Genomic DNA, 72,089 nt, shown 5'->3' with positions numbered 1-72,089 from the left:
GATTAAGCATTACAATACTGATTTGTTACATTGATAGAATTTTTATCTTTTCCCACTATAAAATAAAGGATTTAGACTCTAAAGGTAAATACTTAACTATTTTAACGAATAATTAGTTATAATTTTTGTTTTACAAGTAGAATTTATTCTTTGTAACTTTTGTAAATAAATAGTTAAGAAATATCTAAAAATATGAGTGGTATAAAATTATAATTTGTTTGTTTTAGTATCAGTTAAAAACTTTAAAACTTTAGTAAAACTCCAGTTTGTTTGAAGGTTTTTTGAAGAATTCAGATTAGTTTGTGTATTTTTCATAAAATAAATTAGATCCGCCTATGTTTTGTAGGTATTAATTCGAGCTTAAAAGTACTTTTAGTTCTTTTACTTTATCTTAAAAAGCTGTTGGAATTTATTATGTACGGTGTAAAAAGTTTTTGCAAATACTAAATTATACAAGCTCATTAAAAGTTAGTCAATTATTTAATTTTAGCAAAAAAATATTTATAGTACTTGTCGGTTTTATTCAAGTAAGTTAATTTAAGCACTTAAATAAGTTAATATTTTTCTATTGATTTATAATCATTTTCTAAGGTAAAACAAATCAGTTTTAAGACTTTAAATTTACTTACTTTTTATTTTTGTACCTTTAAATAACGCAATTCTAAAATACAACAGTAACAGCCTTGCAATTCTTACTTACTTATTGTATTACTTACAAACTACATGTAAATCTGAGTAATCCAATTTAAACTTTTTGATATTTCATATTAAAATAATAATCATAAAATTTTATTGACTTATAACGACTGTGTATATATCTTTTAGTTGTATAATTATTTTTAATAACTTCATTTCAGTAATAGTTTTTAATCAGTAAACTCTTACAAAATTTTCAAAAATAATATACTAATTAGCTAAAACTTCTGAACTTAAATGATTTTTAAACCGTCATTTTAATTAACTTATATGATATTTTAGCTTTACTTATTTTTTTACTCAAAAATAAATTCAAATTTGAGTACCTTTGTACCCAACTAATAGAATGTTTTTTAAATAAAACTAGTCAATCAAAACCATTTTTTTTAATTTAAGTACCATTATTTGCACCTCGCTTAAAGCAATGTAAAAAATAAGATATAACTATGAATTTTAGAAGGTTCCTGTAAAAAACTCAATATAGACCATAACCAATGCTAGACAAACATAATAATTAATAGATATTTCTGAAATTGTACATTCGAGATGTTTTTAACAAAGAACATGGATATTTTAAACAAAATTGTAGTGCAAAAAGGTGACACCCCAGAATTACAAGTTGATGCGTTAGTCAACGCTGCAAGTAGCTTTTTGTTAGGAGGAGCTGGTGTAGACGGCCGCATCCACAGAGCAGCAGGTGGAAATTTACTTGAAGAATGCAATACATTAGGAGGGTGCGAGACTGGTCAATCAAAAATCACCAAGGGATACAACCTACCTACCAAACACGTCATTCACACTGTCGGACCAATAGGCGAGCATACAGAGGAACTTTCCAGCTGCTACAAAACCTGCTTGGACCTGGTGAAGGAGAATAATCTGAAATCAATCGCCTTTTGCTGCATTTCAACCGGAATCTACGGATACCCGAAGGACAAGGCGGCTAAAGTGGCCTTCGAAACGGTCTTTGACTGGTTGCAAAGTAACCCGGATGTTGTAGACCAGGCTATTTTCTGCTGCTTTTTGCCGCTCGACTTTAAGTTGTACACTGATTTGATGGCAGAGTACAAAAAGAAGTATGAAGATAAGAAGCTAAATGAAAAGCAGAAAAAAAGGTAATTGACTAGAAGCAATTATCAACCAATGACGAAATAATTTGAATAATTATTTTATTTTTGTTTTACATATAGGTATTTCAATAAACTACAAAATTTATCTATTCTTTGTTAGTAACATTATTATTTGTTATTGTTTTTAATTATTATGTATCTTAAGTTATAACCCAGTAAAAAATAATGACAAAACGGTCTTAACTATATGAATACACTAGTATTCCGATTTACTAAAACTTTTTTTTGCCTTCTTAAGCCAGGCAACTCTTATTATAGTTCAACTATTTTGCACAATTTACAGAATTCAAAGAACTTTCACGAAAATCTTAAAACGAATGCTAATGTGTTTACTTTAGTAAACTAGCAGTTGTTTTATTATATTCCTACTTGTCAGTAAAAAGAGTAGTTTTTAGCTGTATTTAAAGATTAAAAGGTTCAGAGATATAACTAATTTTGACAAGTGACTTAAAATTGTACTAAATAATGTTTTTGTGTTGTAATGTTTACAAAAGCAAGCAAGCAGCATTTACTTCTCTATATAAAACTTTATGTTGAATAAGTTGATTAACACTACTAATTTCCTGATATAGCCAAACTTAAAGTACTAGTCTAGGAGTTGAAAGGTATTTGGTGGTTGCGGGCCGAGCTTTGAAAGTATTTTTTGGCCGTAGATGTAGTTTTAATTTTTAAAGATTTGAAATATTTAGTGTAAGTTTTCAACTTTATGCAGAATATACAATCAAGTGTACTTCTAAACCCACACTATCTATTCACGGGTCACATTTGTGTGCTCGCGGGCCGCACTTTTAGCCTTCGTAAGCAGCATGTAGCCCGCAGGCCGCATTTTTTCGACTCTTATATTAGTCAATGATTTTAGGAAAGTTCTACGTAGCACATACTGTGGCATCGAGTGCAAAAAATTGCGTTGGATAAGAAATTTAATTACAAATCAGTAAAATAAAAATCTTATAAACCTTTAACTGGAACAATTTTAATTTATTAACTTATAACCTAGTGTTCTGACTAGAGTAACTTAGTTTTAAATATTATTTTTTACTTATTTGTAAGCTATACGGCTGGTAACTTGTAATTTTTTTCCTCCTAAAACATACCTTAAATGTTTTTAAGTTTTGACTTATAAAAAAGCAAAAGCTTCTTTTTGTTTTATTTTTTGTTTTACGGAATTATAAATTAAATAATTATCTTAAGTTTTATATTCTTTGTTTATAATACAGGCTTTGGATACAATTTTTGATTAAAAACATAGTTATAAAAGAGACGCAGATGTTTTTTCTGAATTTTTAAAACATACCAAAAAGTTTTAACCAGTAATTGTTATGGCCATTTAAAAAATAAGATTAGTTAAACTTGATGAATTGACCGCGAAATAGACTAACTAGTAAGCTGACAATGTCTTAGAAGTCTAGTCTAGTTTTAAGTCTTAGTTAGTTTAATTTTTTTGCTTAAATACATATAACTCTTATTATAACAAGTAGTAGCTTCTACTTGTTTCAAAAGCTAGAACGAGAAAAAAAAACTTCAAAGATTTTAGCACTCAGAAATAAAACAAAACAATTAAGTAAGGTAGGAAGGGTAGTATAACAAGTAGTAGTTTACTACTTGTTTCTAGAAGTACAATGAAGGAGTCAAAGATAAGTTTAAGTGAAAATTACATCAAAGGAGTCAACATAAGTTTAAAGAGTAAAATTACAAAAAGGATTTTGCGCGTGACGTAGTAAGTAGAGAAGAGAGTAAAAAAAATAAATAAGTTTTTCTTAGTATGTTAAAAGAATGTTTGGGTTGTTGTTGACGGATCGGGCAAAGGGAATAGAAGTACTGCAAAGGATAGAAGAATCGCTCGAGTTTTGTAAATCATAGCCAGCGTACAGTCACTAAGCTTAAGAAAACCTCGAGTCAGTTGTGGTAGAACTTCATCACGTTACTTTATCACATTGTCGTGTTTTGTTTTTTAATGTATATAAAATCACCATTCACTTTAAGTTGTCTTCTAAACACTAGATTATTAGTAAGCTCAATACATTAAAGTTAACGATCGTTCCATTAGAACGTTTTATAACATTATTCATATATATAACTTAACTAATATTTCATGTCGTCCAAACGCTTATCGATGGACGACATAAAACGCATAACGCGGTCACAAACAAAGGCGAAGAGCCAGAATAAGCAATTACCTAACCTAACTACGACCGAGCCATCGGTCAGTGGTTATATTATAAATTTTGATCAAACACAGTATTATCTCAGTGTAATAAACACCCTTTAGACTTAGTTAGGTGTTCGTGTATAAAAGTTCGTATCCATCTATAAACATTAACAACTTTAACAAAGAAAGTTTAAAGATTTATTTACTATACATTTACTTATATCTAGTGGTTATAATACTAAAACAAGATTTTTTTTTGTTTTTTTATTAACATCGTGAGGCATAAATACTTGGTAGACAATTGACAAACACAAAGTTTCCTAACCACTATTGGGCAGATATCTTCATAAAAAACAGGAAACATTTATTGATTTAATTATTTGCGGTTAGACTTTCGTTTCCTTTTGAACGTCCAATTAAAAGCTGAAGTTGCTGCTTAAATTTTTAATTAAAATGTTAACTAAATGTATATTATTAAAATTTAGTAATTGATTTTTTATTTTCATTTTAGAATGTATAAAACTAAAACTATTCCTAAGTCACTTTGAAAGATTATTTTGATGCAAATTTTGTTTAACTTTAAAAAGCTTGAATACCAGAAAAGCATAAACTTTTTATAAAAATTTTTTTTGTTGATACTGAATTAAGTTTAAAGTTATCTCAATACTAATTTGTATATCAAAAAACAAAACACTTATTACTTTCTTCTAAGGTTTGAAGTAATAATATATCACAACACTAAAGCTAACCATATTTGTAAATCAAAAAAATTTCTTTGAAGAAACCAGGTCGCTTTCTTTTAGTTTTTGGAGTCTCATTGATTTGCTTTACGCCTGCTGTATGTAAATTTTTTACCACAAAGTATAATCTTAAAATTTATCAATATATTTTTTACTTACAAAGTTTTGGCCTTTTAGCATCATAGTTGTTGCTTGTATCCCTGTTTAGTATAGTTTTCTAACTAAATCAGTTTTTTACCAGTTTAAAACTAACTGATAATTAAGTATTTTTTAAATTAAAAGTATTACCACAGCTTATAGACTAAAGTTTAGTACATAATTTTGTCTACAAATCATAAAGTTAAAAATAGTATTATTAAACAGAAGAAAAGTTCTTAAAGTTTCACTCAGCAAAAAAAGACTAACATAGTTTTTCTTTTGTTGCAGACTTTATTGTTTTCTTTCGCAATATAGTGTCTGAAATTAGTACAAATTTTAAAAATAGGGATGAAGAAATTAATGTTAAACATAATATATCTTTTTACACAATTTAGAAAGATTAAGTAAGCTAGATTGTGTATAACTAACACTTTAGATTTATTCTGTTGATTATGGAGCAAAGAACATTTTCTTCTTTTAATCTGCTCTGTTGTGTAAGTTGATCCAGACTCGCTGCAAATTAAATATAATAACAGTTTTAGATTGTTATTTATGGTTATAAGTTGTTAACCTAAACTTAAAAGCTTACCAAGGTGTACGACGTTTTCTTGACAATTTGTTGTCATGTTTACTGAATTGTTTAATTTCGCCAGTTGAAGACTTCAAACAAGTATCTTCGGCTTTGACATCTTGTAAAGTGGTTAAATCAACTGAAGAGGTTGATTTTGGAGTACTAGTGGTTGCCGGTTCGCTTATAGTAGATATGCTACATTGCGATGAAGTGGCTTTTAGAGAGGAACCTGAAGATTTTTGAGCGAGGTTGTTCAGATCCGCAATCGACACATTTGTGTTGCCTTTTACTAACGAGTCGACAAAGTTTTCGACATCTTCCGATTCGATACTTGAATTTGACGAAATTGGTGATACTTTTTTCAGTAAAGGCTTATTGTATGTAGGGTATACGTGGTGTGATTTACATTTTCTTACCACTTTCTTAAAGTTGATAGGCGCATGAGTTTGGCTGATAAGTTCTTCAGACCTTGATTTATGATTCAGTCCTGTACAATTTTTGAATCTAACTGGTACCCCAATTTCATTTGTAGCTTCTTTAATTAAATTTTCTAAAGTATTATTTTCTTCCCAGGTATCAGCTAGCGACTTTGCTTCCCCTACGTCAGATTCGCTGCTGTTGCACCAGCCTGAGCTCGGCATCGGAACGTTGTATTCTACTTCTTCCAGTGAGTCTCCTTCTTTAGATTTTTTCAGCTCTGAAATAAGCTGGAGAAATAAACTATTAATTTTTTGTGCAGAACTTAACTGAGATTGCTCATTCAAAGTAGAATTGTGGTTGTTTTCTTTTTTGTCAGTTTTTGCGCTTGGTACCAAGGTTAGTTTGTTAGCTTGAAATTCTTTTGAATTTAATGCTTGATTGTTTATTATATTCGTTGAAGATGTTGGTTTATCAAACTTGAATTGAAGCAAATCGGACGATTGAGAAGGATTTTCTTCTTGCATAGATGCTGTAAGTTTGAATTTTTCGATAAACTTATACGTTCAATTAAAAATTTTCCATGAAAATATTATTTACGCTAAGTTTCGGCGTGTATAAAATATAAATATTTAAAAAACTTCTTGTTTTTTATTTGTATAGCAAACCTTCTAATGATAATAAATGGCAAAAGCTTATGTTATTGATATTTTTTTACGCATATCTATGTTTTAATGTAACTAATCTTTTATAAATTCAATAAAAGTTTACACTTGAAAGATTTTTTAGGCTTAAAGTTATCAGTCTTAGATAGTTTACAGATCGTAGAATGCTTTATTTCAATTTATTGTAAAAAAATATGTATAGTTTTATACTAACTTGCTTTTATCTTCTTATAGATACAGTAAGCGTTGGGGACCATGATATCCTTCATATACGTACCTACCATGTAGTCACTGAAAACAATTATTATGCTAAGTTTGTTTGGTGATTAAAAAAATAATGTCAATTAATTATTTTATTTAAAAAAGAAAATAAAAAGGTAATTAAAAATTATATTTAACTTAGATTAATTTCAATCAAAACTTATAATCAGCCAGTAATATATTTTTTCTAGTCTTCAACAATATTAAAACAAGAAAAGTGTTTATAACCTTAGCTTACTTTAAATATTTTGGCTTAAACACTTTAATTATTATATAAAAGTTTTATGTTAGTATACTGCTAACATAAAGTATTCTAACTGACTTTAATTAAACTTTTACAAAGTTAATAACAAACCGTTCGGCATCTTCGTTAAAACCTTCTTTTTCATTCCAGCTAAACTGGAAAAATGAAACTAGGCTGTTCAACTCCGTGTGATTTTCCAACTTTAAATTGTCTTCTGTATGAAACAATCAATTATTAAGAGTTTCAATTGAATTTGTAGAAATGTAGTAGTTAAATTATGAGTACTTAAATTTGTTTGTTTCATTATAAAAACGTCAATTGTTTAAGAAATGTCAAAAAAAGTCTGTAACACGAGTATTTTAAACAGTTAAGTAATACTTATAAACAATGAAACGTTTTTTATTGACCGTACTTTTTTATTATAATATGATATTTGTTCTATCAAAAAGTATAAGAACTGGTATTCTCTTGATATTTTCTCATATAGGTAACCAATATGATCTAGTTAAATTTTTTTCATCACTGCGAATTTTCTTATATATCTTAAATAAAACATTTCTAACTAGAACATTATTTTTAGTAAAACTATATTTAAATGGGATAAAAAAATGGAAGTATATTTTTAATAAAGAGATTTAATTAAAAATATACAAATCAAAAACAAAATTAAAATTAATTAAATGTGTTTTTAATACTTAATACAGATGAAAAAAAAAAGATTTCTATTTGTAATTAAAAAAAAAAATAAAAGTAGTTTTGACAGAGTGATGTCTACATATTTTTCGGGAACTCTTATTTTAAACAAAAACTATCAAACAAATCAAACTAATGACCACATATAATGCAAATAGGTAATCGTTATAACTAAAACAGGTTTTTCTACAAACAGTTAACTCTTTATCTTAGTTTAGTTGCTATTATTAGCAAATTTGATTAAAAAAAGTTTATATCAAGAAAAAAAAGTGCAAAAACACAAAAGAGTCTCACCGTGGTTCACCCACTCAATCTTATTGCCTGTGATTTGTATAAGACGGGGTCCTTGGTACGTAGATATCTCTTCAGACATGGTTTTATCCGAGTGTTCTATTGTTTTAATGAGTTTATTTATAAAGATAGTAAAGTAATAACTAACTATCAGTTTAACAAACTTTTTACAAGCAGTTTTAAAAACCGAAAAGTAATGTATTTAATAGTAAAATTTTTAACAACTTTATGGTATATTCAACAGCATTCTAAAATTTAAACTTTACACATAAAAGCAACAAACTCTTAACTTAGTAGGAGTTAAACGTTTTAATAAAACTTACCGAGCATACTTGAACGATCGCTGTTTGGTTTGGGATGGATGTTAATCAAATACTCTTTCACCAGTTGCCTATTATAAAAGAGAGGATTGGTTCTACAAAACGTGAAGGTGACCCTAAAACCATGGACTTCACCTGAAAAATAAAATTTTAGTTGATTTAAAATATTGCTCAGGTAAGTTCTAGAAATTTTGTTAAACAATAAAATAATAAGTTTTTAGTATAAATATATTACAGTAAAATTACATAGAATTTGTAGAAAAGAATAGAAAAATCCTCTAGGTTTTTAGTTCACTTCAAAAATTAATACTTACTGTCCTCCAAGGAGTGACTGCTCCCATTAAACGGCATCAGCTCATACTTTACATCCTCAATATAAGTTAGGAGTTGGCGCTCCTTGTTTCGTATTAATGAGCTAAATATTGGGCTGCAGTTTAGCAGCACAGATTTCCAGAAAATTCCTGGACGTCTCCTACTGCTCAGTCCAGGCTTATTAACTGAGTTGGTTTTTTTTGGTTTATTTAAGACACAGACTTTGTACTATTATTTTCTTAATTTTAAATATTAAACACAGTTTTGCTTACTAGTATATTTCAAGTTCCTAATTTTTGTGTTTAATTATGAAAATCCAAAACTTCTAAACTAGTGAAACTAATCTTGAAAAAACGATTTGTTTTAGTTTAAAGCAAATAGTACTTACCATTGTAGTTCAAATTTTCTTAATTTTTGGTACTTAATTATCAAAAATCTAAAAATTCTGATGAGAATAAACATAAAAAGCTATGTTTAACATGGTATGTTTTAGTTTATGAACAATAATAAAGATTAATAAATATGTCTAATGGTTTTTGTTCAAACAAAAAAATAAAAACCCTTGCCATACAAAAATTTAGTTCCTTAGATACTTTTTGTTATTAGATTATGTTACTAAAATTTTAAGCTTGAATAAAAAACGACCTTATGATTACATCAGCTTGACTTTGATTTAAATATAAAAGTATACCGTTCGCAAACAATTCTTTACAAAATACTTTATTATTGAGAAACAAACTTGACAACAAATATACAGCAGGTAAATAAAGAAAGTATTACCTATTGTAAGCCCTTTACAATACTTTGTTAGTCTTTGAAAAGATTCACAGTCACTTGACTCCAAGTCAGAAGCCTCTATGGCTTCAAGTGTACTTTGCAACCTTGCGCTTTGAAAAAAATGGTAAACAGTTATGTTTTATACAGTTGTTTGAAAAATTTGTTGTTGTAAAACAAAATACAGTAAAAGGTAAAATATTTCAATAAATTTTTTGAGCTAAAACAAGTACAGTACTTTTTAACAATTTATTTAAACAAATAAAATACAGTAGGTTTTGATTAAAATAAAACTATAACATTCATTCAAAGCAAAACTATTTATCATCTTAAAAGTTTATGCACTTTAAAAGGGGTAAGCTTTTACCAAAATACTACAAGTTTAAGATGTTTTTTTAGCTTTAGCTATAACTCAAACAAGTAGTGTTAACAAATTTGATACAAAAATTTAAAGTTATACAAACATTTATCTACTTTACTCAACTAACTTGCGTTTTTCGCTCTGCCCTGAACGTAAGATGCAGCTTCTTAGGTTCAACAAAGGATCAAAGTACTTTGCGTTATACTCCTGCGCTAATCTAGCGCAATCTCTTTGATAACTTATTTGCAATGCTATGAGGTGGTTATGAATAATTGTTAGAGCCTTTGAGCGACTATCAAGCTGCTGTTAATTTTTTAACAATTAAGAAAATAGATTATAAAGTTCATTTAAACTATTCTAGTTGAGGATAAGGTTTCAAAACACTTTGTAGTTTACAAAAAACTATAAAACATTACAAAAAAATATCTTTATGTAAATGAAAAATGCTAAAGTTAAAATAGTAGTACTTTATAATTCACTACTAACCACACTAGCAGCATTAACACCATTCTTAGAAGTACTCGGCTTATTTGACGGGATCATTTTACTTGTGAAGTAAAATTTGCTTGTAAAGTGATTGATTTACTGTTAAGTTTACTTGAGTAATGGACAGATTAACTGCTTACTAAGAATTCGAGCTACTTTTTCTGTGGAAAAAGATAACGGGATGTCAAGTTGAAATTTTTTTATATAAAATGTTAAACTTGTGAATGACATCACTAAAGTAATTATTATTACAACTATTTATTAGATTTTTTTCATGAAAAAATGTATGTTATATAATCTTCTATAATAAATGCAAAATAGTAGATACAAAAGACAAAAAAAAAACAATTGTAAAATACACTTTAAAAACACTAAGAAGTGTTATTACTTCTTTAATCAGGGATCGGATAATTTAGAGGTCAGCAAATTGCGGCTTGCGATACAATTTTAAGCTAAAAACATACTTTTTAAGCAATTGAATTAGATTTGTAGTAAAAACTTACAATAAGCATAAAAATAATATAAGCTTTAGTATTGGTTGTTTTTGAAATTGGTTGAATTAAAATGTTTACAGTGACTACTATGATAATTTAAAATACATGCTGCCCGCAGAAAACTTTTTATAAACAATTCGGTCTGCCGAATAGTTTTATCACCTGAAAAGGATACAAAGGTTGTCTCAAAAGTATTATTTGTTAATTTTTTTTATTTTCTTAAGTTTCAAGTGGTATTTCAAAAATAAGAAAGCGAAGAAGTTCTAAAAACACTCTTTAAACATACATAGAACTTTTTATAGCTTTTTTAAGTTAACTACTTATTGTAGAAATCTACGTTTCCGAGAATTCATCCAAACTAATAATTACAGTAACCTGCCGCTTATGTACGCGTTGGCTGTTGGGTACGCATTTTTTAGCAGAAAAACGCTGTGTTAAAAATGTTTTTTTTACTACTCTAAGATAAAAAACTAAAAACAAAATTTGTAAACCAATCGATTATATTTTAATATTAATTGTACTGTATCAAATCTAAATTACTTCAAACTAAAGGATTTAGAAAAAAGTTGTGAAATCAAAACTTGTATACCAAATCCAATGTATTTAAAACAAACATATTGCAATTTATTTATTTAACGAAAATAACGATCAGTGAAGTTTAAGTTTGCACACCCTAAGATTAAAACATAGGGTTAAAAATGTTTAAAAGGTCATACAAAATTTATATAAACGAAAATAATGAACATTGCAACTATCATTTACATACCTATTCATTGAAACATAAAAGTAAAAAGCGTATAAACATCTAATTCAAATATTAGATAAACGAAAATAATGATCATTGTAAATGACATTTTTATATCCCATTATTGAAACATAATGTAAAAAGCGTATAAAAACGCGATATTTGTGGAAATGTATATGTTTTAGGATTACTAGAGGTAATTAAAGACCAGTATTTCTCAGGTACGCACTGCCGGTTGGGTAAATAATTCTCATAGTAAGCAAAAATCAATTTTACTGTGCACAGAAAGTTTAGTAAGTCAAAAATAATCTTTTAAATTATGTTTATGTTCTTTTAATACTAAAAAAAGCTAACTATTACATAAATTAACAGTTGTTGACACGTTTTTTGCGTATTAACAGAATCAAAACTTTTAGAAACAGTCTTTTTTAATTACTAATTATTGTAATTATATGTCAGCTAAAAAGCACGTCTTTTCGCAAACCACAAATACTTGCTTTGCGCGCCACATTTGACCAACAGTTTAAAGATCTCTTGTCAAAACAACGGACTCAAATAAAATGATATAATTAAATATTGTTGATAAAAATCTGGGTCGATTCTCATCTATAATTTTTCATAACCAATTAAATCCTATCAAATTATTACTGACAGATAAAACAAAAGCTCTAGAATAATGTTAAGACCTAAATAAACTTACTATATTTTAGATAAAAAACAAATTATTTTAGTTTATTTTTGCAAAAGAGCTGGGTTATACTTTAAGAAAAAAATTTAAAAATGAAACTTATTCGTCAAAAATTAATAAACTAAACTCAAGTGATTGTTTAAGAAAGAGGACTGCGCGAACGCAAGTTCCCCGTGGGAGAAATTGTACGGCCGAGTTGTTCACATTTGGAACAATCGCAGAGGTCAGTTTCATCAATGTGCAATGATGAAACCTCGCCCTGAGTCAACAGCCTGCCTGATCGCTGTTAAGACTCCCGTCAGGTAAGTTTAACTATACAGCCATCTGCTGCTACCCCACCAATACACAAGAATTTACATTTTGCTGTTGAGTAATTGTGACGTCACAATACTAGAAAACTTAGACTGATAAATATGAGAGTATTAAAAAGTAAAATAAATTTGTAATTGTTAACCTCACTGATTTTGTTAGTCATTAAGTTTAACAAAATTAAAGGTTGGTATTTTGACAAGAGCTTTTGAAAAAAGTTATATAATTTTCAAAACAATATTAGCCGATATAAAAAGAATGTTACACGAAAAAGTTTGTTCTGCATAAACAAAATAGATTAATTTACAATAAATTTATCTAAATTTAGTTTTGAAACATTTTAAAATAACAAAAATCATATATATTTTTAATTCACTTTAAAACCAGCACACAATATATTGAAAAATTATTGTTTTTATTTAACAGTTTAATTTTAAAGCAATTTTCTTACAGTAGCTTTTTATTATATGAATTTAGAATAAATAAATTGACAATAATATTATAAAAGGGTAGGATTATAAAATGTACAAAGGTAAACTTTTGCACGAAGGGTTAAATATGCACGAAGACACTTTTGCATGGCGTCAATTTTGGACGATTGGTCACTTTTACACAAAAAAACTTTTGCTTGAAGGGTAATTTTTGCTCGGAGACACTTTTGCACGGGTTGAAAAAAACTTAAATTTCTTTTGTTAACTTTATTTAAATATTATTTTTTTTCTATTATCACTGTTACCCCTAAAACCCTTACCCTCGGTCGGTATTTTATCTCTTTTATTTTGCATTTTTTTATAATAAGTTTCTATTGGTTTTTTTTTATAATTATCTTTATTAGGTATTTTGTTTCTACCGGTTATACCCCTAACCACGGATGGTTAAATACTTGTAGTTGTCAAGCCTATTGAGCATTGAAGCGTAAAACTTTTTGTTTGTTTTATTTTAACAATTTCACGCTTGAGTAAATAAAGCAACGCCTTTTACCATCCCAGCCCCTAACCGTTGCCCTCGGTTAGTACTCTTTTTTCTTTTCCGTTTTTTTATTAGTTCATATATTATTATTCTTTTCTAGTTATTTTTTCAATTTAATACTTTGTTTTTTATAGTTTTTTTTTTAATTTTTACTACCACTATTACCCCTAACCCTTACCTTCGGTCGGCAGCTTTTTTTTTATTTATTTTTTTCTTGTTTATTTTACTTATTTGTTTTAATCTCGTGGAAAAAATATCTCTTTGTGCAAAAGTGTCCCTTGGTGGATATTAGACCCTTCGTGCACATTTGACCTGTTCCCTCATAAGTTATTGTGACTTTTAAACATTTAGCTATAACTTCATTACTTATATCTTAATAAGTATTGGTACTTTCTGTTTCACTGAGTGATCTTTGTTGCAACAAGTAAACATAGACATCTAAAACATCTTGATTTTTATTTATGTCAGTAAGCCGGCGTTCCATCTGAACGTCTGCAATACTTTAAATAACCGTTATTAAAAATCTTATTTAAGAGCAGCTTTATCGATAACAAAACCCAACCAATCAATTGCACTAATTATGACGGTTACAGTTGTCGATTAGTGTTCCTCCATGATAGGTAACTCTAGTTGGGACATTAATCAAGTTTGTAAGGCCAAAACAATGAATTTCATCAAAATAATTTTCAATAGATGTTTTTCTATCTTTCTTAAGTGAATTTATGTTATATCACTAAATATGCAAACTTCCTTATCTTAAAGTATTGTTCATTAATGAAAACTCTGAAAACTGTTTAGTAAAGTCACTTATTGAGCTCCCTGGATGGGGATAGATTAATCTAACTAAAACACTTTCATTATTTTTTCCTATTGATACCTCCAACAAGTCAGATTCATAATTTTCACTAGTGAAAATAAGATCTGTTCTTGCTGTATATATTATAGAGTCACTGACATATATAGCAACTCCTCCAGTACCTTGTATTTTATTTTTAATGATTTGTTTCAAAATATGATACTTAAACAAGCTAAAATTATACAGAAATGGCTGGTAGCATAACTCATAGTATTTATCATATTGTGTTGCATTATAATCAAAACAACTACGTGCAAGAACTTATAGTATTGTACTTCTAGATAGGGGAGAGTGCGAACGCATGTTTTTACAATTCAATATAAATCTTACAGTTATAGTTTTATAACGTTTAATAGAAGTCAAAAAATTCTTATAAAAAATGCTTTTACAGTTTTAATATTGAAGTTATTCATTTACAATACAACATTTGGATATTGTTATATAGTATAACTGGTTTTTATACTAGTATTTTCGAAGTTTTTTAATCATAACATAGTTTATTGAACAAAAGCGAAAAAACAAAACATTTTAACTCAAAAATTTTTTGGTTCAATGACCTGGATAGCAAAAAGACCTCTCGGTCATCGAGTTGCATACCCAAACTTAATCAAAATTATAATGAGCTAAAAATGAAAAAAAATAATAATAAACTCTAAAACGAAAAGCTCTAAGAAAAATGACACTAATAAACTTTATAACATTAAATATTTTTCTAAAAAAAAAAATTCCAAAAAAAACTAAAGAATTTTTACACACACATATATCTAACATTATATACACATGAAATATACATCTAACTTTACGTTAAAAGGTTAAGATTTTATCTGAAGTTTTAATTTTAAAATTCATCAAGTACTTTGCAAATCAATTACCCTTTTATATGATTTAAAAAAGAAGAAAAAACCTATTAAGTTTTTTCCTTTTTTTTATGTGTGTTTAAGAATCTTGACTGTACTACCAACTTATTTTAACTTATCAAAAAATAAGTAACAGTAAAAAAAGCTATAACATTGAAAAAATAAAAATAAAGTAAAGCTGCAATATTCAAAAAAAGTAAAATAAAGCTGTATCCATAAAAAAAATTGCTTAAACTAAATAAAAAGTATAAAATAAATATAACTATATATTTAAGTATTTCGTGCTAAAACGGTAACTTTTTTTTATTTGATAATTTAAGTTGAAAAATAAAAATATTTCTAATTTGAATAGTTAAATAAACTTTTGTAAAAATTTTTAATAACCTAAAGAAGTGATTTTTACAAAACTGAACTTAACTTTTATAAATGATATATGAAGATACGTACTACGTAAAATAAAAACAATAATAGTTTAAGAACAATGATATTAACAACAATAAACTTCTTTCCATTAATTCAAAAAAAAAAACTCTTTTCCCTTTTTTGAACACTTGTCTAAGTCTTAACTGTAATAATAGAAAGAAAACAACATCTTCAAACATAAAAAAGAAGAAATTTTCTTTGCTTTGCTCAAAAAGAGATTTTTGTAACATAAATATGCTTGAAACAGTTATCTTATCTCAGCTTGCTTTTTAAATACTTAATTTTCTGCTAAAATATAAACATCTATAACTATTCTTTTTACATTTGCATGCAATAAAAATAAAAAAACTAAACTAATAAAATATGCAAAAAAAAGTTTGTAAGCAGAAAAAGGAAAAAAAAAGTTATAAATATTCTGAACTTAACTCAAAAAAGTAATCTTATAGAATAATCTTAGAAATAACTGGACAAAAAGTTCTAAAATCTCGACTAAACTAATGTTAATGTAACAACCTATTTCTAACAAAAATATTAAAAAATAAACAAAAAGTTGTATATTAAATGGATTATTAAATAGTAATCTTAAACTACAATCTTAGAAATAATTAGATAGAAAATGCTAATATCCAGACTAAACCAATGTTACTGTGACCAAACAAATCAACTTTCGGAAAAAAAAAAAGTAAAATATAAAAAAAACAATAGAAATTTGGTTATTAAATGACAAATACTATTAAGCAAAGTAAATAGGCAAGTAGGAATGTTCACTAATGACCTTGAGAATCACTATTTAACAGATAACTTTTAAGTTCATGCTGGAACTTTCCAAAATGACTTATATTTTTTAGATATAATGGTAGCTTAATCCATAACTTACTACCTTGGAAGGATAGTGATTTATGACCTATTTTACTGTTGAATCTAGGTAGGAAAAAATTTGTTTCTGAAGACCTGGTATGATAATTATGGACATTTTTTACACTTTTATAGTAATTTTTAAAGTTATCTGGTAACAAATTGTTGTTAAACTTAAACATAAACAGACCTAATTCATATAGAATCAGACTCTCAACATCTAATATCTTTGTTCTGAGTTTTTAGTTCTCTTACACTGTCATCATATTTCTTATAATGTATGCATCTAAGTGCTCTGTTTATGAGAACATTAATATCATTTATACATTTTTTATTTGCTCTTCCCTAGCACAACAAGCCATATCTAACACTGCTCATAAGCAAAGAGTTAAAAATCAAATATAATGCTTTTTCATTTAAGAAGTGTCTGGTTTTATATAAAATACCCAATGTTTTTTGTAATTTTGTTTTTATAGTTTCTATGTGTTCTGACCATTTTAAATTTCTGCCTATAATTATTCTCAAATATTTATAGCTATTTATTTTTGATATTTAAATTTGATATGTTTAATATTTAAATCATTACTTTTGATCTTAAAATCTTGTTAAGATTTGTTTTGATCATAGCTACGTATATACTAAAATTAAAGGATCTGGAAAACATTTTTATAAGTTATAACAGCTCCTAATATAACAGTCAAATATTTTTTTAAATTGAATTTAAAGGGTTTTGACATTGAATAATAATGGATGTTGAATTGGATGGTTTATATTTAAAAAAGAAATTATTTAGCAAAAATGTAACTAGCTATACTGATTTTTTGAACTTGTTGTTTGTCTCCGTTAATAGTTAGGGGAGAGCGCGAACGCATCTTCCCCAGGTGAAAAATGACACGGCCGACTTACTCAATTTTGAGTAATCGCAGAGGTCAGTTTTCATCAGTGTGCAATGATGAAACCTCTCCCTGGGTCAACAGCCTGCCTGATCGCTGTTAAGACCCCCGTCAGGTTAGTTTAATAACTTAAATGAACAGTCTTATACCAGTCAAAGTACTGCAGTATACTGTTTCTGTGTGCGTAATTGTGACGTCATAAAAATAGAAAATAAAAAACGAGAGAAGAGGTAATTTCAATCTGTAGTGTTTTATTGACTTATTTTAAATTTGGGCTTTTAGTTATGTTTTATAAAACAATGTTTTTACGACTGATAAACAAAATTTACTTATAGACAACACTTGTAACTTAATATAATTCAAAACACTAATTACTCTTTATTTTTAAATTAAGTTGCAAAAGGTATCTTGAAGCTAATGAAGACTGTTATGCAGTAGTATAAAATTATTATTTTTTGTTTGTACACTAAATATACTTTAATTTTCTAATTTATACATTTGACAGACTGTAAAACAACTGGTTTTCGTTCGATAACAACTTATAGATAGTTTTAGATTAATGTTATAATAACTGCATAAATAGTCATTAACATGCAACATTTTAAAGTACATATATACCCTAATAATGTTACACAACGACAATATTTTATCTTATAAACGAAATTTAAAACAAAATACAGCTTAGTAAAAAAATTGTTTAGGATAAACTGTATATTTTTTTTGTAGAAGGTGCAATGAATTCTTAAAAATAAAAGAAAGTGCAATTTTTTCTTAGAAATAAAACAAATATAAGTGACTTCCCATATAACTATAAGGAATTGTAAAATAACTTAATCTAATAAAAGTTAATATTTAAATTTATATAACTTAACTATTTTATAATCTATTTTAAAAAGTAATGATGAAGAGTTAATTCACTCTTATTATCAATTAAATATATCAAATCATGCAAACATAAACACGTTTATTTTCATTTTCTCATATTATCCAAAAGGTTCATATTTTTTTTAAACTTAATAAAAAAGATTATTAACAGTAATTAACAGTTATCAAAATTTGAACTGTAAGATTTTAAATCTTTAAAATTTGAGTAATTCCTTCCAGCCATCTTTTTCCTGTGCTCTTAAAAGCTTCTTTTCATTTATCGCTTATATCAATTTCTAAGATTTGGTAATAGCTATTTTTGTAAAAGAAAAGTTGTTTTACGCTTTTAAAATAGTTTGAACCTATTAAAGTTTAGGTAGTGTAACTTATTAATATATCAAATTAAAAGTTGTTATACAAAAAAATAATTTAACAGAATGAATTATCTATAAAATTTTACAATAATTGTTTTTTTTTCAAATAACAACTAATGAATAGTTTATTGAATGACAAAAAAAACGCTCAAAATATTTGATGCTAGAACCTGATGCAAGAAGAACCTTTCGGTTATCGAGTTGCACACCACGGATGCCTTTTAAATTCTTGTCTATGATAGGTAATATGGTACCCTAAAGATAACTTATACTTTAACAGTAAAGCCTGCAAAACAAAAAATTGTGGTAAACTATATAAAAAGTAAATTCACTTTTTAATGAGTTGTAAAAATTAAAATGTTTACAAAATTTATGGGATGTGATTTGTGAAGACTCTTTTGTTAAATAGTCATGTTACAGAGATTTATTGAAATTAGTTATTTTTTATATTTATCGAAGTGTTTTGTTCTCTGTATAACTGTTTTATCTAAAATAAACCAAAATGACAGCAAAAATAGTTTTGTCTTTGAAAACAATACAATTTCGTTTTTATTTTGATAGTACAATTTATATGAAATTACTGAAATTTTTCAAAAATTAATACAATTTTTTTATGCATTAAAAGACTATTTATTCTAAAAGGTGTTTATTTAAGCTCTAACTTTATATTTTTACAAGTATATAAAGATTTCAAGTATATTTGTAAGCAGGACTTTTTATCATAGTCTAGATTCTAGAATCTAGATACAGTTCATGTTAAACGTTATTAAAATTTAAAATTAATGTGCTGTATTAAATTAGTAATTTTTATTTATTCTTTTGACACAAAGAGCAGTATAGTTGGCAAAATTAAGGAAGTGCTATTTTTTTCATATTATTTTTATTTGATGTAGTGTGGATCAAATTTTAATAAAGTTTATTGGACTTCAATCTGTTTTTTATTAAAACAATAATAAAGCTATTTTTTAATAGTATCTAAAGCTTAAATACGGCGAATGTTTGTATGGTTTTAAGCTATCTGTATAAATAAATTTTTTATGGTTTTATTTCAGTAAATAATCGAAAGACTTATTGAAAGAAACTTTAAAAAAATCAGTTTGTTTCAAATAAATGTTAAGTTTATGAAAAATGTATTAAGTAAGTATATTAAATTCAAAGTTTTCGTTTTTATTACAAAAACAACGTTTCACTCGCTTAAACCTAGTCAAACGAGTATATCAGTTGTATAAAATCTGTAAAAAATTCTACAATAACATGCAAGAAGACATGAGGTTAAACTTGAAATCAAAAAATATAAAAAATAAAAATAAAAAACTAAATAAGATTTTAAATAAAACTTAAATTTTAAAGTTATTAATATAGGAAAGTCACAATGTTATTGGGTTAGTTTACCTAAAATTTTGAAAAATGTAAACTACTTAATAATATCATTATGTATAAATTTTTGATTTAAAAATGTACCTTGATTTGTTTTATTATTAATTTTACTAAACTTACCGTATGCTTTTAAAGGTTACGACTCGTAACTTACGAGATGATCTGTGTTTTTGAGTTAAAAACAAAAATTTACGAAAGTACAAAAAAATAAAACAACGACATTTTTTATTTTTACTTAATATTTTTACTAATTAGTACTATAGATATAAAATTTTATAAAAGCTCAAACAACAAACTTGTTTTATTATGCTAGTGAAACTTTAAATACATTCAAATTTTCTTTAAAAAATCTTTATACCAACTGATCTAAGAATTATCAAGTTTAATAAAATTACTATTGATTTATGGCATTTTAAAATGAAATCGCTTTTAGATAAATTATACTTTTACATTATTACCTCTGAAAAAGTTTGAATACTTTTTTAAAGGATTAATTGTAAAAAGAAATTAAAGCAAAAGTCAAAGTAGTATAAAACTTTTTAAAAGTTTATAAATATGTTTAAAAATAGTAGAGGACTTTATATGGAGTTATAGAAATATGAAATTTTATAAAACTGAAAAAAGTAACGTATATTAAAATGATGTATGAAATTAAAGTAATAAATATGTAAATAGATTCTATAATAATTAAAGCCTTTCTTATTAAATATTTATCTAAGCTTAATAAAAGGATATATTTTACTACATTGATGTTTTTATTAGTATAAATTTTTGACTGAAAATAAATTAACTTTATAGAACTGTAAAATATTTTTCATAACTATAACCTTTTAAAATTATAAAATTTAGCAAAAAAATTATACTGTTTCACTTTACTAAAGTTTAAGTATATTTTCAAAAACAGTTTAAAGTTACTATTTACTATAATATACCATCTTTATTCTATGAAATATTCATTCAAAAATTTTATCCATAACAGTTTTAAATTTAAAAAAAGTATATTTTCAATTATAAGAAAAAGGTTATATAAACATATAAAAATTTATAAATTGAATTTTAGGTTTAAACTTTTTTGTTTTGAAACTTAATAAATACATGAATTAATCTCATTAAATATTTTTCAGCCTACACAGTACCGAAAATCAAAAAAAAAAAGAATATAGTTGTTAACATTTATCAGGGGTCGGTAAACTGCGGCCCGCGGGCCAAATGCGGCCCGCGAGTATGTAAATGTGGCCCGCTGAGCAAAAATATATTTTAAGTCAAATTTGTTTAATAAATTTAGTTTAAAGTTCCTGTATAATATTTTTAAACAATTAATAGAATTTAATGTTTTAGCTTTAAAATGTTAAAAAGACAGGTTAGTTTTCTTCCAGGTTTTTTTCTCATTTTTATAATAACTTTATTCTTACAACAGCAAATTATTTTCTGAAAAAGTAGTTATTTTAGTTAGAAATTATATCTTACTAAAAAGTCCTTTGAATTAGTAAGATATATAATACCTATTTGTAAGACTACATTCAAACGTTTTCCGTTTTGTACAAAACTAATGCATAATAATGAACTAAAATGTCATTTCTTTACAGTTTTTTTATACCTAAGTTTCTATTACGGATGTTTTATTTTTAAATTTGATATTCTAGTTTATACAAAAAAAATTTATATAACATAATAATAATAATAATAATAATAATAATAATAATAATAATAATAATAATAATAATAATAATAATAATAATAATAATAATAATAATAATAATAATAATAATAATAATAATAATAATAATAATAATAATAATAATAATAATAATAATAATAATAATAATAATAATAATAATAATAATAATAATAATAATAATAATAATAATAATAATAATAATAATAATAATAATAATAATAATAATAATAATAATAATAATAATAATAAGATGAAGAAATAAAGTTAATTTGTTTTGGTTTTGACACTTTTGAGTTTTTAGAAGTTTTCTTTACATTTTAAATTAATTTTTTATTTTTACCAATGAACAAAGAGGCTCATAGTTTAAACCACTTTTTACTTAATACTTAACGAGATAAAATTTAGTCTATGCATGATTTACTAACATAATTGTTTATACATGTAATATCTAAGTGTGTACAGACACATTTAAGACAATATATATGATAAAAATTTAAAAAGTTTTTGTTAGGTATACTTTTTGATTTTTCAGACCATGTTTTTTTGCAAACTAAGTTAATTTTTATGCGTTGCATACTAATGTAAACAGTTGCTGCTTTTTGGAACTACCTATTTAATACAAACTGGAACGAGAAATGGTAATATTAAATTTGTACATTTTTAATCAAAATAGTTCAAATTCGATACTATTATAAACAAAGAAAAATTGCCACACACTCAGACCATGACTATTTGAAAACTTGAAATGTCAGGCCAATTTAGTAAATTTTCAGTTTTTGGCTTGAGTTTTGTTTGTTTTTTGTATTCTAAAGTATCAGGCTAGTTTTGGTCACTCGGATTGACTTTTTTGCTTTAAAGAGTGGTAAATTAAATTTATGATGTATGTTTTGTTCATAAACAAGGTTGGTATGAATTAAAATATATTTTTAATTTTAAGTTATTCAGCTGAAATACTTTGAATAATTATTTATGCTAATTGTAACTACTATATAACAGTGAACAATTAGTGTTGACAAAAAACCCGGAAAAGTTTTAAATTTGAAAATTTATACTTAAAAAATCTAAAAAAATTATAAATTTGAGAACTATCGAAAAAACCTCGAATTCCAAACAATTTTTAAATGTAAAGTAATGAAAGTTCGATTTGACAAAAAAAACTACCATATAATATTTTTTATTAAAAAACACATTTAAAGTATCTTAACAGAATCTTTTAAGTTATACTATTTAAGATAGTTCTTTTTTACCTTTTACTTAAATAAATACTAAAAATAGAAGAAAAAATTTGTAATTTAAAAAAACAATTATTGGTGCATTGTACCTTTGCTTTTAAAATGTCTTTACCTATTGTTGTGCTTTGTATTGGAGCTCAACCTAAAAAAATTTCTAAAATTTCAAAATTAGTAAAAACACCTGTAACAAAAATTCTAAAGTTAGCAATATCTGTTGTATCAGTTCTCGCATCTTAACAGATTGATTTGAGTCCAAATTCGGTTTATGCGGCTTTATAATCTTCATACATTTCCTAAACACGACTTCTTGTTGATATTTAAGAAATAAACAAAAATATTTTGCTTACGCAAACACAAATTATCGCAAGTTTTCAACTGTCAACGGTATCTTTTTTTAGTAATTACTTTTGCTACTTTATAACTTGCCTAAACAGTTTTTTTCTGATCACTCTGTAGTTACTGAAAATAATTATATGCGTTGTTGAAACTGACTTAAACGATTTGTTTTTGTTTTTTTTTTCGTTTCTCGCAATAACTCCAAACTAACGTATTATAGTTCTTATAGCTCGTCTTATAATTCACATTTGCTCTTTTTAAATGCAATATTTTTATTGCAGATAAAGGATTGTTATAATGCTCAGTAAAAAATAGGTTTTTCTAATTCATTAATAGCTTAATATATTTTTATACATTTGTTAAAAATGAATAAAAACTTAATTGTCTATTCAAGCTGAATTACAATAATTTGTTTATTTATATAATTAATTCATTGTTAGTAAACTTCAGTACTTCTGTATTTTGTGAAGTTTATTTCTAACAAGGTTGCAAAAAAATCAGGTTATTTATTTTTTTATTAATTTAGTCTATGTTAAAGCTGTTTCAGAAATATTTATAAAACACAGGGTATCTGAAACTTTATCTCAAACACTTTGAATAAATCTTCGAATTCTCAGAATAGTTTTTATGACTGTAGTGTAGTTTACTCATTGTAATTTTTACTAAGTCTATTTACTTATTGTGCTTTTTTATAATAATGATATTTTATTATGTATTTAAGTTTGATTAACAGTAAGATTTTAGCTATTTTAACTTTTAGTAAACTAATCATATAATTTAGAATTTTTTGCTTTTAAAGTGGCAACCGTTTAAAAGACTAATTAATTACTAATAATGTATTTTATTAAAGTATTCCAGCATTAATTATGCTTAAAAGTTTGATCTAGCTTATCTACAGTATAAATAGGTATTGATTTTATTTAATTAACTAATTACTGAATTTTCTAAAGAGTGCAAACTATTTAAAACGGAAAAACTATTTTCTAAAGTTAACATTTTTTGATATGAAAGGTGGTTCATAATATAAAAAATGTATAAAAGTGACCCATAAATGTTTTTCAAGCTCGGTTTTTATTTTATAGAGAGTTAGGTTGTAAGTAAAAAAATAAAAGTATTTTGTTCAGTTTAACTAATTAAGCATTTAAGAAAGTACTTTATTTTATTAAGACTTAAGTATACTAAACAACGTAAATTCTATTACAACATATGTTTATATATTAAATAGGCATTCTCTGTGTTGCTAAAAGTTATTTCAAGTAATTAAGTGAATAAAAGTAAAACTATTTCTGGTGTGACGAAAACAAAAGCCCAAAGATTATTCAAATATCACTAAAACTAAAACTGGGGCCCGCGAAAATTTTGTAAACTTAAAATTTGGCCCTCGACCACCAACTGCCTGCCGACCCCTGATTTATAGCCTAAACATACCAATTTACTTCCAAGTAAACTTTTTAAAATGAATTTTACTGAAATCGTATAATTTTTTTTTCTCACGGAATTAAACCTACTTTATGATATGATTAAATTTCTTAATATATATTGTTACGACAAAAATAAAGTGATCAAAACAATTAGTCCTAAGACCTGGTGTACGAAAAACCTTTTGGTTATCGAGTGGTACACCACTTGGATACAGTTTAACGTCTTGTCCAGGACTATATAATAGAAAAATTAAGTGAATATTTTTATCTTTAGCAGTCTTTTTGGGTCATTACAAGTTTTCTATTAAAAACAGTTACAAAAAAAAATTAAACCTAAATTGAGTTTGAGTAAAACTTTTCCTATACATTCAAATATATATCATAATTCAGTTTTCCTATTTTAGTTTACACTGGTTAACCGTTGATGACTTATACTACGGTTTGTAAAGAAAAAAATTTAAGTAATTTAATTATAACACTAGTGTATAAGAATTTTAATAGACCACACAGTTTGATATAGTTTGTATTTTATCAATAAATTATATAACATGTGAGTTTAATTATATCCTAAAACTTTAAATGCTAATTTAAGTACTTTAATTCGCCTTTATTCGCATTATAGCACACTTTAAAGTGAGATTTAACTTTACATGTTAGGATAACTAGTAACAACTTTTTATTTATATCAACTTAAATTAAAAAATAATAATATATACTCTAATTTTCAAAATAAAGAGTTCTACAACTTTATTTTATAACAAAAGGCAAACACCACTGATTATTGTAACTTTTTTTTACTTACAAGTGTTAAATAAATCGTTGAAATTTTATACAGTTTTAAGTACAAAAAAACAACAATTTTAAAATAGTTAAGCTAATTTTAATTTTGTCTACAATAAGGTACATAAAAGAATTACCCTTTATTAATGTCTCTAAGTTTATTAAAATCATAAAAAGCAACTCTATAAAATTATCTAACCGTTTCTAAAATTTATTTTTAGACGCACAGAAATTACAAAATAAAACTTATGCTGCTTAATATTAACGTTTTAAAACCATAGAACAATTTACTTTTGAACTAAATTTTGAGTTTTTTTTTCTACTTCATTTAAAAACTTTTGTATCAATTTGTTAACTGAACTGATTAAATAAGCATTTGTTTTGCCTTTTAAAGTCAAATTTATGAAAGTTTGATTTTGATTTGTTTGTCTTTTAAATGAAGTTTTTATTTTTTTATTGCATCAACAATTAATCTATTTTTTATCTACAATAAAATTGATAATAACTATAAAAGCAAAAGAATTAAAATATATTTAGTATCTCCAAAAGTTTTACTACATTTAAAATGCGAAAACATTATCAAAATTTTGAATGATAAGTTTATGAAAATGGTTTATAGTTGTTTTTTTTAGCTGTACATATTCTTCTGTATTTAACTACTTACTACTAAGCATAAATACGAGCTTTTTTATTACATACTAATTAAACTAATGCCTGAGTATTTCTATTCATAAATAACATCTTTATTATATAAAAGAATAACTATAACTGTATTTTCTTAGCATTTTATACATTTTTTGTTACTTTTTTTGGTATGAGTAGTCATTTGTATGCTAAGAAACATTTATAATTTTAAATTGGACTTAATTTTTAGTCTAATAACGTCTGTCCTGGACAAGACGTTAAAAGGTATCCGTGATGTGCGACTCGATAACGGAAAGGTTCTTCGTGCACCAGGTTTTTCGACCAAATTTTTTAGACCAAATGACCAAAATTTATAACCTAATAAATTTTAATCAAGCATATTCATTTGGACTTTCGAGAGATGTCTGTATATTATAGTTATGATGTAACATAAGTAAAGCATTATATATAAAATAATGAGTATATTCTTCAAATAACTTCATTGATTTAAGGATAAGGTTTTGCTTAATTGGATCAAACTTATCCTCAACAAAACGCAGTAAATAAGTAGGTTAAATTTCGATATGTCTGCTAAATGATGTGTAAATTGTTGTGAAATTGATTACTTAATTATAAACAAAAACGATTAAAATGTTTATTAATATTGAAACTTTTATTTCTTTTCTATATCAATATTTTGTTTTATAAAATAATGAAATTTATAGTTAATCAGTTATGAAAACTTAACATATACCATATCACAGCTTATAGTCTAAGAAAATATCTAAATATTGTAGTTTTTTTACATTTGTATATAGTAATTAAATAATTAAAGCCGTTTCTTTAAAAGATTTAAACTTTAATACATGTAATACGTTACAGCTTAAGCTGTTTCTAATTACCGTTTTTGTAGACTATACGTTTAGATGATTCACAAAACTTATTAACTGATTTTCTTATGTAGAGAAAATAAATATATTAGTTTTAGTAAGTGTTAGTTGAGTTTTTTATATAAGCTCTTTAGTTGAAACCAAATTATTTTGAGATTTTAGTTTGAAAAGTATAAGCAGAACAAACACAAATTTAATTAAGAAAATTTATTAAAAAATAAAGTTTTATTTTGTTTAAATTTTATTTAAGTCAGATATATGAATTTATAAAAAAAATTTGAAACATTTAAACTATTTTACAAAAATATTTTTTGTGTTTATTATAATTTAAACATGAAAGTTTTTAAGAAATTTTTAACTTAAAAAAGTTTGTTTTAAGAAATAATTTAAAACCTTGTACTTTTATGAAAAATAGATTTACTACGATTTTTTAAACTTATTTATAATGTTAACAGCTTCTGATTTTTAGTCTTTATTATTTGACTGTCTAAACAGAGTTTTAAGTTTACTGCTAGTGTTCTTTTCCTTTAAGTTTTAACACCAAACAAACAAAATTCAAAAAATATATATAACAGCTAAATGACTAAAATAGTAGGTGCAGTAATCTGACAAAAGTGTACATTTTTTAATTATTAAAATAACTAATAATGAAATTTACCACACGACCATAAACAACAGTATCCAAGACAACCTACTGCGTTCTTATTAGGACTCATTAGTCAGGCATAGTCGCGAGAAACTGCTATCACTTTTACTCCTAAAACTAAAAACTAAAACTATTTTTTAAACAATTTATATAAATTTTCTATTGTTTTCTTAGAAGTATGTAGTTTAAAATTGGAAATCTTGAATAAATTTTTTAAAGTTTTAAAAGTTTAGCTTACTTAAATTTACTGTTTCAATATACATAACAAATTGTTTAAAACCTACTTAATATATTTATCTTAAAAATATTATAGTTTTGATACTTGTTTATATATATCATAGGATTTATAAAAAGCTCTGGTCGATATTGCTCGACAAACTAAATTGGAGCTAAATATTTATCTAATTTATCTAATTGCTTAAAACATTTTTCTAAAATTACCTTTCTAAACTTTCCTAAAATGCATAAATTAACAACTACAGCGTATTTGTTACAGACGCTCAAAACATTTGTTCCTTGGACCTGGTGCACAAAAATAACCTTTCGATAGTCGAGTCGCACACCGCGGATACCTTTTAACGTCTTGTCCAGACACATGTTTAAATACTTTATTATAAAAATTTTGTTTTGAAAATTTTATTCTTAAATTATTTTCAATTGAATTTAAACAAAAGAAAATGAAGAAACACAAATAAACTATTTCAAACTTTATTAATGATATTTAAAATGGGTCAAATGCACTAAGAAACTTTTGAACGAAAAGTCACTTTTTCACGAATGTTTTCATGTGAATTAAGTTATGTCACTAATGTCACCAGAAAAAGTTTAAATAATACAACGAAACTAAAATAGTACTAAGAAAATGTTATTAGCTCAATTTATTTAATCAGATAGCCGAAATATTGCTACTAGTTACTTTTAAACATTCAAAATAAATCATTTTTACAGAAAACTATTTGTACTTATAAATTGTATACATATTGCATAACCAGTATAAGTCCAAAAAGCTTCTACATTCTTTCTGCTTTTATATTCTCTAATATTGTGACGTCACAATTACTTAACAGCAAAACGTAAATTATTGTCTATTAGCTGGGTAGCAGCTGATGGCTGGAATATTAAACTTACCTGACGGGAGTCTTAACAGCGATCAGGCAGGCTGTTGACTCAGGGCGAGGTTTCATCATTGCACATTGGTGAGACTGACCTCTGCGATTGTTCCAAATGTGAACAACTCGGCCGTAAAATTTTTCCCATGGGGAACTTGCGTTCGCGCGGTCCCCTCTATTAAGTTTAGTTTATACTAATACAGATATTATATGTATTGATTTTTGATTACATAATTATATTAACTTCTATACGACTATATTAACTTTTATCATACGCTAACTTCCTTGTGCTATGTTTAACAGCTAGTTACTTAGTTTATAACTGTTATACAAAAATAATCTTGATATTATATTACAGCTACATGCATACTTTTTTACAAAAAATTTACTTTTGCTTTTTAGGCGAACGTGACAACTAATGTGCTACAAAAAGCTTATTTTTTTATGACTTATAATTAAATTCGAATGTTTTATTGAAAAAACCTTACATCATTAGACTTATTTTGAACAGCTGAATTTATTTTGGTTTTTGTTAGAATCTAAAGTTTTTTTTATTATTTAAAATTTTCAAATTAATTTAAAAAAAGGTCTTTTTGTTTTGGTGACAAATAAAGTAAACTTATTTGAAACTACTTTTATCTTACGTTTTTGCTCAGAAACTTTTTTTTCATTATTTTTAGCTGTCAACTGGTTTAAGTTGCGATCTCCAAAACTATAATAAAAGTTTTAAAAAATATTAATTCTTTTTTTTAGTTTAGTTAAGAATTGCAAAAAATATTTGAGTTTTAATTTAAATCAACACACTAAACTGATGAGTTGTTTTCTAGACTGAATTTTAAACTAAGTAAAAGATAGTTTTACAATTTTTTTTATTCTTTGAAAAAGAGTACATCAATTTTATATTAATTTTGTTTATTTCCTCATAAACTAAACTTGTTACTAATTTAAATCTACATTTTAACTTACTGTATGTTTTGTATAAAAATATTTTTTTATTAAACTACTACACGAGTTGATTATTTCAATAATTAACGAAACATTTCAAGAAAAACTATAGACAATAAAAATATTCTTAATTACACTAGTACTTGTTCTTTTCAGAATTATAATTACAATAATATAAGTAAATGAACTTGTTTTTGAAAGATACAATACTTATTTAGTTTAAAGTTGTAACTATCTAATCTAATATGGAGTATTCAATTCTGTTTTTGTTCAATATTAAGTATTTTTTATTACAAACAATTAACAGTCTTTACACTTTATATATAAAAAAACTGAAAACTAAATTTTCTTTTTGAAATGCTTTAAATGTCTTAGCTTGCACAATTATGATAAATAAACTAGGCAAAATTGTAATTAAAATGCATTCGTGAAAACATAAAAAACCCTATAAGTCGAACGTTTTAAAACATACTGGAACTTTGAAAATTTTTTAGTATAAAGTGTAAAAAGCACAGTATAAATTTTACTTTTTATTTAAATTTTTATGGTCATCCAAAGTGCTTCTACTAAACGTTAAACAGGTATAATATTAGTGTTAAACACCATAGTAATATAAATCTAGCAAATAAGTCATTAAGACACCACTAAAAGACGATCAAAAGTCAAAGTATTTTAATATTTAGAAAGCTACTATAACTTTTTTAAATATGTTCCCGTATTTAGACTTCACCATAGCATACACAGAAACAGTGTACTGCACTACTAGGATTGGTATCAGACTGTTAAACTGTCACAATAAACTAACTCGACGGGGGTTATAACAGCGATCAGGCAGATTGTTGACCCAGGGCGAGGTTTCATCATTGCACACTGATGAACACTGACCTCTGCGATTACTCAAAATTGAATAAGCCGGCTTGTCATTTTTCATTTAGAAACGATACGTTCGCGCTTTTCCCCAAATAGATAAAACTTCAAATGGTTTTGGATTAAAAACACTGTGTCTTAAGTTGCAAGTTATTTTTCAATTATATTTATTTAAAAACAAATGTAATTTCTAGTTTCACTAAAGTATTTTTTATTTAATCGCTATAGCCAATGATAATGTGGCTATTTACTTTTAAAAACGAACTTATTTGTATTATTTTCTAAACTAAAATAACAAATCCAGATGTAACTAAAAGACTAATATAAAAGTGTTTTTTAAAGAATTTATTGACTTTGACACGAAATAAGTGTTAAAAAAAAAAGTTTCAATAAATGCATATGGTCACTGAGTACTAGTCAAGATTATAGTTTTTACAGAATATTTTAAATTATTTCTTTTGTATTACTAAAAATAAAATCTATATTTAAAACAGGGCGGCCATTTAATTTAAAATTCTGCAATGATATGGAGTTTAAAAATTTAGGCTAAATAAAGCTCAAAAGACCTACTGTTGATAAGTTGATACTTAGCACCAGGGACGTAGCTTGGTACGCTCTGGTAAATCTGCAGAAACGTATACTTTTGTGAGAAAAAACTTGCTTTTGTTTCAATTCTTCAGCTCAAAAAGGACGCGCTTTCTTTCTTTTAGTATTTTTTTATACTTAGTTTTGCCTTCTTCAGAGATAATTTTGACATATATGTACTCTTTAGCACTTTTAGTGTCGTAAAAATTTAAAGAATTACATACATTTAAACTGTATACATTAAGCTAATATTACATTTCATTTGTTAAAAAGCTATGCATTGCAAACCTGATTCTAATAAAATCTGTAGTTTTTTCTTCAAAAATCAGAATCATACAATTTAATGTTGTTTCTATTGAGTATGTTAAATGTTCGATTTTGAAAATTTCCACAAAAACTCTGAAAGTTGTACAGTTAGCAATATAACTGTTTTTAGTTAAATTTCTTTTATTATACTTACTTTCAATTAAAGTTTTATGGCTTTACACAAGTGGCAACACATTAAGAATCATAGGGGGTGCGGAGTAATATAAATTGCCTTGTATAGAGTTATCACTCATACTTCAACATTCTATTATTTTTTTTGTATTAACATAACTGCATACTTTCATATTAAATTCAGTTACCTTTAAGGTAGTTCAAATTGCTATGTGTCCACTAGGACATTATCACGTGTTATTTCAAATGTTTTTTTTTTTGCAGATTCGTAACTTTTTTGAGCTAGCTACGTCCCTGCTTAGCACAATCAAGTTTATTTTCATATGTAAAGTTTCTAGTTGAACATTTTTTTAGTGAATATTTATTTTTATCCATTTTCAGGGAGTGCACAGGCTACTTTTCTTAAATAACTACTAGTTAATATCAAAAATACTATTTAAAACAGTTTTACTTATGTCTTACCTATTGCAACAAATTCCATTTTCAGTGTTATCAAATATGTTTTGTTTCAGTTTTGATGTAAAGTTTTAATTACAAAGCCAATGTACAAATGTATGTTTAGTACACCAGACTGATTTTGTAATTATACCTTATATTAAATAAGGTTTTTTAAAAGCTTTACTCACGAAAAGTAGAAAAAGTCTCGATTTTGTTTGTCACTTTTACAGAGGGGTCGTGCAAATCTTCTTTGTATGAAGCGTCTAAATTTTAGTACATAAGCCACTACCAATAGATTAAAAGCAAAATCGTTAATCTTTTAGAACAATTTACTTTTGTTTTACACTGCTGATGGAAAGTATTAAATTTTTGTTTATTTTTCGATATAACTTGCTTTTTTCTAAGTTTTAATTTTTTAATGTCAACTCATTACGCTAGAGTCTTGAAAAAAATATTACAAACTAAGTATGTGTTTATATTTTAAAGCTCCTAGTTGTTAGAAGTTTTTTATTATATTTTAACATAATAAAACAAAATTTTATGTACTGCTTCGTTTTGTTACATGGTTTCGGTAAGCGTGAGCTGACCTTGTCAAATATCAACAAAACAGTAAACAACTTTTAGACAATGGCAGTAATGTGAATCTGAATTTATTGATGCCTAGAAACACAAACAAAAGAATTTTGATGTAAAGTATTCAAATTTTATAGAAAAATGCATTATTGGGTAAACTTAATTTTGGTATTAATTAATGAAAATGAAAAAAGTTTAAAAAAAACTAAATACAATTTGAACGAAAACACAACAAATTCTTAACAAAGTTCTTAAAAAGCTGACAGAATTCAAATGCTTTTAATATTTAAATTCCTAGGTTATAGTTTCATTCCAATAGAATAATAAAAGTTTATTCCTATGTCTGCATGAACTCATTACTTCTGATCTTTTATTAATGCAACTTTTATCCGCTTCAAGAACCTTTATTGCTTCCTTCAAGCACAATATGCACGTTTCTACCTGGGTCTTGGTTAATACTCTTTTTCTTCAAAGTTAATTCGAAGTTTTTATTCTCATTTTTTAAATTGTCAATGTATTTTGGTAGTTCAGTTGCCAGTTTGTATTGCAAATAATTGTGATCTTCTGGATTGCTGTTCACTGTGGGTTGCCACTCTTTTTTTAAATTGGTTGGCGCTTAGACCAATATATGATTTAGATTCATTGTCAGTTTTTATTGTGGCTTGGTATATAACATTTTTTTGCTCTAAAGTTTCCACCTTTCAAACGACATTTCTCTTTGTTTCTACAATTACGTGTTACACCTTCATTATTCTTGTTGCAAATTGTGAGCTTCTTGTTATGATTCTTTATGATCGTCTCAATGTTTGGTAAACAGCTGTAACTTAACTTGACGTTGTTCTTGTTCAAGTATTTTCTGAATTTACTGTCAACTCCAAAGTATTTGTTTAAAAATAGGAGAAGTTTTTTGCCAATATTTGTTTTTATGGATTTGCAGTATGGTTGATTAGATTGGTTTCGGTAGATATTTCTGTGATAAAAAAGAAGTTAAACACACAATTCAAATTTTAATAAACTTAATGTTGCTTTGGTTATGTACTATGGGTTTTTTTTTGATACGCTAATCAGACAAGCTTTATATTTCCCTTCAACTAAAAAAATCTTATACTTTGTATTATGTTTGCTCGTTCCAAATTTCTGTGTTTAAAAAATATTTTTTTTCTTAACAATTTGTGAACTATTGAAAAAAATTTTAACTAATCAGTATTCTAAAGATACATGACAACTATTTCTTATTTAGCAAACAAAATGCTAGTTTTCTTTATTGTTTTGATATCAGGCTTTTGTCATTGTATACTACTTAATTGTTTAGTTTCAAAGTATACTTTATTTATTACTTAAGTGGTAGCAGTATTTAAACAAGCTGTACGTGACTATTTTAACTTATTTTTTACTTAAGGAACCACTAAATTTAGTTTTTAATACTTATTAAATTTTGTCACTATGAAAGTTTTTCAGATAATCAGTAACAGAGTATTTTATTATATCACGATTATTTTTCCACCTTTAAAAAACTTAATAGTTACAATATACACAGTGTAAACTTTGATATAAAAACTTACTACTAATAGTTTCATAGACAGTTTATAATTTTCTTACTTTTATTTGCTTACTGTGTAAATAAATTTTTGTGGTAAAAAACTAAAACATGCTAAATAAAGTTTCATTTAAATATACGAAAGTTTTTATGTTACAACTTTTATTAACAAGTAATATTTTCCTTGTAAAAGAAACAGGCTAAAAGTATTGACGTAAATTATTTTATTTTTTAATTTGCTTAATACTGAATTAAACAAATTTTCGTTAAACTTTATATACTTTTCGCTTCTAATTTTTCGTTTAGATAAAAGATTTTTTTTTAAGTCATCTTCTAAAAAGAGTAAAAACTAGAAAGGTTTTTAGTTTCTAAACTTAAAATTGTTTGCTTCTATAGCATACCAAACTGTTTGAAAATAGCAAATAAATTTGTACTTATTTTCTGAAACATGATCAGTAAACTTTGTAAATTAAAAAATACCTTTGTTTTTTATTAAAAAAAAGTGCGTAACCCAATGTGTTATAACAGGAACAAAATCATTTTTATACACTTAGTAACTAATATTAAAAAAAGATACATGGCAAATTTAGTTTAAAAAAAAAATCTTTTATTCTTTAGTTTAAAGCCTTAAATTTATTTCACCAACGGTAGATATAATTTCATCACTGTTTATTAATTGCATTTAGTTTTTGTTATGCATGCATTGTATAATGCCTTAGCAGTAGCACACATAAAAGCGTAGGTTACAGGAAACTGTTCCTACAGAGCATTAACACATCAAATGAATCATTTAATAGCAATAAGCTGAAATTATACATTATATATGGTAGCTTTAGAATTAGAGATTAATTTTTAGTAAGCCTTGACTTATAGCAGTTACTTTTATATTCTTTTTTTACGTTAAAGTATTATTTGTACAACTGTTATAAATTTTAGGTGCCTTAACGTATAAATGGTAATAAGTACAGAAAACAATTTAAAAAAAAGTTAAGTAAACTGTTAAAATGTTAAATTTAAACGCCCATGACTTATAAGTTATTACATTTTCTATATGTCTTGTTTTGTTTAATAAAAATCATTACTCTCAGCTCGAATAAAAGTCATAAACGAGAAGAAAAATATATTTAAAAAAAGTAAGTGTAAATTAAGAAAACTATAATTGCTAATTAACAGGTCGTGATAAATAAAGATGCCAGCATATTGGACCGTTCATTGCGGAGGAGGAACGAGAAGAGGACGCAGAGGACGCAGAGGAAGAATACACCGCGGAGGGTACTCGTACCACTCAGGTTTCAACAAAAGCTTTAAATTTGTTAGATTTTACGACGTAAAACTGTTGTTTGCAAACGCAGAAGTTGTGTGTTTTGCTGCAGATTTTACAGCAAGTGATAAGTCACAGCTTTAAAGTTTGATACCAACCACTTCACTTTGACTAACCAAAAGCAAGCGTGTGGTTCTAACAACGATCATCTACACGGAAGTAACTTGAATTAACAATACATTTTGCGCAGGTTGCAATAATGCCGGTGCGGAGCGACAATGCGAGAGGTACCTGTCATCCAACCCGAAGTTTTTGAAAAAGTACATGCACCGAAACATGGACTTTCTCGGTAACTTCGCGCAGAACCACTGCTCGAGGGAACAAGTAACTTGCTGGCTGGACGCGAAAAAGCCCGCTGTTGTAAACAAGCCGCCAGCAAGTGAGAGTGTTCAAAATAGATTTTTAAAAAGTTTTGTTAACAGAGTAATAAATAATGTACATTATTAAATGCACATTTTAGTTTAATAAATAGTTATATGTGTAAAAAAGTAGTTTTGAACTTCAAGGTGTCTACTTGAAATACTTGAGCGTTGACTACATGCACAAATATAACACGATGAGCAGCCACACAGACGAATACGAGCACAAAGACCTCGTGATCAGGAGAGCCCAATCGTTCCAGATAAAGTTAAGCTTCAAAAACCGCGCCTACGACAAAACTAAAGACCAAGTGTTTTTGAGGTTCAAAATTGGTCAGTCTCTGTTTTTAAATTGCCTACGAGCAAAAAAAAAACATTCATATAAATCTTTTTAGCTAAATTAGTTCAAAAGTTGAGTTGCAATATGGTAAATAAATCCATAAGCTAAACTTTTAAGTAGCTAAAATATAGTTTTATCGATAGTGAAATTATAGTTGACAACTCATTTAACTTAAATTAATAATTTTTACTGGTTACAGACAGAAAAATTGCCGTTATATAAATTATAGTCAACGCTTTACTTTACTACATGCTAACTAATTCTTTTTTATTTTATTCATAATGTATAAACATACCTTTAATTGGAATTCAAACCTGTTACTTGTACCATTATATAAGAGTTTCCCAAAGTGGGCAATATCGCCCTATGGAAAACGATTTTTGCTACCAGAAGACAATAAATGGTAAGGTGGCGGTAAGTAAAACAGTAAACTAAGGGCTATATTTAGCAAAGAGGCGATTGTGATAGTGAGTTGGGGAAACTCTACATCACACGACTGTTGCGAAATTTTCAAAGACTTCAACTTTCCACAGGCGACTCTCCGTCGCAGCACGACGGCACGCTCATATACGTCAAGCTGGACGAGATGAAGGCGGCCAGCGAGTGGTCCGCCACTAGCATGCCAGCCGGCGGGAACTCGATCGAGGTTTACATAAACGTTCCCAAGGACGCCATCGTGGGCAGGTACCGGGTGGCGATGAAGGTGGACAGCGAGGCGGGAGACGGGCAGGTGCAGAGCAGGAAGTACACCTTCGGCGACGTCATCGTCATCTTCAACCCTTTTTCACGATGTCAGTTGACAACTCTTTGTATAAATGTTTTAAAAGTTTGAAAAAACTGATTTTTTTATTATGATTATTTATTTGACTTAAAACTTAAGTTTAAAAAAAAAACAGTTTTTCTAATCACTAGGGACCATTGTAAGCAATAACAAAAGTTCTTTACAATAACACACAAGTTTGAACTATTATTTTTTAACTCATCATTCAACTTTTTAAATTGATTAAATCTATTTACCCACCACTCAAGTTGATGACGTGTACATGGAGAACGCGGTGGAGAGGAAGGAGTACGTCATGCGTGACATCGGAGGGCTGTACTGCGGAAATTCCGAGCTGTTCGTTTTTTTAAATGTTTTAACTCCTTTTCTTTTAGAAGAGTTCCTTTATATTCGAATAGGAACTCTCTTCTTAAAATTTGCTGGGTGGCCCTTGACACCCCTGTCTGTAAAAATATAACTTTGTTTAGTCTAACTAGTATTTATTTGTCAATCTAAAGTTAGTTATCTGCTAAAAACATTTGTACATATTATCAATTTATATTAGTCCGACAAGAACGGATTGGACGTTCGGACAGTTCGAACTGAACGTTCTCGACATCGCGTTGCGGTTGCTGAAGGAAGGCAAGAACGCCAAGGCGGACCCGATCAAGAGCCTGAAGTTGTGCAGGCAGCCCGCCCACGTGGCAAGAATGCTCACCGCCATGGTGAGTTTCAATTTTAGTAGACGACAATGACGTGGTCAACACGTTTGTTTATGTGTACAGTACTGAAAGTCAATTTTACAGTTATGCATGGCGGGTTGGACGAATAAAGCTAAAACTTTGGTGTATAACAAATTTCAGTTAACATTCCAAATAATTTACTGCAACTTTTTGCGTGACAATTATTAAGTCAATCATCAATAACAATCATCAATAACAATTTTGCTAAATCCACCAGCAGCTGAATTATGCTGCATACTTTTTTGAAACTTTCTGCTACGATAATACAACTATTCGCATCGGAGAGCTTGATTATTTATTTTAACTCTTACTTAAGGTGAACAGTCAAGACGACAACGGGGTGCTCGAGGGGCGTTGGGACAGTAACTATGACGGCGGCAAGGCACCGACCGACTGGAACGGAAGCGTCGCAATATTGAGGAAGTGGAATTCTGAAAACAAGCCGGTCAAGTACGGCCAATGCTGGGTTTTCAGCGGCGTCCTCACAACATGTCAGTGCTTGTTTAATTGTTCTACTACTGTGTTTTGTTTAAGTTTTATATGTTTAGTTTGTTTTCTGTAAAAAAAGTTTAAATATTTTAATTTCAAACTTACATACATCAAATAATTAGTTTACCCAAGTTTATTTTTAACAAAAATTTAATTTTTTTAGCGATAAAATTCAAAAATTTATCTGTCAACAGTTTAATTCCAAACGTTTCTGTGTTGCAAGTGGCAGGAATTCCGGCTAACTTGAACTTTTACACGATAAAACTTGCAAAGTACAGTTCTTAACATTTTCGACAAAAACCTTTTTGTTTCACAGTGTTGCGAGCGCTGGGCATTCCGGCGCGATCGGTGACCAACTACAACTCGGCGCACGACACCGAGTACAACATGTCGATAGACTACTTCGTGTACGAGGACGGTGAGCCGTCGGAAAAGACGAGGAGCGCGGATTCGGTGTGGAACTTTCACGTGTGGAACGACGCGTGGATGAAGAGAGCAGATCTCCCGTACACAGGTAGAATTATGCAAATTGACGAGTGAAATAAAATTGATTCAAGGGACTTTCTTACACTGGTTCTTGAATTGGTGACTTGATCTTTTTTGTCCATTTTGAATTGAGAATAGTTTTTTTCTTTTTCTTTTTAAACGTTGCGCTAAGATTATGCAGGGAAGATTGCTTTTTGTTTAAAAGTTTATATTGGTTTAAGTAGTTTAACTGGTAAACTTTTTGAAAACGGTTAATAATTTTTTGGTTTAAAACGCTGAGTTAGAAATCACAAACGTAGCAAGCAGATTGAAAAGATCTGATCTTACCTACACAGGTGAAGAGTCTTTTAAACAAACTGATTTTTATATGAAACAACATAATTTTTAAGATAAATGGTTCAATGATATTACCTAATGATCCTTGCACTGGTGACTTCATTGTCTTTGTCACTTTTGAATGTGGCGCTTGTGCAAACAGGAGAAATGCGCTTTTTTGTTTGAAAGCTTAAATTGGTTTGACTGCTAAACTTTAAAACTGGTTTTCGATTTCAAAAAATTTTATTTCAATTCAAGGTTACGACGGGTGGCAAAGCTTGGATGCTACGCCGCAGGAACCCTCCAGTGGAATTTACCAGTGCGGACCGGCCCCGTTGACCGCAATCAAAAACGGACAGGTCAACGTCGGCTACGACACCGGGTTCATTTACGGAGAAGTTCGTTGAAAGCTGTAGAAAATTAAAAATATTAAAATTTATTCTAAAAAGCACATCATGCTGTTTGTTTGGTTTTTAAGAATTTCAATTTGAAGATGAACGCTTACAGAAGTATGTTAGTTAATTAAAAAACATCAAAAAACTAAATAAACATGTGTGATAAATCTCTTGGTACATGCAAATCATTTGCTCTTTTTGAAACTGCCTGTTTGTGTCGTTTAATGAAAAGTTTCAAAGGTGAACGCGGACAGGAACTTGTTCATGGTGGACGGGAAGGAGAAAGTGGTGAAGCTGGTACAAACGGACATGAGGCACTGCGGCAAGACCATCAGCACGGACGATCCCGAACGACCGAACACGAGGTTGGACATCACTGATCAGTACAAACACCCTGAAGGTAAGATTTAAATATAAATTGTTTTTTTGATGAATTTAGGAAATTCTGTCTATGTTTCGATAAGAACGTATTTTTATGATTTAAACTAACTTTTACTAACTTTATAGATATATATATATATACATAATTATGGTTGTATGAAATGAAACTCCTGCCTTGATCAATGGGCAGCAATTAAATCAAACACCTAATTATGAACCGAGAATAACTTTAATGTCATTAAAACAAATTAATTAAAATTACATGGAAATTGTTACTATTAAGAAATTTGTTTACTAATAACTCGTAAATCTCAGGAACGGCCGAGGAAAGGGAGGCATACGAAAGAGCCAAGTTACGAGGAAGGCTGCCCGACTGGCACAAGAGCTTTAAGCTGGAGAAGGAAGGAGACATCACGATCAGCATCGAGTCCGACAAAACGAGTCTGTGCACAAGCGAGAACGTCGTGTTCACGGTGAAGGTGCGTGCTTTGCTTGATGTAAAAATTTGCTCGCTGGTAGGAGAATATACTTTAAGATTTTGGTAAAACGTTTAAAAAAAGTTTTCAGAGTAAAGTAAATGAAGCAGCTTTGTTTTTTCCACGTGACTTAACCTTAACAAAACACTGAGCATATATTTATTTCAAAGGTGTATTTTCGTTCTAATCTAAGCGATATAAATCATATAAACATACTTATTTATTCTTCTTAAGTACTCATAAACCATAAAAAACGCTTAGCTTTCAGAAAAAAAAAGTAACCCTCAAAAAATTTTAACTACTATTTAATTAAATTCAATGTAAACATTGACAGGTGAGCAACCACACAAGCGGTCAGAAGGATTGTGAGATCAACGCTCGCATCGACTCCATGATGTACTGTGGAAAGCGTCTTCACGGCATCAAGCAAACTAAAACTAGTAAAGTTCTGCAACCAAACGAGTGTTCGTTTAACTGTTTTGATGAACTAAAACGATAGCAACTTTTGATAACTGTGTATATTGTTAGCTAATATAAACATAAGTGAATTTTTCAATAATAAAAATGTTATGCAACTATTTTTTGATATGGCAAAAAATAATATTTTTCGAATGAACCAACCACAATTTAAAAAACAATCAAACGAGTTTTCGAAAAAAAAAATTAAAACTTTTACAGCTCACCAGTTCACGATTGGGTCTAGTTTCATGGAGCACGGCTTTCTACTGGACTGCTTGCCGCTGCTGAAGTGTGTAACTTCGGTGAGAGTCGGTGATCAATTGTACATGGACTCTCTGGATTTGGCGGGTCAACACCCAGATTGCCTTGAATTTGACGTGAGTAAATATGTCATAGAATTTTCACAAAGTTTACATAAAAAGATTAAAATTACACTTTAAAGGTACATAAAAAAAGAGCATATAAATAAGGTTATAACAGTGTAGTGTTCACAAAAATATTTTATTTAATTGTCAAACACTTTTAAACATTAACAGGTAGTTTCCGGCCAAAGCGTGAAAGTAGGAGTTAATGAGTTGAATTACAAAATCACTAACAAGTTCCCGGTTCAATTGAACAACTTCATACTGAAGCTCGAAGGCAAAGGCGTATATGAAGAAGTTAAAATCGGGTAAGTTAAACTTGATAAAATTAACTGACTTAAAAATTACGTACTAAAAAACACTTTGTGTACACATGACTATTGAGTTAGTTATGTTTACCATAAAACTTAATATACAACAGTTTATACAAAATGACCGTTATCTAATAGGTTGAAAAACTATTGTGAGAATTTTTATTTTTTGAAAAAAAAAATATAAATAAGAAATTCTAACAGAAAAGGCGTTGAGCCGGGAAAAGCGATTGAAGGTAAAGTTGAATATTTGGTCAACAGAACCGGATCTATTAAAGTTACTTCAAACCTTTGTTCAAACGAAGTCAGTAACATCACTAAAAGCTTTGATTTGAATGTCACTTCTTCAGCAGCGAAATGATACATTTTTACTGATTGTACAGTTATTTTTTTAAACAGGCATTAATCCCTTTTGCAAGTTTTAAGTTAACTTTTTTTTCTATATCAAAGTTCAAATACTAACTGTTGCATTTTTTATACTTTAAGAATACAAACACATTAAAAAAAAACTCTTAAAAGTTGTTATTGAGTTTTAATAAACTTATCATGTAAATCTAGTTTTTTTTTTAGTTTGAAGTTTTTTTTTCAACAACTATAAATTATGATGTTAATAAAAAAAATCATGTTATTTAAGAAAAGTTACAACTTATTTTTAAGTTTTAAATTAGCCTGCTCAAAAATAAAGGTTTGAAGATATTTTAGTTTAGTTAAAAAAAAAGGGGTGAAGAGGTTAAAAATAAGTAATAAAATAAAGAATAAAATTTTTAGTAACATTATTAAATTATTTTTTCAAAGTATGGCGGTCAATTATAATTGTTGTATAAAGTCAAAAGAAAATTGCTATTTTCAAGTATTGTTGTACCAAACAATTGGATACAAACAACTTTGTTAGCATCAAAGGACTAATTAAATATTTAAAAACATAAAACTTCTTAATAAGACAAAAAATGATATTAAACTAAGAAATAAAAGTCTTTCTAAAACATAAATTTTCAAATGCTTAATAACACCATATGCCTTAGATGAGTTCTAAACATAATATGAATGATAATTAAGAAACTGCTTTATAATAGTAGATCAAGATTAAAATGCTTAGTTCATTTTTGCCGGTGATTGTAAGCTTTAGTAAACTTAACAAACATTTAAATACTTACTTCATAAAGTTTTAAAATCGTTTTAGCAATTATTTTTTTTTAATCGTATAATTGGGGACCTTTTTTGAACAAAAGTATAGTTACTTCTAAAATGACAAAATTACTTTATAAGCCGCAAACCTGCATTTCTGATATAAAATTATTGAACACTCACTCAAATATGTTAGTAAAATAAACAACGGTTCTAAAAAAAAATTGGTTATATTTTTTGCAACTACAATAAACGGTATAACTTCTTTTAGTTGGTTTTAAAAAAAACCATATACAGTGAAATAAATTAAATGATTAATTATCTGTTAAACGGTACGAACGGATTAAAATCCAATTATATCTAAACAACTTTTAGTTTTTGACGGTGTATTTTTTAAGTTAAACTTAATTTAGTTGCTTTATTAACTACAATTATTTTAATTTGTACCTGGTCTGTAATAACTACTTTTTATTTATTTAGATTAGCAAATATTAGTGCGTTAGAAGTACAGAAAAGTAATTAAAAAGTGTTTAAGTATAGTTATAGTTCAAAATAATTTGCTATATTTATTAATTTAATTTTTACAATAGTGTGTTCAGTGTTGTATGAGGTATACTAACATAATTTTTTAATATTTTTAAGTACAAATGTATATATTATTTTATATCGAGGTCGGTTAAATCAGGTAAATTAAATAAATTGTAATTAAAAAAAAAACAATAGTTGACTTTTTTGATTGATATTTGTAATTATGATATATATAATTTATGTAAATACTAATAATTGTATAAATAAAATGTTTTGTAACATTTTTTATTACTTTTAATTTTTCATTATTCACATATTTTGAAATAATTTTTACTAAAATTATAATAAACTTAACTTTTCTAAAAGTAATCGTACAATTTTACAAAAACTGCTGTTCATTTACATTTTTTTCTTTCATACTTAGTGATTACAATACTTAAAAAACATAACTAAAATGGTTTGCTGGTTATTTTAAGTTTTGATAAAACTAACAAAAGTCTTAATTTAACACATTAGTGCAAGATTTTATAATAGTAAACTAGTTTTTTTAAACATTTTTTCTAGCTATATAAATTGTAATAACTTCTTTTAAGCGTTTTTTTATAAGTTAAACAACAAATCTTTGTCTGGTTTGAAGACAAACTTAAAGCTAATTTCATAATGATGATACGGTGTACAAACCAAAATCTTTATAATTAATAACAGAGACTTAAAATACTTGATTGTTTTTTGGTTACTTAGTTTTATTAAAAAGTATAAAAATTGTAAAGCCTGAAAGTTTCAGGTGAAACTTAGCTTTAAAAAAGTTTTTTTCTTAAGATTTGAAATTGTTGTAAATCTTATCTTTTTAAATATTTTAGATATTTATTTCTATAATATATTAAATTTAGAAGTTAAGTAAAATTTCATTAGATATAAGCCTATCTAACCGCCGTGAAACAAAAAAATGAAGATTAAATTTATTAATTCTAAAAAAACAGAATTTAGGCTACATACTGGTGTGATTTTCATGGTTGACAAGGCTTTTAAATTGTTGCAAGACCTTTCGGTTGCAAAAGATATAGACGAAATGACCTTACATCGATTCGCCACAAGACAATCTACTGTTGAGCTAATATTTACTCGTACGGTGGATTTGACGAAATTATCAAGTTTGTAGTACCGGTAGAAAAATTTTTTTGATTACTAATAAATGGGAGCAAGTAGCTGAAGATAAAATTGCTTTATTTTCAGCATGCAAACAATTTTTGTTCAAAAATATTCCTTGAGTTAAACAGCTTTTACTAGAAAATAGTCTTTAATAGTTTTTTATCAAATTTTAAAGTTTTAAACTTAAATTTATCAAATTTGTTTGTTATTTTTCTTGATCAGAAACAAAAAATCTAAAGCGATTATCCTATGGTTGCTAAAACTACTTTATATAAACGATATAAAGTGGTTATCTAAATTTTTATTGAAGTAAAGAAGAATTTTCTTATAAGGAAACGTTCAATATTATCTTTATCATTAATACTTATTGAAAGACAAAAATAGCGCTTAAAACATTTGGTCCTAGGACCTGGTGCACGAAAAAACCTTTACGTTATCGAGTCGCAAACCACGGATACCTTTAAACGTCTTGTCTAGGACAAAATAAAAATATTCAATTGTAAAGTAGGTTTTTACTGTTTTTTATAAAAATTTTTAAATGTCTTTATAACTTTAATTTAAGTTTTTTAATATTTTGTTGACATTGTATTTTTTTACATTTTTTACCCTTAATATATAAAATCTTGTTTTAGCTTTGATAATCGATTAAATATTAGTAAATATCAATTATATAAAAAAGGCTCAAAATATTAAGATCGTGATTATGATTAATATTTAAACATAAAATTTCATTTTACAAATTACAACAAGTAGAGAAAAAATGTTTTTACGTTCTAATGTTAAATGCTGGTGAAAACATAAGTATATTAAACAACAGAAAAAAAGCTCTTAAAATGTGTGGTATACGAAAAACTCATTCAGTTATCGAGTCCTACGACCTACACCACTTGTATAGTTTAATGTCTTGACCAGGACTACAGAAAATAATACAACATTAAAATCTTTGTATAATATTTTTTTAAGCTTATTAAAAAATGATTACCATTTTGTAATAGTCAACTATCTATTAAAAAGGCATTTTAAAGGGCTATTAGTATTGTTTAGTATAAATTTCCAAAGTTTTGCGGTTTGCAATTTTTTTGTAAATATGGCTTTTAAAGTATAACAGTCCTTAAACCCTTGTCTGGCTGAATAGTATGAATTTTCGCGTTTTGAAAACTTTATGTATTTTTGTATTTTCTTTATAATCGTCGGCTAGCGGGTTTTGAACTAAAATTTTTAAACTTGCATTGATTGACATCATTCAGATCTGATCCCTCTTTTCTTTTTCTTGCAGGTCGAGCCAGACAAAAATGTTAATGCTTAAAATAATTTTTTTACTGTCGTAGTAGTAAAGTTTTTTTTCAATAGTTTTTTATTCTTTTTATTCAAATAAAACTAAGTTTAAGAATTCATCGTTTTATAAGCTATTCGTTATTGGAGCTGGCCGAACATTTGTAAAAAATTTACAACAATTTGATTACTGAACAAAACTCAGATGGTCTTGCAAGTACTTAGGTGTATAAGGCTATCTAGTACATTTCTTTACTTTGCTTTCCTTTTACTCATTCATTTAATTTTTATACCCTTAAGTCTTAAAAACTCTACATCTTCAGCATATACATTTTATAGATTACATACAACCAACTCTCTAATAGTAGCCTGTTTGAAGAAGTTAAGTTTACAAATTTCATGGTCAGACAGACTAATCAAAGAAATAAAGTTTTAAATGCTAATAAATATTCTACTCAAATAGTGGATTAACTAAAAAACTATAAATTTAGAAACAAAATTAGTTAAAAAATCTGTTTTTATCTTTTAAACTTGTCTTTATCTTATAGTAATAGAATAAGGTTCTAACATTTTTAATGAATAGAATATGTAATTTTTTTTCTTATTGCTAAAAACTTTGAAGTTTTAATTTAGATAATATTAGAGTGTTTTTTTTGATAAAAGAACATTAGTCTCAAACTCACCCATTGCAACAGTAAAGGTGTGGCCTGATGGTGTAGAGGTCTTAATGAGGGCTTTGGAAACTGCCTGAGTTGAAAGCAGCAAAATTAAAAGCTATGGCCATCAAACATACACAAAAATACAAATTATTTATTACTTATAATCTTTACATATCAATTTAGCATCAATAACAGTTTGTTTGATTAGAAACTTTGTCTTCCTCTTGAGACAACTTGTTAGACTTTAATTTAAAAGTATTAAAACAATGTAATGTAAATAGAATATGTGGCACATCAGTTAAAAATGCAGTGTTTGTTCCCATAATGCTAAATCACTCAAATCAGGCTAAATCAGTTTTTTTGAGAAAAATTACAAAACATAAGTTATTTTTAATTTTTTTGCTTGAAAATTTCAGAATGTCAGTTTATGTCATTTCAAATTCTAAAAGCTTCTGATTAAAAATAAAATTGAGAATAGTTTGTATTTTTCGTAAGTAAATTTTATTAAGGTAAAAATTTATTCCTAAATAAAAAATTATTTATTAAAGGCAAAATCAGTCAGTATTAATCCTTTTGATTAAAACCTTTTGTTTAATCTCTAAAATTTTTTTAAGAATCTTTATTATTTTGTTTTGAGTAGATTATATAAATCATAATGATAATAATTCATAAAAAAATGCAGTTTAAACATTAATACTTTCATAAGTATTGGCAGTTGTAGCCTATTTTCATGGAGCCTTCCAATTTGGTTGCACCAAAACAAAATTGTAGATTAAAGAACTGTTGAAAAATTTGCATTCATTTTTTCATGCCCCATCACACAGAAGTTGTTATATTGCACAAACTAGAACAACCAAATTTCCATTAATGTTTTGTCCTTATCTTTGGATTGAAAGCCAGCAAGTTGCTGATCGGGAAATTGAAATATGTCCAAGTGTATTATTCATGGTTAAACATTGGAAGACACGCGTCCCAAGTAAACAGCCGCAAGTCAATAACTTTAAAGTTATTGCAATTGCAATTGAGGACCTTTTGTTACAGTTTAACTTAAGTTTTGTTTTTTAGTTACATTGCAGGATTTAAGCAAGTATCAGAGCAATGATCTCTTGGTGCCAATAATGGCAGATCATGCTTTTGGTATAATTAAAACTTTAATGAGTGTAATTTATAAAGCAGACCATATTAGTGACGACTTCAACTTAAAGCATCTTAAAAAATTCAATTTCAATTAAACTAATGCTAAGAAGCGTACTATAGTACTATCTATTTTGGTTGTTGTGGTCAATTTGAACTAGACCAACTAAAAAAGACTAATCAAATTAACAAAAAAGCTTACCTAGATATAAATCAATCATTTAATTAAGAATCATTTTTATTTTCTTTAAAAGTAGTGCTTGTGAATATTTTTGTTTTGTTAATTTACTAATTAAGACCCCCAATACCCAAAATTACTTTCAAAGGGAATTTCCCTTATTTTGAAAAGTATCAGGCTAAATTAAAATTAATTTGCGCTCAAACACTGAAAATGTAAATATAAGAACGTAAGTATTCAGCTAAATATACAAATGTAAATTCTATTAAGGGCATAGGGGAGGAAATCACCTTTTTCACAATTTAGTCATATTTTGTTGAGTTATAAGTAAGTTACAAGTTGTGTTTTACAGATTTGTAAAACTTAAAGAATTTTTGAGATATTGCAGGTCAAAGTTGGAGACTACAATAGGTTCCTTATTGGAGGCACAAACTAAAACAGAAAATAATTAGAAATAAAAAAAAAAACCTGTATTTTTGAACTTTTTTTCAATTTTGTTATGACAGAACTTTCTAAATATCACAATGAACATTTCCTGAAAGTTTGAGTTATTTATCTCAAAAGATGTACAAGAAGATAGACTTTTAGTGAAATAGTCTTTTTTTGTTGTTTTAGTTTGTGGCTCCCATAAGGAACCTATTGTTGCCTCTTACTATCACCTGTTATATCTCAAAATTATTTTGAGTTTTAAAAATCTTAATAAAGCAACTTGTAGCTTACTTAAAACTCAATAAAATAAGACTAAATTGAAAAGTGATTATCCCCCTATGCCCTTAAACTTATTTTGTTAAGATTCTCATTTATGTATTAAGTTTAAAACTATTTGATATTTACCTTTTAGTGTTTGATTACTTTACACAATTGGTTACTTTTTAAATTATAAACTAATACTTTTGAAATTATTATCAGGGTGACAGTGTTGCAAATAAACCTTGAACCCTGGAATCTGATAATTTTTAAAATAATACCTTCAAAAACCTGAAATTTTACAGAATTTTTACATGTAATATGTTGCAGTTTTGATTACAAACAAAAAAGCTATCATATACATAATTTTTTTGTATCAATTAAATTTTTTTTACTAATAAAACACATTTAAAGTAGTATTACACAAGGTTGCCACTTAACCTGGAATAAGCTAGAATTTAAAAATTTAGGCTTTAAAAAACCTGTAATTTTGAACAAAAATCACTAAAAAACCTGGAGTTTTAAACAATTCTTTCATGTTAAGTAGTAAGCTTTTTATTTGACATAAAATATCTATTATATAGACAAAATATTTTAATTATTATCAATTTTTTTGATATATAACACCTTAACAGTATCTTTTCAATATTGTTATATCAATCATCACAGTTTTTTACCTTAAACTTAACTTTAAATAGACCCAAAAACATATGCTTTCAAAAACTTGGAAGAAATTCTAAAAAACCTGTAGCCACTCTGATTACAGTATCTTATCAATTTTTTTTTTCTATTTAAGACAGTTTTTTATCTTTAATTTTATACTAAAAATGAACAAAAACACTTGTACGTTTAAAAACCTGGAAGAAGTTCATAAAATCTTACAATTTTTTTAAAACTTTGACAACCCTGGGGTGGCAATTTGATCAGGTATTTTGAGCAAAAATCATTAAAAAAATCTGGTAAAGCTGGCTTTTCTTAAAAATTTAACGTGTGAAATAATAAAGTTTACATTAGATAAGAAACAGCAATTATACCAGTTTTTTTCTAAGTATTTTATGTATCATAATATTATTGCATGTTTTTGTCAATGCTATGGACACACGCGTTAAAACCTGGGCAAGTTAAACTGAAAGACACATAATAAAGAGACAAAAAGAAAAAATAACACAAAAAGATCTAACTATTTAAAAAAAAGCATAATTTAATTTAAAATTAATAGATTAACACAAAAACAAATACTTTGAATCATTAAACTTTATCTTATTACCCTTAGATGTAGGAGGTTTTTGTCTTTCAACTCCTAATAAGCAATTTCTTCATCAACACTTTCAATTATCTGTGAGTTCCAACAATAGTAAAAACAGCTGCATATTTTTTATTTTAGCATCAGGTTCCAAAAAAGGAGACTTCAGAGTAAATGTGCTATTCAAAAGTAATGTTTTTAATTCAATAATACACAAAGAAGAACATAACAGAATAAACAAATATTTTATGTATTAGTATGATTTGAAATTTAAAAGACTATCACTATCTGAAAATTTTCAGTTCTTTATACTTTAAGGGCATAGGGGGGTAAACACCCTTTTTTGGTTTTTTATCTTATTTTATATAGTTTTTAGTAAGCTACAATATGCTTTTTACAGATTTTAAAAATTCAAAATAATTTTTGAGATATAGCCGGTCAAAGTCAGAGGCGACAATAGGAACCTAATGGGAGGCGCAAACTAATCGGCAAAAATAGACTATTTCACTAAAAATCTATCTTCTCTTAAGTTTTTTGAGATAACTACCTCAAATTTTAAGGAAATGTTCCTTGATATATTTAGAAAATTCTGTCGGAAGGAATTTTTTAAAAATTAAAAAATAAAATTTTATATAAAAAATAAACAAAAAAAACAATTATTTTTTAGTTTTTTTGTTATAAAATTTTTATTTTTTAATTTTTTTAAATTCTGTTCCAACAGAATTTTCTAAGTATTGCAAGGAACATTTCCTGAAAATTTGAGGTAGTTATCTCAAAAAACGTAGGAGGAGATAGATTTTTAGTGATTTCTAGTTATTTGCCGTTTTAGTTTGCGCCTCCCATAAGGTTCCTATTGTTGCCTCCAACTTTGACCGGCTATATCTCAAAAATAATTTTGAATTTTTAAAATCTGTAAAAAGCATCTTGTAGCTTAGTAAAAACTATATAAAATAAGATAAAAAACCAAAAAAGGGTGTTTACCCCCCCCCCCCCCCCATGCCCTTAATTGATTTATTTGAAGTCAATTGTTAGTAGCCTATATTAAAAAAACCAAATATATGAGTTTTTTAACATAAAGTTCTAACATTTGTTAATTTAAAAACACATAAGTTAGAATTTTAGTTAATTATAAAAAAAAAGTAAGAAGGCTCACAATTATGGTCAATGGATTATTGTAGAAACATAGCTTTCTGTTATCAAGTAAAACAGACTATATAATAAAATCAACATGACAGTAGTACATAAACAACTAATAACAAATTTGATATTTTAAAGATTTCTAAAAATATCAGGCCAGTTTTTTCATGGATTTTGAATAATATTAAGTTAGTTAGGTTTCAATTTTTGTTATTTTATAACTAATTTGTTATAAAACTATATTTTATTGATTTTATGTTTTTTAAAAGAAATTGAAAAAAAAACTATGACTCAAGTCAGTTTTAGGTCACTAAGGACCTATTTAGAGTTGTTAAGTGACAACTCTGTAAGTTGTTATGACTAATTGTTTTACTTTCTTCTCTAAAACTTCACAACTTTTATCTATAAACAAGAGTTTATAAATTAAAGTCACTACAAATTTCAAATTTATATTAACATTTATATGTTAAAACATAAATTACTTTTTAATACTATTACTTTAATTTTTTTTACCAGGTACTAATGGTTAAAATACTATCAAAAAGTTTTAAACTAAAATGTTTTTTATCTGCATTATTTTTTGCAACCAACTAGAATAAAAATTTTAACTCAATTAAAAACAATACTGCGTTACATACAGTTTGCAAAGTTGTGATTGATTTCAAAAATTTATACCAAACACACTAAAATTTTAAATCAGTTATAGATTATAAATGTAGTTTAAAATGTTTTATTTTTAACAGTTCTTATTTGTTTTTCTATAGCATTAAAACAAAGTATGCTGAGAATATTAAGGCGGACGTTTTCACGAAGGGGAAGAAGACCAAAGAATCAAGTAAAAACCAAAAGCAATGTGGCAGAGTCTGGAATTCACATACCAGAAAGAAAAGGAAAGAAAGGGAAGCACGTGATTGTGTCGCGCGTAGTGTTGCTTGATGGAACGGACGTTTCAGTTGATGTTGACGTTAGTTTATCATCTTTGATAGTTAACTGACTCGTTCTTTTTGATTTTTTTAGTTTTCAAGTTACACTAAAAAGTAAAAAAGTCATTGAGAGCTGCAATAGTTTGAAAGTTATAGGAGTGTAATATCTCCTATTTTGGCTAAAAAACCTTAAACTTGCAGTATTTACAATTATTTTTAAACATTTTTTTAAGACATTTAGTTTTCAGAGTTTTAAAAAGTCAACTACCTTTGTCAATTTTCAAAAAAAAAACTTAAGACCTTTAAATTCTCAGATCAGAAAGTTTGAAAGATTATAAAGATTAGACTGAAAAAGTTTAAAACAGTTGCTCAAAAATTGCTGGAAGAAATGATTTTTCTAAATTTTTTAAGTCATACATATGAAACCTACAAACTCTCAAACTTTGATTGGTTGCATCTCAAAAAATACTTTGAATTTTAAAAAAGTTAAAAAAACAACAAGTACATAATATTTTTTGTAAATACTAGAAGTATGAAAAGTGGTTTAATTCCTTATTTTCTTAACCAAAGTATGATTACACAGAATAGTAATTATTTTCAATGTAATCAGGGTTGCCAAAACACCTTGAATCTTGGAAAAACCTGTAATTTGACAGTTTAGGCTAAAAAACGTGGAAAACGCTGGAATTTAAACAACTTTTACATTTGAAGTAGTGAAATTTCGATTTGACACAAAAAATTATTGTATAATTAAAAAAAAACTTGTCATTATCAAAAAATTTTTTATTAAAAGACACTATTAAAGAAGCTTTAAGATATCTTTTCAATGTCATTTTATTATGTTAAATAGTATTTTACCTTAAACTTAACAACTTGAAGCTAAAAATAAACCCTAAAATGTATAACTTCAAAAACCGGGAAGAAGTTTTGAAGACCTAGAGAAAATTTGCCAAAAACATTTGGCAACCCTGTGTAATTTTCTATTTAGTTTAAAAGTTACAATTTTAAACTATTGCTTTTTTAAAACTTACAATGTTGTAAACTAGCATGTTGTCATTTACAAAGTTTATCTTTGTCTTTCCAACTATAATTTAGATTTATAGTAAAAAATCAAAAAATATAAAATTTTTGCAATTATAGTCATGTATTGTATTTTCCATTTTATTTTTAAGTACTTCAATCTCGAAAATTAACATGTATTAAATTTGAGCATAAATGTTTATGAATTTATGGTTATTTTACATTGTTAAAAATAAACACTATGTTTTTGATGAAATCTAAAACTCAATAACGAAAATATTTTTTTTAGAAAAAAGCCTATGGAGAGGAACTGTACAGCCAAATATCTTATCATTTAGACCTTGTTGAAGTGGATTATTTTGGTCTACAATACATGGATAACAATCAAGTTAGTAGTACTTTATTTAGAATATTTTTTAAGACCAATTTATGACAATTAACAAATCATGTTTCAATTTAGCTTTGTGGCTTAAAAAATAGTTTCTAACTATATAACGTTTTTGTTAATATATTTGTTTGTTGTTAGTATTCATGTTCTCTTTTATCATTACTATGCTTTTTAGTCTAGTTAAAAAATAATAACACTTAAATAAACGCCTGGAAAATATTTAGTAAATTAAAAAAATAGTTTTGTTTAAAAGTTTTAGCACTAAAATGTTAGTAAACAGATAGATAAATAGTTTAATTAATCATAACTTTTTTTTTATCATTATAAGGTTTAAAGTAATTTTTAACTATTTGAAAAATTTACTTCTAAATAATTTAATTAATATCAAAATATAAATTAAACTGTACAAGTAAATGAGAAAACCAACACCTTTAATAATTTATTTACAATTAAAATTTTCTACAACTACCATTTTATTTTATACCTACTCCTCCAGAACAAAAATATAAAATATTATTATTACTGTTTTGATAGGTGCCACACTGGCTTGATAAAACCAAGAAGATTTACAAACAAGTGAAAATCGGTCCGCCTTTTACGTTTCATTTTCGTGTAAAGTTTTATTCTTCTGAACCCAACCTGCTGCAAGAAGAATTGACGAGGTGAATTGATTACTTATTTACTATTTTGCTTGAAAGTTGAAGCAGTGTTTTCTTAACCTGTTTTACGCTGACATTTTATTTGCTTTATCTAAAGTTAATTGTTGTTAAAAACTTAAACTTATGAATAGTACATACGAGGATCAATGTTTCAAACACTTAATAAAAAATTAATTTTAGTGTCAGTTTAACTACAGTACTATTGTATAAAAAGGTTGAGTATTACTTTATTTAGATTTCATCACAGTAGTCTGAAATTTAGTTTAGTAAATAAAATTCTTTATCTCTTCTTTGCTATCTTATAATATAAAAAAAAATTAAATTGAGTCAAAAGCAAAGTTTTTTCACCTATTATAGCCTATAAAATAAAAAATTTAAAAAGTATTACTAATAAAAATGTTTAGCTTTTTAATTTTTTTTTCTAGAATACTTTTAGTTATGACTTTATTCATTAATTTATAAAAAGCTACCATGTTATTATTGCATGTAATAATAAATATAAATGTTAATATATCTGACTTTTTTGCTTTAAATAAACTACGTATTATTTTAATATAGAGTTAATATAATAAGCTTTTAGCTGTCATTAAGCTAATTACAGTAAATTAAAACCTTAGGGTTCTCACATTTATTTCTCAAAATTACCTAATTTTGTAAAAAAAAACCTTACCTGTATTTCCTTGAAACTTTTATAGGAAAAACTTTTAACAAAAAAGCTTAAATATCAAAAATTAGATTAGTTTTTAATTATGAAAAGTAACTTATAAATTTAACTTGATGCTCTATACAAGAGAAAATGTAACTTTTGTTTAATTAAGTTAATTGGAAATTTATATCTACTTGTAAAAGTTTATGAATTTAGTTGCTAATATTAATAAAATATGTCAACTATAATTTTATACAACAAATTTTAGAAAAATAAAATTTATAAAAATTAAAGTGTTTATAAATTGTATGTCTCAAACGTATTTTCGTATAGCTGTTTTTAAAATTGTATAACTCTATAAAACCGTTGATGTTTAATATTTAGCACAAATGAATAATTAATATAATTCTTGTTTCTTTTTTGATCTCAAATGTGTTTTAATCTCACTTTTTTTTTGTAAAATAATCAAAAAAGCTCACAATTTTTAAGCTGCTAAGCACAAACTTTTACATTTTACTTTATTATTTAAACCAACATATACTATATAATTGAAATTTTGTTATAAAAATTTGCCATAATGGAATAAGTTAGGCTTTGTAACTGAAACTAAGTTGAGAATTTTTTTGATTCAGGTATCAGTTTTTCTTGCAACTCAAACAAGACGTGATGACCGGAAAGATTCCTTGCAACTTCGAAGTTGGAGTCAAGCTGGCAGCTTTTGCCTTGCAATGTAATTTGATTGTTTTAACTTTAGTTACGGCTAAATTAAGTATTAAGAAGTTTCCTCAAAATTATCAAACGTGCATAGTATAAATGTTGCTTTTCTTTGTTTTTGAACTCTTTTGTAGTTATCTTTGTCTAAAGCTAAAGTTAGATAAATAAAAAAATTCTAAACAAAAAATATATCTAGAACGTGCATCATTTGAACTTCCCCTGTTTGTTTTTAACACTTTTTATTGTTACGTCATACAGCCGAGCTGGGAGATTACGACGAGGAGGTGCACAATCCCTACCTGATATCTGAGTTCAGGTTCGTTCCAGATCAATCTGAGGCGTTTGAATTGGCCGCAATCGAGGCGTACAAAGCTTGCAGGTACTAATATTTCAACTGCATTTAATAATGTTTTTATGTATACTTCAAAAAAGTATTCTGAATTTAAAAATGCACAAATGATTTGGTATAAGTGACTGTATTGTTATTTATAGTCAAAGTTATTTTGAGTTAAAAATGTATGGACATAAAATCATAAAAGTTTTCTTTTTTTTTCTACCGATCAAAAACTTAAAGTTGTACTAAAACTCACAACTAATAAAGTAATTTTATTAATAAGTTGTAATTGGTATACTATTTAATAAAGTTTTAAACTTTTGTAAACATGACAGAGGACAATCGCCAGCAGATGCTGAATTGAACTATTTGAATATTTTGAAGTGGCTTGAAATGTATGGAGTCGACATGCACATAGTGCAGGTATGTTGGCAAAAAAAAAACAGTAAAAAAAACAATATTTAAAATATAATATATATTTAAGGTCATAATCCAAAGCAATCTAACGTTATTTAAAATAAATAACACTGTATTAAGAATATACATGTCTTTTAGTTTAAAGTTCAAGTTTAGTATACTCGTTTTTTTTTTAATAGATTATAAATTACAGTTTTGTTTTAAAATTTCAAACGTTACAAAGACAAAAAGGCTATTATTAATAAAGAATATCTTCATTAAATATATTATGTTATTTTAATCTCAGCAAGTCGTTTTAGAAGAAAAAAACGTCTTGATTAAAATAAAAATATAAAATAATCTTTAAATGTACTAAAAAACTTTTATACTCCTCCTAATATATCATTGTTGACTTAATAGTTTTATACAAGATATTATTATAAAATTACTTTTAGTTTATTACTAAATAGGTTAATTAATAAATGTTTTATTTTCTTTTTACTTTATTAGTAAAGTGTTATAATGATAATAGTTTAAGTTTTATTAGTTTATTATTCTATACTTTCTCAAAAAAAATTAACAAACTCAGTAGGGAATGTATGTTATTTCTACTTTAAGTTTTATGATTACCAAAAAACTAACCACTTTAAGTTTAAACAGGTTTACTGAGTTTAATCTCATATCCAATAATTTTAGTAAAATGATAATACTTATAGGTTTCTAATAATTGAAATTTAGGCTTTTTTGTATTTATAATTTCCTTTAAGTAAGGTTTATTCCTAATGATATTCAGTAATTGTTTAAAGCAAAAATAAACTTTTTTTCTTAATTTTACAGTTTTGTACCGTGATACTATATAAAGTAAACTTACCATTAACTTTTAAGTAAATAAACAAAAACATGTTTATAGGTATAGGTATATTGTAGTATTTTATTTTTTTCAAATCTTCAGCATTCACCGTTCAACCAAATGGGCGTATTATATCTGCTATTCACTGCGAAACCATTGAGTAAACAAAAAATCAAAACTTTCGTTTTGCGCCTCTCTATTCTTAAATTTCTTGAATTTTTTGCATATTCTTTCTAACAAAAAGTCGCTAATGTATTGTTTTTTTTCCAAAATTTGCATTTATTTAAGTTAAAATTTAAAAGATTCGCTAAGCTAAGCTCAATTCGATTGAAAAAAAGATTACAAAGAAATAATGCTTTAGGCAATTTTAACGTCTGCGCGCGTGAGAACAGTGTAGATAATTTGGCTTAAAATTTTCAAACTTTCTCGTTTATACACCTTTACTATGCACCAGATGCCCAACAAAAATAAACAATTTGTTCCATTTTTTTTTTGTGATGTATTCAAAAAAGTTAATTTTACATTTTGGTCTTCCTCGACAACTTTTTGAAAATAATTCTTTGATTTAATTTGTTCTGCTTATTTTTTTCTCAAATCGATATTTAATCACTGTGAAATCATGTGAATTGCCAACGTGTTTTAAGTTTGAATTCTTTTGTGTGTTTTTATTTTCTTAAGCAAAACAGTGCATGACTGTCACGCATCAGTAAATATTGTCTATTGTATTTCAGTGTCTACCATTAGCTGCATTCGTGCATTTTCGTTAAGTTGAAGTTATCAAGTCTGATGCTAAAAATAGCAGTTTTGAGACTTACCGTCAAAGAAGTTTTTATAATCGAGTATATAGAAAACAAAATTTTACTTTATTACCACAACCTTTTAGAAAAAACACCCAAACTAAAAAGTACTTTTTTTAAATTAATTGTAATTTATAAAGATAGCTTGTTTTCTAACAGTTGTTCTTATCAATGTTGAGTATTACAAAGTGTTAAAAATGTTTATCTACATCTTTTAAGCAAGTCTGTCTCACTTTGACATGTGCTTCTTCTGCTATTAAGTAAGCTTTTTAAATTTTTCAATAAAAAAGTATTAAGCGCTGTAAACACACTGAAAATATTGTGTACCTAATAAGGGTTTAGTAACAAATTAAATACTGTGAAAATATTCTCCAAGCAAAAAAGTGCGTTATGTTAAAGTAAACTACCTTCTACTTGAATACTAATTACTTTTGTTTTCCTGTTGAACTTTAATTTGTGCTTGTTTTCATTTTCGTTCATTAATTTTATTCAGTTATATGAAGGTTAATTGATATTTTTGTTGTTTCAGTCATACAATACAAGTTCAAATATTATTTTTATTGGAATATTTCATTAATTATACGCTTGGTTGTTTTCAATTTCTTTGTTACTGTTTTTCCTTTACAATTTCTTGCAAACCAGCTATGCTACTTAATCAATAGATTTTTAGAAATAAAATGTTAATAGTTTTATTAGCTACAATACTCTAGTAAACTTATAAAGTCATCAAGTTACCCTGAAACTAGTTTTGTTTCATAACTACTAGCAGTTTTAGATAAATATGCACTCAAAATCAGGTCATTAAAATATGTTAAAATTGTTAAAATTTTTAGAAGTCTAGGCGGTGATCATGGTTTTTTTAGAAATTTTAAATATTTTCATACTCAATTATATAAAACTCGCTTAGTTGTCTTGAAAGCATAAATCAAAAGACATGATTTAAATTTTAAGTGATTAACAATTTTTATTTACTAAATTTTGCATCCAGATGTAAATTATATTTGAAAATCATACTATTTATAGATTTCTAATAAAAAAGTATCTACTTGTAATATAAATTAAAGCTCTAACAGGTTTTTTGTATGAATTATAATTACATAATCACCTTTATGTTAATATGATGTTTTAGTTTATACTAAAATATAAATCAATTATAGAAATTTCCTTTCTAATTGTTGTCTCTAAATCGTTACTTTTAAACTTTACCAACACTGTTTTGTGTTTTAACTTACAAAAAGTGAGATAAATATACTAAAGAAGCATGAAACTGACAATTTTACATTTATTTTTCTTAATTTTTTACACTACATCAATAACATAATTGTAAGTATTTTATTTAAATAGTTTTAAAATCACTGAAATTCTGCATTAATAAATATACAATACAAGTAACGTTTTTGTTTCTGAAATAAATTTATCACTAATCAGGGACTGGACAAGAACGAGTACAGCTTGGGGCTGACGCCCACCGGGGTGCTTGTGTTCGAGGGAAGCCAGAAAATAGGGCTGTTTTTCTGGTCATTGATCAAGAGGCTGGACTTCAAAAAGAAAAAGTTGTACCTGACCGTCATGCAGGAAAATGAGGAGGTTCGTTTTTTGTTAAAAATGAGTTTGAATTTAATTTTAAATATACAGATTTGTTAACAAGGCTTTTTTCTTTTTTTAGAAATCATTTTTTGTTTTACTGTTTTATTAGAAACGCGATATTTGAAAACTTGAAAGTTATTTTTTTAGACAAATGTATAACTTTATTTTAGCTTATAACTTCTTAAAATTAAAAACTAGAACATTTTAGTTTGTACGATGTGTTTTATTTATAGTAAATGATCAATTAAAACTTACTAACTTAAATTCAAATATTAAAATTGAACTAAAAGGATTAAGTTTTGTACAGGAAGTAGAATACAAGTAATAATAAAATGTTTGTTACCAGCAAATTGCAAACATTTCGCATTGCTGTACAAACACACCCTTTGCTTTCTCCTTACCCCTTGTGTCTGCGTCTGTTTACTTTTTGAAGTTTAAGGTTTTCATTTTTTTGATTTTAATGGTTTTTGACTAGGTATGTTCCATTGATTTATTTTGATCGTTTTTTTTGTATCTAGCAATGGGTATATAGTTTTACATGTGCTATAAAATAAATGATTTTTTTTTTGTTAAAAGTAATTAGTATATAGTTATATTATATTTTAATTATTGTTAAATTTTTGAGGATTTGCTTTAGCAAATACTGCATTTAAAAATGTTTTATAAAACTTCAAACTTGAAGTATATAACCAATATAATGCAAGTAAAATTGTAGCTGAAATATTATTTTTTTACATTCTATTGAATAAAGCAAAACAACTTAAAAAATAATTTTTAAATGTTATGAATTTAGTGAAATAAGTAAATCAGTTTATTTAAATGTACTTTTGTTCACTCTGGAAATATACAGCAAATAAAACTTAAAAGTTAGTTTTAGTAATCTATTTACTAAAATTAAAAACAAAAATTTTGTATTGTAAGCAATTTTTAATATTTTAGTATTGTTGTATATATAGTTTATGTGAGTTTACCAAGCATTAAAAGTAAAACTTTATGTCAACTTTATTTTTCAATTAGTGTGAACCCTTTTTGAGTAAAAAATGCTTCAATTAAATTTTCTAGTATTTGTTCTTTTTTTAATCTGAATCAGACGTTTATAAGCAAGCAGAGTTGCCACAAGATCAGGAAAAGTCAGGAAAAACTATAAAAAAAAAAGACAAAAGTTAGGAAAAGTCAGCAAATTTGACAAAATTTGAAAAAACGTCAGATTTTGCTAGTTCAAATTTACAAAATGTCCTATTTTCCAAAGCCTTCAAGTGGTAAAATATAAATTAAAAATCTGTTTAAGTCAGACAAAAATTGCAAAATTTTCCTAGAAAATTACAAAATTATTTAATTTTCAAATGCCTTCATCTGGTAAAAAAATAATAAAATATCCTTTATAAAACTGCAAAATTTTTCTTTTAACATATTGAACAACTACCCTACTTGAACAAGCAGTTTTTTGTTTGCCTTTTAGTATTGATGATCTATGGCAAGGACACTTCCATATGAATCTGTCATATGTTAACAAAAGTTTTCTTGCATTTCTTTAGTTATGTGATATCTCTCATGCAGCCTTTTTTGACATTGTACCAGAGTACCCAGCCTGTTGTTGCCTTAATGCATGAGGACATTTCGTGCTTCGTAATTAAATTGCTGTGCATCATTATGAAAGACGTAATAGTTACGAACCTCAGCCTTAAACAGTCATTCAAGGTTGAATTAAATGATCAAGCTTCCCTAAAACCTGCCCTTGATCTTGATTATGCTGCAGCCAATTTGCTTGCAAATTTGAGGAAAAAAGACTTAGTTGAGGAACAAAAGGTCTTAAATTTCAGCAAAGAATGTAGAGCATTTGTTATAAAAGCGGTTGAAAATCTCCGGAGCAGAATGGCTATTGAAAGTACATTCGTAAAAAATATGTCATGCCTAAATCTGCAAAGCCTTGAAAAATTAGGAGTCACAATTTTTGTTAAGCGTTTTGCCAACATTGTGCACTCCTTAACAAAGTAAAAAATGTGCTCCAACTCTAAAGGTGATGCTAGCATTGAACAATTTAGAACTTTGGTAAGTTGTCCAATAAATGCATTAAGTTCAAGAGCTTCAAGCAAAGTGAAGATCGTTTGGACCAATTCTATTTTGAAACATTGAAAGTTCCTGCCAAATCTTCTCTCGGAAAGTTGTTGCAACGATTATTTGTGTTGCATAATGACCAGGCTGAGGTTGAACGAGGGTTTAGTATTAACAAAGCTCTGCTTGAAAATAGTATGAAAGGAGAAACTATCACATCCAGAAGAAGAATTAAAGATTATTATGTATGCATACAAACTAGAATTGTAACAAGTTGGAAAATACAAATATTTTGCTGATAGAGCTGTTTATTGCAAATACATCAATAATAAACAGATGGTTCAAGTGATGTAATGGAAGTTAGATAATTGTATTCATCAAAAAAATAAGTTGTTTTAATCTGTATAAAAATAAGATTAAAAGCTTTATATAGTTTCAAGTGTTTGATTATGTATTTTAGAATAAGTTTAAATTAATAGTTTAGATTTAGAAAAGTCATGAAATTTTTTCAGCTTGATCTGTGGCAACCCTGGGAAGAAAATTAAAAAAAAAAACATACTTTAAACTAGTAATAAAGGAAGTAACTAATTTGTTATACTGAGGAACTTGTAAATCCAGAATTCTATCTTATAGGAAAATAAAAAAAGTTTATAGATAGTTTCAATTGCATAAGCTTATAGAAATGCAAAATCAAAAGATAAGATTAAAAAAAAACATGCAAACTGTGTTTAATAAACAATAAAAGGCCCGCTATCAACCGGGATCGGCTATGCGTAGTTGTGCATAGAGATTAAAATTAAATTTAAAAAATCAGTGATGAAATAAATAAAACAAACTAATAATAAATAAAAACACAAATAAAAATAAACAAGTAAAATTCGCTCTGCTTCTCATTTCTTTTCCTTCTTCGGTTTCTTAAAGTATTCTTTTTCCCTTTCTTTCAGTCTTTTGTGTACAGTAGATCTCCATCTGGCGCGGTCATTTGCAGGCAACTCTAACTCATCAGTTTTTATCTTCAAGCTTTTTAGGTCGCCCTTGCATACGTCCTTAAAACGTAATTTTGGACGATCTCGTTTGCGGTTGCCAACGACCAACTCGCCAAACAACAGACTTTGGGATTCGCTCAGCACCCATCCGCAGAACATGAACGAGCCAGCAAAACCTGCGCTGACTGAGGATAAAGTACATGGTGGTAAGACTAGAACGTCTCCTCGTTGGTGATCTTGTCTTGCCATGCAATTCTAAGAATGCGACGAAAGCATCGTAAGTGAAAGGTGTTAATTATCTTATGCCTGCACGAAAGACAACGACCATGTTTAACTACCGTATAGCAGAGTACTGCATACACAGGAACGTTAGCCTTTGTGCGAATGCTTAATTTTTGGTGATCCCAAACTCTTGCAGTCAAGCGAGCGAAAATCCCTGAGGCCTTACCAATGCGACTATTAATTTCTGTGTTTGTTCGCAGAAAAAAAACGCAAGAGTTCTACTTTATAGAAAATTTAAAAAAAAAAGAATTATAAGATTACTTTAATTTACCATCTAAATTATTTAAAAAAGATTAAATGTTATTTAAACATGTAGGGGAAAACTCAAGAGTTCAACTTTGTGTTCCTACTCGACACGATGAAAGCGTGCAAGCATTTGTGGAAGTGCGCGGTTGAGCATCACGCGTTCTTCAGGCTCAAGTCCAACGTGCAGCAGGGTAAAAGAAACCAGTTCATCAGGCTCGGGTCGAGGTTGATATTTAATAATAAAATTTATTAATATTAAATTTTTTTTAGTTGTAATAGTGTTTTATCTTTGCTCTCAAAAGTTAATTTTATTCTAATTGTGTTTATAGACTTACCTTATCTAATTGATTTCTATAATTTTGTTAATTACTTTGATTCAAATCAAAAAGTTTAAAAAAACAATTAAATGTTTATAAAGAACATGTGAATGTTTGGCAAATCTTAATAACTTTTAAGGTAAACATAAGATAATAAACTAAAATATTTGTTTACTTGCAGATTCCGGTTCAGCGGTAAAACAGAAATTCAACTCACTCGACAAGGAAATCATAGGTAGTTTTATATATTAGTTTTGAAACTTTAATTTGTAATGTTTAAATTTTCTTATTTTGTTTATAGTTGGTAGTTAAAGTATAACATCTGATCAATAAATATGATATTTGTTTTTTAGAGCTAAAAACGGCATTACGAGAATTTAAAGGTAAAAAAATAAATTTTATTTAAGTTCAACGATAAATATTTGAGATCCATTAAACAACTAAAAAGAGATCAATCATGTCACGATGATTTTATACTATTTTTATTATAACCTTTTGCTGATACAGAAAACAAGTCTTGAAGTAATAAATTTTATTAGAGTGCAATATAAAACAAGTAAATGTTTTTTACTCGTTTTTCCCATAGAAAAGACAACAATTGTTTTTTTTGTAGAAATTATACAGCTATTATATAAACCAGTGGTCTTCAAGCTAATCGAAATCTATGCACCCTAAATTACAAAATTAAAATTCTGTGTACCCCAATGTGCGAATATTTAGTATAAGTATCAAATTTCCCGTAATATATAGTGCAGGGTTTCCCAAAGATTTCTCAAAAAACGACTATAGAAAGCCCCTAAGACCTTTTTTTTTTGCTTTTCATCATTAACTCTAGAATATCTAGTGTAAGTTTCAAAATTTAAGATAATTTTTCAAGTTACGATTGATGCACCCCAAAATAAATTTTGTATTTTGTGTGCACCGGTGCACACTTTTAAGACCACTGAAATAAACTATGAAAAAAAAAAAATACATCCTGCGAAAATAAACTGTAACCGGTAAAAGTTATGAAAAATATAAAGCTTAAACTGTATCTCTAAGCACCTTAACATATACCTTTTTGAAAACTAAGTAGTCTTTGTTGCCCATAAAGATTTTTTTTCTTATTGTTAGTTTATAAAGATAATTCAAGTCTTTAGATATGAATAAAATGAAGTATAATTTTCCAATAAAAGTTGAATGGAAATTTGGTATATAAAATGTTCTTTTTCTTAATTCAATATTTTTTAAATTAAGCTTTCGTTCAATTTGAAACATGTGCTAGCTATAAGATTTAAATAGTTATTGTTTTCAAAATTTTCATTACACTAAAACGATTAAATTTTCTCGAGTAAATTATTTGTTTGACTAAAAGTCTTTATTTCTAACCACTTAGTATCAATATTCTTACTTTATAAAGTAAACTAAAATCATTGTAGTATGTTACAACATATTTTGTTCTACTTGGTTATCATACAGTGTTACAAATAGTTTTTATTTTCAGGAAGTCAGTTCAATTTGAAAGACGACCGAGCCGAAGATACTCCAGAAGGCCTTCTTTCACAGCATGTTAGCTTCTTTTTGTTTAACAAAGTCAAACTTTTTTTGTTGTATTTATTCTAAGTGTTTAAGGGTGATGTTTTTATACTTTTTTTGTCTCAATCCATAAACACTAAAATATTTTTTCAAAATATTTATAATTATATTATACTAGCTTAAATAATATAATAATTTTGATTACTTTTGGTACATACAGTTTATTTTGAATATTTGTTTATTAAATATTAATACTCATTTTTTTGTAATATTCAAATTCCAAGTTTTTCTAAACTTTCAATAAAATATTCAAGGATGCCTAAATATATTTGATTACCATTATAATTGGATTAGTTGAAGTAAATTATGCTTCAATATTTTGACTTGGATTTTTGGAAATCATTGGGTTTTAAATTTATTATAAGAAACATTTTGAACATTAAAATACCTAATTTACTACTGTTTAAAATCAAGTTAAGAATTAAAATATAATGAAAACTTGATTTCAGTATATAAAAAAATGTTAAGCGTACTTATAACATCTTTAAATTAAAACTGTAAATGCATAAAAATAATGTTTTCATATGATATATTAATCTTTAGTAAGTATATTTAGTTTTTTATTCAGTAGAAAAAAAGTTTAAAAAGTCAGTTTTTGATACATAGTATGTAGAAAGTTATAATTAATTACTATGTTATGTTTACAACCATTGTAGCATATCATTATGAGAAATTCGATAGAACATATATGTTTTATAGATTAAATGATTACTAATAGTTTTTATAAGCCGAAGTATCTGTAAGATTATGTATCAAAACTTTACAAAAAGCTATTTAAATTAAAAAAAAAAAAGACTATGATAGATAAAAATAATAAGTCATAAATTTGAGACTCCGTACAATTATTTATATTTTGTTGACAGAGATACGTTAACTAAATAAAGCATACAAAAGTTGCTTCTAAACATTGATAAAATACTTTAATAATGTTATATTCTTTACTTTTTATTAGTTTTTTATTTCTATCTGTTAAACCGAATGTCAAGTTTAAAACTTAATCAATTTATTTTAAATAATATTACTTTTTTTAGTTCTAGTATGTTTAGTTTTTGTTTCAAAAAATTAACTAAACTTTATGAATTTTGAGTCTCATAAAATTGTTAAATTATTCACATAGGGAATTGAAAGTACATATACAGTTGTATTGAAGTTTTTTTTAGCTGTTTAATCAATTTTACTAAAAATTTTTTAATGTGTTAATATTATACACGTAAACGTAGTCCTTACACTGTTAAAAACAAAAAGCTGAAATATTAAGTATTAATTTAAAAATTTTGCAGCGATGAGATCGAACAAACATATGGGAATGAGGCCGCAAGCGAACACTGTGGGAGCAACAGGCGATTCGGTTGGTGAGTTGCAGCCCTTCAACAGGTTCGTGCCGAGGACAGGGCCCGCTGCACCGCCTAAATTTCAGCAAAATAACAGGTCATTGTTGTTTATTAATTTCTTAATGTGCTTTTGACAAGGCTTTAAGTTTGCATGATTTTTTAGGTTGTTGGAACTTAAATTTTTTAAGTATAATATAATTATGTATTATAGAGATTAAAGCGATATATTTTGGTTTAAACCAAGATTTCCCAAGTGGGGCCATAATATTCTTTCGAGTGATTTCAGTAAGCAATGACTATTTAAGGGGCGATATTGAAGTTTTGGGCAATAACAGGTAAGGCGACTAACTTACACTAGATATACTGTGATTTGAAATGAAAATCAAAAAGAAGGCAGTTTTGAGCTTGGGGTGCACAAGTTTTCTTTCCAGTTTAGTTTGCACAGATTTCAATTACCGTGAAGACCACTGCACTAGATATGCTGGGGTTTGTAATGATAATTGTTTTAATTTCTGAAAAAGGGGCGATTTATATAAAGTAGAATGGTTCTTGGTCAAACTAACAACTGAGTAAAAATAATATGTGTTAGATAAAGTGTTTTAGACAAGTAAATGTTATGATGTTACGAACCGTGTTTTCAATGCCTCTTAATTCGTTTAACTAGTCTAAACTGTAAGTAGTTAAAAATAATCATATACTATAAATTTGACATTTTATTATTACTTTGTAAACTATTTATACTAGATTTAATTTTTAAAATTACTATCAAAGTAAATTTGTTTTAGTAATTTAGGAATATATAATTATTAATCAGTTTTGTTTTTTATATTTGTTTATAAAAAAATTTTTTTTTTTGATTATATTATTCTGTTCTGCTGAAGCATTGTTATCTTTATAAAGCACAAACAAATTTTCATCAGTTTGTATACAACAAAATATATGACTTTTAAACTCGTTTTTAAAGTATTGAAATAAAGTTATCTAAAAGAAAATAGTAATTAGTAGATGTTGGTTAAAAGAAGAACCGGCACCTTACTTAATAAAAAAGTTGTACTTAAGTTAAAAAACTTATAAAAAAGACATAAAAAATCCATGTTCAAGATTATAATGCATTAAGAAAACAAACAAACATATTTTGTAGTAAACCCTAGCTTTAAAAAAAGTTCTTATAAAACCTTTTAAAAAATGTAGTTAATTTTTTTTTTCTTTTATCGTTAACCATTGCAGCCTTCAAATGTAAAAATGATTCATTTTTTGAAAACATTCAGTTTTTTTAATTATTTCGGTTAAATTATCGCTGTTTTCACATAAACTATTTCTACTATAAAAAATTAAAGTTTATAATAAGTGTTTTGCTTATTTTTCAACCTCTTAAAATAAATTAATTTGTAACAGCAACTCCTCAGCGCCACCCAGCAGCAGCCACCAAATGAGCACGAGGGAAACGGTGGGTAGCAACCGTAACTACAGGCAACCGGGGCAGCAGCAAGGCCCCAAAGTGGGCTACGTCAGGAGTAGCGCGAGGCACGCGTACGGAATTCAAGTGTGAAAATGTTTTATATAACATTTTTATGTTCCCTGCTAAAAATCAAGTTTTTGATTACAAAACACCTTGCCTGAGTTTAATGAAAAGATTTAAATTTTATGTACCAGTATTGGAATAATTAATTAAAGTATATATTTTGATTAATAAGGTAAACATACTTTAATTAAATATTTAAAAATGTTTTTACAGTTTTAAACATAAATGTTTAACAAAAAAGAGAAATAAGAAAGATATCAACTAGATAACTTTCTTTTTTTGTTTTTATACGTATTTTTTCTTTTGGTATTTTAAGTTGATTACCACGTATAATTTGATTTTAAAATTTTGTCATTATTTCATTTTGAAAAAATCGTGGAAAAAACAAAGTCATATTGAGACGCTGCATTTTGATTAACACGGTATTTTTCTAATGAACTAACTGTTTTTATTTTTCGGTACTTTTGTTGCACTTTCAATTAATCATTGTGTTTTCTTTAAATTGTTCAACTTTCGTTTGATGTACACTTCATTTTTTCCTGGTACTTTTACAAAAATAATATCCTGACAATAAATTTTACCTTTCCTGGCAGATAAAACTATAAAATATCCCGATTTTTCTTTGTGAATGCAATATTTTATTACTTGCTTTAAAATGAATTGTTTATAGTTTTTATTCCTGAGTTTTGATTTTAATGTTTTTGTTCTTAATGAAATTTAGCCATTAATGAATTTTTGAACTATTTATTAAAATTTTATTAATGATATTAGTTTTGGTAGATTAACTATCTATTTACAAAATAGTGACTTATATATCAGTTAGTGCTTATTTAAATTAAGAAACTTACTTTTACACATTCATATTAATACATGATATTTCATATATACATCTACTTGTATTGTGATTGTTAGTCTTTTTTTTTAAGTAACAAAATTCATATGCTTTTAATTACTTAATTGGATTTGAAAATGTTAAAAACTATTTATGTATCATTAAAAAATATTATTGCCAATTTTTTTAATGAGCTATAATTAAGATTACGTTTGAGTTATTATATTGTACAAAGTAGAATAATCAAAGGTGCTTTCATGATGACATTAAGGTTTAAAGTTTTTTTTTTTTGGTGTTTGGTTTAAGGTTTATGCTTTCAGGTACAATTTTCTTGAATTACATTCTTTTGTTTGTTTTAAAATTCATCAAGTATTTTTTTAATGAATTATATTTAGTTAGTTCTTAAAAACCTAACACTTATACAAAAATATTGTGTTTTTTCTTTTTCAATTTTGTTACATAAAATAGTTTTAATTAAATTTTACTTAGGTTTCTAAACTAGTTTTTAGAATTATGTGTCTAAAATTAATTGTTCTAAAAAGTTAATTTTCGTTTTATAACTTAATTTTTTTTTGAATGTGAAATTTTCTAATCGATTAGTACCTTTTAGTATTTATGTTCTACGTTCGTTTATACCAAAAATAAATAATGTTTTTAAAAAAGTTAATATTTTAAATTTTAATTATTATTAAAACTGAGTAAGCAAACTTTTTAAAATGATTATTGATAGTATTGAATAATATCTAAAACTAGTTTACTAATTTAAACATAATATTTTCGTAATTTTTGTTCTTTCTATACGTTTAGTTAAAATAATTTTATAGTTCTGAAATAATTAGTAAATTTATTTATTTACACTAATTGACTAAAACTATTAAAAAATAAATAGACAACTTTATTAAGTCGTAAATATTTTTAATTTAAAGCTATTGCTAGTTAATGAAATAAAATTTAGTTCAGTTTTATAATTCATTTGGAACTGTAATTAAACGCAAAAGTTAAATTTAACATTATTTTATTTATTGCTTAAAACTTTGTTTTAACTAGCTTCATTTACTTTTCACTTACATACGATAATACTAAAATTTTATACAATATATACTTAAATTTTAGCGAAAAATTACACTTTTTAATATAAACCAATACAAAAGCAGGTTGAAATTCACTTAATGCTGAATTAATCAAAAAACGCGTTTAAATTTAATCAAAAATGTTATAGGCGAAAACATAGTACAGTGCTTATTCACTTATCCGGACACGTTGGGCAAGATTTTTCTGTAAAAATGTCTGGATAAGTACAAAAAATCATTTTTTTTTATATAATAATATAACTGCTGCATAATAAAAGTTATGGTAAAAACAAATACATAGTAATTGTGAGTAATATACAACAAAATGATAAATAATAAAAGGTAAATTTTAGGTTTACTAGTTTAATTTTTTATAAGGTATAAAAACATCAGGCTTACTAACCCTCTGCAACGATATAAGTTTTTTGAGGGTCAAGCAAGTAAAATTCATCATTTGTAATTCCACCTGCCTTTACTAACAATTAAACAAAAAAAGAATGATTTTTGTTTAATAAAAAATATAAATTTATATTATTTTAGAAATAAAAAAATATGTAAACCTATTTCTCTAAGTGAAAAAAAAAGCTTTTTAAACTAAGATAAAACAGACATACAGAAAAACATAAACTTTGACTAAGTTTAAAGTCAACTTAATGAAAACATATCACTTCTAACAAACTAGTTTTTTTTGTAACTTTTGCTAAAATAAGAAAGAATAGATGTATGATTAATATTTTTCAGCAGAAAACATACGGAATTTATAAAATCACTTAAAATTTTCTTACAGCATGAAAACTTTAATATCTGATCATACAAAAATGTTAGTGTTTAATATAGAACTTTTTTGTATTTTCTTCTGAAAAAAATGTCCGGATAAGTGAATAAGAACTGTACTATGTTTTTTTTAAATTTTTTCATAATAAATCAGAAAATTGTGCACATTGTATTAGTGAACATTTTCAATTTATAAAACCAACTCAATAACTATTTATATTAGTATGGAATATTATAAATTAAAAGAAAACAATCATTCAAAACTAAAAAACATTATCATAAGTTTAAATTTTTGTGTACAATAAAACAGTTTGCATGCACATTATTGTGCAGTGTGCACAGGTTAAAAAAATACTAGTATGGTATAAAATCAGTTTATATTACAAAAGTGAGCACTATTTTTAAATTATATTTTACAGCGAGAAAAAAGTTAAAACTTAAAAGACTTTTTCAACCAAAAAAAAAAGCAACTTTCATGCAAATATATAAAATTTTAAAACTCATACTATACTAGTATATACTAATTGGTATAAAAATAAGTTGCTGTAAGCTACTTTCGTATACTGTTTTTTAACCAGTAATTTTTGTCTCGTTTTTTTGTAAGCATTAGATACAATATATCCTGTACATGATGTACAATATATATAAGATACAATCTTAAAATAACAAAGTTTAAACTTTAATCTCCTTTTTGGATATTTTACTCTGTCAAATTTGTTTTTAACTCAATAGTTAAGATACAATAAATCTAAAGTTTTTTGGTAAAACCACGTTTATTAAATCTGTCACTTAAAATTATTTTCATTCTGGTTAACACAACTTTTTATGTGGAATTATAATTATTATACATAATAGTATGTGTTTAAAATTTATATTGAATGATAAACTATTTAGGATAAGAACTTGAAGTTAGTTTAAAACGTTTAAACATACATTGTTTTTAAAGATTAAAATTTTTTATCAAAACAGTCTTTTTTAGTTTGATGTTTTTTATAATAAATGTCAATAAAACATTATTATTTTAGAAAGCTGATTGATCGTTTGAAGTTAATTAAAAATTACACAAGTTGTTTTGCAATTCACTTTAAAAGACTTTTAAATTTTAGAAACCTAAATAATAGGGATTTCATAATAAGTTTTTATTGCGATGAAATGATAAATAATAATTTTGAAAGTTTTTACGAGTGTAAGCAGTAGTTGAAAGTGTAGCTGTTTGAAAAAAAAAAGAAATTTGTCCAACTTTAATTTAAACCTTTATTTACTAATTAAAATATGTTATTTAAATGTATTATTTAACTTATAATGTGTCTTTAACTTTCATTAATTGAATAATAAAATGTACAAAACATTATAGTAACAAACATTAAACTGAAAATAAATACTTTTATAGTTTGAAAAAAAACCTAAAATGATTTAAATTGAATTTAGTTATAAGTCACTTCTGTTATGAATAAATTTTTATCCTTAAAGCAACTTTTAACAACTTCCTTCTATTTTAATGAGTTGTTATAAAATATAGTATCTATAAATTTAAACGAGAGCTTTATATATTTACACATATTTATGTTGTAAACTAATCATATACTATTAAACTTTTTCTTAAAAGTTGTAAAAAGTTTCCTTTTGTATGCAACAAATTTCAAATGTGTATAAAAGTAAAATTAATAAAAAACTAAACTACCTATGCTTTTGGACGTTTTATGTAATTTATGGTACATAAAACTTTGTAGAAATACTTCTTGGATATTAAATCTATAGGTCATTTTAAAAAACATCTTCTAGAGTCTTAATCATTTACTATCGGTTGTTGACCATTAATTAACTCAGTAGCCCTAAAGACCTTTATTTTAATTCTATTTACAGTATATTACTTAAAAATAAGTTTTGTGCAAACTAGGCTACAAAAAGTATAGTTTATAGATACAAACAATACAGTTTTTAAGTATCATAAAACAGTAAAAAGCTTAGAAATGTTGATTTATGTTACAATTAGATTTTTCTAAAAGAAAAATGAAACTATACTTTACTTATAAAATTTATTTTCCCCTTGCTAAATTTCTTGTGCACATAAAAGAATTTCTATACACCTTATTGTGGACAGGTGTACACCATGAAAACCACTGGAATAAAGGATAGTTTTTACTATGATTATAAAATAGCCGCACTTAATTTAAAACTTATATAAAAATTTTATAAAATATGTTTTGTATGTCATAAAATATGTTGCAGTTGAAAATTCAACTTAATTCATGCTACCTTTTATTTGTTCTTGCTTTTTCTTTGGAAAGTTTGAGTGCATCTTTTTTTTTAATTTTTCAACTGGCCTACTATATTTTTAGTGTGGTTTTAGTGTGGCTGGCGAATTAGTTTTTGTCAACTTTGAATTGTTATTAATTAACTATGAAATTTTTGTAAAGATTTAATACAC

General features: G+C 26.4%; 2 protein-coding genes, 4 non-coding genes and 1 pseudogene across 6 annotated transcripts; 5 read left to right on the top strand and 2 right to left on the bottom strand.

Moving 5' to 3' along the window:
* Positions 1–1,260: 1,260 nt before the first annotated feature.
* LOC145836688 (ADP-ribose glycohydrolase MACROD2 pseudogene) lies at positions 1,261–1,815 on the top strand (annotated as a pseudogene).
* Positions 1,816–12,321: 10,506 nt separating this feature from the next.
* LOC145837334 (U1 spliceosomal RNA) lies at positions 12,322–12,485 on the bottom strand. The gene has a single exon (XR_014369970.1). It is a non-coding gene; the product is annotated as a U1 spliceosomal RNA (small nuclear RNA).
* A 4,810-nt stretch (positions 12,486–17,295) lies between these two features.
* Positions 17,296–17,460, bottom strand: LOC145837352 (U1 spliceosomal RNA). The gene has a single exon (XR_014369987.1). It is a non-coding gene; the product is annotated as a U1 spliceosomal RNA (small nuclear RNA).
* Positions 17,461–28,679: 11,219 nt separating this feature from the next.
* LOC145837331 (U1 spliceosomal RNA) lies at positions 28,680–28,843 on the top strand. The gene has a single exon (XR_014369967.1). It is a non-coding gene; the product is annotated as a U1 spliceosomal RNA (small nuclear RNA).
* A 1,567-nt stretch (positions 28,844–30,410) lies between these two features.
* LOC145837304 (U1 spliceosomal RNA) lies at positions 30,411–30,572 on the top strand. Its single transcript, XR_014369943.1, has one exon. It is a non-coding gene; the product is annotated as a U1 spliceosomal RNA (small nuclear RNA).
* A 4,668-nt stretch (positions 30,573–35,240) lies between these two features.
* On the top strand, positions 35,241–41,609 carry LOC145836687 (protein-glutamine gamma-glutamyltransferase E-like). Its single transcript, XM_082944469.1, has 15 exons — positions 35,241–35,340; positions 35,563–35,751; positions 35,879–36,064; positions 36,605–36,862; positions 37,101–37,188; positions 37,397–37,556; positions 37,891–38,065; positions 38,380–38,577; positions 39,123–39,262; positions 39,500–39,659; positions 39,956–40,119; positions 40,451–40,580; positions 40,795–40,952; positions 41,112–41,245; positions 41,453–41,609. The coding sequence occupies exons 1-15, from the start codon at positions 35,241–35,243 to the stop codon at positions 41,607–41,609; spliced, it is 2,397 nt and encodes a 798-aa protein (XP_082800595.1).
* A 9,498-nt stretch (positions 41,610–51,107) lies between these two features.
* Positions 51,108–68,451, top strand: LOC145837158 (band 4.1-like protein 5). The gene is made up of 12 exons (XM_082944926.1): positions 51,108–51,324; positions 52,593–52,691; positions 53,226–53,353; positions 54,629–54,726; positions 54,969–55,089; positions 55,380–55,467; positions 58,516–58,674; positions 62,311–62,465; positions 62,739–62,792; positions 64,041–64,105; positions 65,413–65,560; positions 66,859–68,451. Exons 1-12 carry the CDS (start codon positions 51,139–51,141, stop codon positions 67,010–67,012), a joined length of 1,455 nt encoding a protein of 484 aa, XP_082801052.1. The 5' UTR covers positions 51,108–51,138; the 3' UTR covers positions 67,013–68,451.
* The last annotated feature ends 3,638 nt before the right edge of the window (positions 68,452–72,089 follow it).

Source organism: Thalia democratica, chromosome 5 (genome assembly GCF_965202585.1).
Source record: "Thalia democratica chromosome 5, ktThaDemo2.hap1.1, whole genome shotgun sequence".
Classification (NCBI taxonomy): Eukaryota; Metazoa; Chordata; class Thaliacea; order Salpida; family Salpidae; genus Thalia; species Thalia democratica.
Note: the sequence above shows the minus strand (reverse complement) of the source record. Positions and strands in the feature narration are given on the sequence as shown.

What these genes read in the sequence shown, in the direction of transcription:
- LOC145836687 (XM_082944469.1), top strand. Translation starts at nt 35,241, where the DNA reads ATGCCAGCATATTGGACCGTTCATTGCGGAGGAGGAACGAGAAGAGGA. An exon ending in GTTTTTGAGGTTCAAAATTG is followed by an intron (nt 36,065 to 36,604) that starts GTCAGTCTCTGT and finishes AACTTTCCACAG; the next exon opens with GCGACTCTCCGTCGCAGCAC. An exon ending in CAGATTGCCTTGAATTTGAC is followed by an intron (nt 40,953 to 41,111) that starts GTGAGTAAATAT and finishes AAACATTAACAG; the next exon opens with GTAGTTTCCGGCCAAAGCGT.
- LOC145837158 (XM_082944926.1), top strand. Translation starts at nt 51,139, where the DNA reads ATGCTGAGAATATTAAGGCGGACGTTTTCACGAAGGGGAAGAAGACCA. An exon ending in AATACATGGATAACAATCAA is followed by an intron (nt 52,692 to 53,225) that starts GTTAGTAGTACT and finishes CTGTTTTGATAG; the next exon opens with GTGCCACACTGGCTTGATAA. An exon ending in TCGACATGCACATAGTGCAG is followed by an intron (nt 55,468 to 58,515) that starts GTATGTTGGCAA and finishes ATCACTAATCAG; the next exon opens with GGACTGGACAAGAACGAGTA.